The following is a 72,089-nucleotide window of genomic DNA, read 5'->3' on the forward strand; positions in this document are numbered from 1 at the left end:
AGAACTTTTGGAATTTATGAAGAACACTTAGAACTTGAAGATAGAACTTGAGAGAGATCAATTAGATGAAGAAAATTGAAGAATGAAAGTGTTTGTAGGTGTTTTTGGTCGTTGGTGTATGGATTAGATATAAAGGATATGTAATTTTGTTTTCATGTAAATAAGTCATGAATGATTACTCATATTTTTGTAATTTTATGAGATATTTCATGCTAGTTGCCAAATGATGGTTCCCACATGTGTTAGGTGACTCACATGGGCTGCTAAGAGCTGATCATTGGAGTGTATATACCAATAGTACATACATCTAAAAGCTGTGTATTGTACGAGTACGAATACGGGTGCATACGAGTAGAATTGTTGATGAAACTGAACGAGGATGTAATTGTAAGAATTTTTGTTAAGTAGAAGTATTTTGATAAGTGTATTGAAGTCTTTCAAAAGTGTATAAATACATATTAAAACACTACATGTATATACATTTTAACTGAGTCGTTAAGTCATCGTTAGTCGTTACATGTAAGTGTTGTTTTGAAACCTTTAGGTTAACGATCTTGTTAAATGTTGTTAACCCAATGTTTATAATATCAAATGAGATTTTAAATTATTATATTATCATGATATTATCATGTATGAATATCTCTTAATATGATATATATACATTAAATGTCTTTACAACGATAATCGTTACATATATGTCTCGTTTAAAAATCATTAAGTTAGTAGTCTTGTTTTTACATATGTAGTTCATTGTTAATATACTTTATGATATGTTTTCTTATCATAGTATCATGTTAACTATATATATATATCCATATATATGTCATCATATAGTTTTTACAAGTTTTAACGTTCGTGAATCACCGATCAACTTGGGTGGTCAATTGTCTATATGAAACATATTTCAATTAATCAAGTCTTAACAAGTTTGATTGCTTAACATGTTGGAAACATTTAATCATGTAAATATCAATCTCAATTAATATATATAAACATGGAAAAGTTCGGGTCACTACAGATGCTAGGTGCGGAAATTGATCCGGAAAAATCAAAGCGAGCACTTGCCTTCTTATTTCAAGCGATTTCTGAGGAAATGGTGTTGCAAATGGAGAGTTATACCGATCCAAAACTGTTACAACCCAAACCAACCCGCGAGCAAACCACGTGAAAAAAAAGAAAAAAAAAAAAAAAAATTGCTGCACAGTGAACTGGCGCGGCGCGCCAGGATGGCCGCGCGGCGCGCCATTCGGGTCTGTCCGGAAAGTCTCAAAATGCGAAAAAGATCGACTAGTTCCCGACATTTTTAGACGACACGCTTTTAACCACACATTCAAATATGTAAAACTAACACAATTCAAACGTAAAATAAATTTTACAAAGTGGGGCCCACTTCGGCCGTTTTACGAGTTTAATACAAAATATGAGTTTCGACCGCCAAAAAGTTTAAGTACCAAACTACACTACGAGCATAGCGTTTGGGATTAAACTACCCAAGTCTCGGTCAAACTCCAAGAACTAAACTTCCAAAAAGCGTCCCCTAATCAACAAAGCGGGAATCTCTATTCCATGATAATGCCCTTACCCTTGTCCACAACCGAACCTATAAAAATAGTAAACAACGAGAGGGTAAGCAAAGCTTAGTGAATGCAATAATTATACGAATACATATATAATTATACCTACTTGCATACACTTACACACCAAACCGCAAACACGCTAGCATACACATTTAGCTTATCGTCACAATAGCAAGCTATAAATCTCCAATACCACAAGCTAGCATAACAACCGCATATGAATATAACTCGAATAATATAATATGCTTACAACACAAATAACCATGGTTAACCAATAGTACAAGGGAACGGCGCTCGCGAAAACGCCATCGGTGTTCACAACATCCATTAGGGCACTTAACACCTCGCACCACTAACCCCTAGGGTGGCACCTTAACACCTCGGCACATCACCCAGAGTGGCATCTTAACACCTCGATGCATCACTCATTAATTTACGGAGTGGTATCTTAACACCTCGACACTACACTCCTAGGTGGCATCTTAACACCTCGATGCTACACCCGAGTGGCATCTTAACACCTCGATGCTACACTCTTCACTTGAAACATGGTGTCTTAGCAACTAGACACTACACATTTCACGCTACAACAAATAGATACATTATATACCTACACATATAATTATTCCACTCACCTCAAAGTCTTGTGAAAAGATACCCGAGCTTGCAAGACCTCAAAGTAACGTACCTATCATATTATACACCTCATTAAACGCAAACTCAAGTCGGTCAACCAAACCCTTTCACCATTCTAAGCCATTTTGACCCAAGGTGCAATTTCAACTCATTTGCACCCTTAACCCTAAATTGGGTCAACACACACCAAAACCCTAATCATTCGTCAAGATGGGTTTAAAACACATTTAGGTCACAAGGCTAACTCGTTTTCATACTTGCTAGGCCACTTAGGTCATTAAAGACTCATTTTACCAATTTCAAAGTCAACACACCTATTTGGGTCATCCATACCCAATAACACCCATTTACATATTATAAAAGTGTTCTAGCCACCAACTAACTAAATTTAAGACTCAAAAGTCCAATTAACACATTCAAACCCTAGGTTAGTCATCAATGAGTCTTCATAACCCATAATCACCCAAAATCCCCAAAATACTAACAAAATGGGTCTTTGGTTCATCACTAGCCCAAAACCTAACCCTTAAAGCAATTAAAGTAAGAAATTGGGTTTTATAACTTACCAACACAATCACCACGTAGCTATCGACTAGATGAACGACTTTAAAACTTGCACCAAGACCCGATTCAACCTCTTTCACCCTTAAATGGAGCTTTCTCTCTCAAGGATTGCACTCTCTCACTAAAATTCAATTGGAGGATATGAGGTTGTTGTGGGAGTAGTAAATGAGCTCCCCAAAACTGATCTAGGGTATTAAATTCGGGCTCCAATGTGAAATTACACAATTGCCCTCAAAATATCTATTTTAAAAAGAAGAAAGGAATCTGTTGCAGACAGATGGCGCGGCGCACCACCTAGCCGCGCGGCTCGCGACCTCCCAGTTCAGCATCTTTTCTCTTTTTAATTATGTGCAACCAAAACCCCAAAACTTGAGTAACTTATATACACACATGTACACTACAATTATTCGGGTCTTACAACTCTCCCCCACTTATTCGGATTGCGTCCTCGCAATCCAAGCCGCATGACACGAGGGAAGATAAACCAACACGAACTCTTCGGGCTCCTAAGTGAACTCGGAACCTTTACTTCGTCGCCATTGAACCTTGAAAGTTCTCACCTCTTTATTCCTCAACATTTTCACCTTCTCGTCAAGGATAGCAATCGGTTCCTCGACATACTCTAACTTGTTGTTTAGCTCGATTTCGTCTAATGGCATCCATGAAGAATCATCCGCAAGACACTTACGGAGGTGGGAAACATGATATGTATTATGGATCCCCGCAAGCTCTTCAGGTAATTCTAATCGATATGCAACTTCACCAACACGAGCTAAAACCTTGAACGGCCCAATAAACCGAGGAGCTAACTTTTCCCGTTTTCGAAATCGAATAATACCCTTCCATGACGAAACCTTAAGCATCACCATATCGCCTTCTTGGAACTCAATCAATCACCTACGTCTATCGGCATACGACTTTTGCCTATCTTGAGCCTTCTTCAAATGTTCCCGAATTAAATCGATCTTGCTATTGGTCTCTAAAACCAAATTGGTACTCCCGATCTCTCTTTGACCCACTTCTCCCCAACAAACGGGAGTTCGACACCTACGCCCATAAAGCATTTCGTAAGGTGGCATCCCGATACTAGTATGATAACTATTATTGTAAGAGAATTCTACCAAAGGCAAATGCTCATCCCAACTACCACCGAAGTCAATGATGCACGTCCGTAGCATATCTTCCAAAGTTTGATTCGTACGTTCGGTTTGACCGTCCGTTTGAGGATGATACGCCGTGCTCAACTTCAATTGCGTACCCATATCTTCATGAAACTTTTCCCAAAACCGAGATGTAAAACGGGTATCTCGATCCGAAATAATAGATATAGGAACTCCATGTCGCGAGACCACTTCCTTGATAAACAACTTAGCCAAGGCCTCCGACGATATCGCTTCTTTAATGGGAAGAAACAAAGCGCTTTTTGTCAATCGGTCAACTATAACCCAAATCGAATCGAATTGGGTTCTCGCCGTTTTAGGTAACTTTGTAATGAAATCCATGGTAATGAGCTCCCATTTCCATTTCGGAATTTCTAACGGTTGCAATTTACCATACGGTTTTTGGTGTTCGGCTTTTACTTGCAAACACGTGACGCATTGCTCAACATACTTCACAACGTCACGTTTCATGCCCGGCCACCAATAATCTTTCTTCAAGTCATGATACATTTTCGTCGCGCCCGGATGAATGGAATATTTTGACTTATGTGCTTCATGAAGTAGCACCCGTCGGTAATCACCCATCTTAGGCACCCACACCCTTCCTTGAAAAGACAACAAACCACGCGGGCCCATAGTAATGAACTCCGATTGGCCCATGATTCGTTCCACATGCTTATTGTGAACGTAAGCCTCTATTTGAATCTCGCCAAGCTTCTCAAGAAAATCGTTGGAAATAATCAAACGTAACGACCCCACTTTTATCGCCGAATGTTGACTCTTTCGACTCAACGCATCCGCGACAACATTCGCCTTACCCGGATGATAAAGTATCTCACAATCATAATCTTTCACCACATCCATCCACCTACGTTGGCGATAATTCAAATCTCGTTGATTAAAGAGATGTTTCAAACTCTTATGATCCGAATAAATCGTACACTTGACACCGTACAAGTAATGGCGCCAAATTTTCAACGTATGCACAACCGCCGCCAACTCAAGATCATGAGTCAGATATCTCGTTTCGTGTTCCTTTAATTGTCGAGAGGCATAAGCGATGAATTTACCTCTTTGCATCAGAACACACCCGAGCCCATTTAGCGAAGCATCACAATAAACCGTCATATCTTCCACACCTTCCGGTAATACTAACACCGGAGCTTGACACAACTTCTCTTTTAACAATTGAAAAGCAATTTCTTGCTCGTTCTCCCAATTAAACTTAGCATTCTTTCTCGTCAACTTCGTTAATGGAGAAGCAATCTTAGAAAAGTCTTGGATAAACCTACGATAATAATCGGCCAATCCGAGAAAACTTCGGATTTTCGTAGGCGTAGTCGGTCGTCCCCAACTCTTCACCGTATCTATCTTCCCCGGATCTACTTGAATACCGTCTTTGTCCACAATATGACCAAGAAATTGGACTTCCCTTAGCCAAAATTCACATTTGGAGAGCTTATCATACAACTTCTCCTTTCATAAAGTCTTCAATACTTCACGCAAATGATGTTCATGTTCTTCATACTTTTCGAGTAGACTACTATGTCGTCAATGAACACTATTACCGACTTGTCCAACATAGGTTGGCACACTCGGTTCATAAGATCCATGAATGCCGCCGGTGCATTCGTAAGGCCAAAAGGCATCACCACAAACTCAAAATGCCCATACCGTGTTCTAAAAGCCGTTTTCTCAATATCTTCCTCACGGACCCGCATTTGGTGATAGCCGGACCGTAGGTCGATCTTAGAGAAATACGTTGCACCTTGAAGTTGATCAAATAAATCGTCAATCCTAGGTAATGGATAACGATTCTTGATCGTCACTTTATTTAACTCACGGTAATCAATGCACATACGCATACTACCATCTTTCTTCTTCACAAATAACGCCGGAGCGCCCCATGGTGAAGCACTCGGTCGAATAAAACCCTTCTCGAGCAATTCTTGAATTTGATTTAACAACTCTTGCATCTCCGTTGGCGCTAAACGATAAGGAGTTTTAGCAATGGGGGTAGCCCCCAGAACCAACTCGATGCGAAATTCAACTTGTCTTTCCGCCGGAACACCCGGTAACTCATCCGGAAAAACATCTTCGAAATCACTAACCACCGGAATTTCACGAATAGGTGGTGGCTCATTACGAGTATCAACAACATGAGCAAGGAAAGCCATGCCACCGGTAACAACATGACGACGTGCCCGTGCAAAAGTGCATATCGGCACCGGTCTCCTTCGCTTATCACCATGAATAATTAACTCTCCCCCACTTGGGGTCTTCACACGTATAAACTTATCATGGCATGCAATATCGGCTCTATAACGATCGAGCCAATCCATACCAATGACAATATCAAAGTCGCCCAAGGTCATTGGAATAAGATCAATTTTAAAGGTTTCGGCACCAAAAACAACATCACAATTTTCACACACATTGACCACTAGCACCGTCTTGCCGTTCGCTATTTCGACTTCTACCAGACGACTTAACTTAGCTAACGGTCTATCAAGTTTAGGCACAAATCTAGGAGACACAAACGACAAATTTGCACCGCTATCAAAAAGAATCCTCGCCGGATTAGAATTAACCATGAAAGTACCTGAGACAACTTCGTTCGATTGTTTGGCTTCATCATTAGTCATCAAGTAGTTGCGACCCCTAGCCTTACCCGCCGCCTTCTCTAACCGCTTCACATTATCATTTCACAAATCGGGACACTCCGGCTTCTTATGCCCCTCTTTGCCGCAATTAAAACAAGTGACTTTGTTTCTGGAAGATGGTTTCAGACACTCACGAGCCATATGACCCGGTTGCCCACAATTGTAGCACGTATAAGAAAACCCGCCGGTAGTGCCCTTCTTTGCACTATTGACACTTTCGGCCCCCCTCTTGCTCTTGCTCTTCTTGCTTGAGGCGTTAGAGTAACTAAAACCTTCAAATTTTCTTTTGGAAAACATGAAATCACTCTTTCTTGGAACCTCCGGCTCAAAACCCCGAGCCAACTCGAACAATTCATCAAAAGACTTAGCCATACCCCGACTAATCTTCCCCTTGTACTCATCATTCAAAGTACGGTAGAAATCCTTCATGAGCTTATGATCATCACCCACATATTCCGGGCAAAAACGAGTCTTTGCCAAGAATGTAGACTTGAGTGTAACCAAGTCCATTGACCCTTGTTGCAAATGGTGCAACTCGTCCCGGATTCTATCGAGATCGGATGAAGTTCGGTACCCTCTGAAAAATTCTTTCTTGAACTCCTCCCATGTCAAGCCCATACATTGTTCTTCACCATACAAGTTGATTTTATCGTCCCACCACAACTTAGCTTCTTCGCGTAACATGCTAGAACCATAGCTCGTCTTCTTTTCGGGAGGACATTCCGCAGTACGGAAAGCTCCCTCAATATCGAAGATCCAACATGTACTTTTTAATGGATCCCGCACCCCATTAAACATCGGGGGTTGAGCATCCTTGAAGTTCTTGTAGTGGAAGTCCCGCCTTCCTTCACCTCCTTCACCGCGAGGATAGATATTCCTAGCGTCAAGGGCCTCTTCGATAGTGGCCTTCATTCGTTCATTAATTAGATCGGTTATTTGCTCATCAACCGAATCTTGAAAGACCTTTCGAACATCCGCAAGAAAATCCGCTTTTAACTTCTTAAAGACGGCCTCGACCTTGGTTGAGAACTCGGCGTCCCCGCTTGTACTTCCGTTATCATGTTCGGGGCCGTTTCTCGTCTTCATTCTATAAAACGAATTAGGTTAAACCACCAAACGGAAGGACAAATTATATATATATACATACACATACGCCACACTACTCCATCTCGCTCAACAATCGTCGTACATTACTTGTTTGACACGATTTGCGCCCGTAACAATGGTAGCTAATCATTGTTACGCGAGCACGTCGCATTAACTTGCTAGTACAACGTCCATCTCGCTCGATGCTCGCTGATGTTATGCGAGGTGTATATAAAATAGCTTTATATTTTACTAGGGAAAACTATTAAATACGATACAATTTTACACAAGATATTTATTTATTTATAGAATGGATATACTTAAACCTTGCTACAACACTTATAGGCAGTGTACCTAATCGTACAGTAGTGTAGTTTTTAGTAAGTCCGGTTCGTTCCACAGGGAAATCTTTAAACAAAGTTCAACGCTATATTAGTTTACTTTTATAAAAATACAAATATATATATAAGTAATATTATTATTATAAAGGGGGTTTTTACCGTTTAATGACCGGTTTGTCGATTTTAAGACTTTAGTCGCAGTTAAAACCTAATGTAAAATATAAAATAAATACAAGACTTAAATTAAAGCGTAAAGTAAATAACGATAATGAAATTGCGAATAATAAAAGTGCGATAAAATAAAATTGCGATAATTAAAAAGTACGATAATTAAAAGTGCGATTAAATAAAAGTAACAATAAAAAATGCGATAATTAGAAGTGCAATTAAATATAAAATAAAGGAAATTAAATATGAAATAAAAGAATTATGCTTATTTAAACTTCCGTAATCATGATGTTTGACGTGTTGATTTTAGTTTTATGCCCATGGATTAATTGTCCTTTGTCCTGGATTATTTAATATGTCCGTCTGGTTTTTGTCCATAACAGTCCATCAGTCATAAATATAAAGTGCGAGTGTCCTCATCAAATTATTCTTATACCCGAAGTTAAATATTCCAACTAATTGGGGATTCGAATTGTAACAAGGTTTTAATACTTTGTTTAATGAATACACCAGGTTATCGACTGCGTGTAAACCAAGGTTTTACTACTTTGTTAACAATTACACCAATTACCCTTGAATGTAATTTCACCCCTGTTTTAATTATTCTAGTGGCTATTAATCCATTCCCGTGTCCGGTTAAATGAACGATTATTCGTACATATAAATACCCCGCCCATCGTGTCCGATTGAGTGTATATGGTAATTTATAAGGACGCCCAATTGTAAATCTTTATATTAACATTAACAAATTTTCATTTAGTTAAACAAATATAAAGCCCATTAATAGCCCATAGTCTAATTTCCACAAGTGTCGTTCTTTTGTCCAAACCCCAATTATGGTACAAAGCCCAATTACCCAATTTTAGTAATTAGCCTAACATCATGATTACTTCGTTTTAAATAAGCATAATAATAACTTAGCTACGAGACATTAATGTAAAAAGGTTGAACATAACTTACAATGATTAAAAATAGCGTAGCGTTACACGGACAGAATTTCGACTTACACCCTTACAACATTCGCTAACATACCCTTATTATTAGAATTATAATTAAAATTAAAATTAAAATATAAATTATATATATATATTTTACGTATATATGAGAGAAGAGAGAAATAGAATATGAAAAATGATCAGAATTCGGTTTGCTTTATAGCCAGAGTCGATTTTTGGGGCTCCGCGACTCGCGGTAAAAACCTCTTCAAACTCCGCGAGTCGCGGAGAATGTATTTACAGCTCACACCCTTGGAGTCTTTCTCTGCCGACGGTTTTTATTATATATATAATATATATATAATTAATTATATATTATATTATATTTATATACATAGTTAACTTGTAATTTTTAGTCCGTTGCGTCGAGCGTTAAGAGTTGACTCTGGTCCCGGTTCCGGATTTTAGAACGTCCTTGCGTACAATTTTATATTTTGTACTTTGCGTTTTGAATCTTGTACTCTTGTAATTTCGAGACGTTTCTTATCAATAATTGGAACCTTTTTGATTGTCTTTTGTTCTTTTGAGCTTTTTGGTCGTTTGCGTCTTCAATTCGTCGAATCTGTCTTTTGTCTTCACCTTTTATTATACAAACGAATATCACTTGTAAATAGAACAATTGCAACTAAAAGCTTGTCTTTCTTGAGGAATAATGCTATGAAATATATATTCGTTTTTAGCATTATCAAATATTCCCACACTTGAGCGTTGCTTGTCCTCAAGCAATATTGTCTTGAAATACTAGAATCACTTCTTTATTCTTCACACTATGTACATCAGTGATTTCTATATGGCGGTATAAACAATGGTAGTAACGATATGATTTACAGTCCCACATGACTATAAAAAATTAGATCCATTAAGGAAATTGGATCTTTATGAAAACATTTGATCTTTTGAAAATTAAATCTAGTTTTTACCCTAGATAAGTTTTCCGGGATAACCCTTTACCGGTGTTTGCAAAATATTTTTGTGGGTTTGGTGGGTTTCAGATTTGAAAATTTTAGCTCAAAACTTATGGTTTTGTGTCACCCACTTGCTACCCTTGTATTTGGAAAGCAACACGTCCAGTTTACTTGTCCCGTATATTACCTTTCGATAAACTATCGTCCGGTTGTAAAGGAAAGCGTTGAACAAGCAACTGTTAAGGCAATGTCCCGTGACATGCTTTTAATTATGGTCTATAACGTGTCGGACGCAATTACTATCCTTGGTAGGAGCAATAGTAAGCTCACCCTTATAATTTTTCGGTCTGGCACAAGGTCCTGTCTTTGACCACTATGCAACCACCGTTCTTACGGTTGACACCTGATTTAGTTCAGGTGACCTAATGAATTCCAGGTGAATTCCTAGGATTTTACGTTCAATGGTAATGAACGCATTGAAAATAGGGTTTTCAGAAAACAAATCGGTTTATAATTTTGATCAAAATATTTTCTCGTTCAAGCTCGAGTTTAGATATCATCGAATTCCATGAGTTTGTAATTCTCAATCTTTAAGGTCAATCTCTAGGATTGAGTAATATCAGTCTTAAAAGCTGATTTTTAATCTTTAAGGAGATTATCCTTTCTGGGGATCTGATTCATTAGTCTTATCCAGCTAATTTGCATGGTGCCCCCCATTGTACGAGATAAATCCTTCTCATGGTTAGGATAAATCTGACCACTTGGCGACCCTGTTTAATGCTGAGGTCCGTGGATTTCCTGCTGATTTTAGTGATGACTTTTCTAGATTTTTCGTCAACCTACAGCTGGTCTGGACGACAACTTCATGACCTAAATCAAGAAGCGCGTGTCTTTTTCGGAAGACTTTACTTCCTTTTAGTGATGGAATTGATTCATCGTGTAGATCCATCTCTTCTTTTCTTTCATCGGGTAAAACAGTTTAGTTTAGTCCAAAGCAAAAGTATTTTCAGTTATTTGTTACAGATATATGTGACATATATTTAAAATAACTTGGTAAATTTTCCCACACTTGGCTTTTTATTTTTCTTTTTATCGTCCTCTATTCCATTTTAAATGAATTTTGACATTTTAGTTTGTTTCTTAATTTATGTCCTTTCCGAGGTAACAATAATTTCGGTGTTAAAACCTAGTTTTATCGTTCATAAATATGTATAAACATGATTTTGAATTCATTTAATTGAAAATTTTGAAAAATTTTACTAGAATTGGGTAGTCAGTATATAAGACTAGGGCTGTTCTTTTTTATCAGAGAGCACTAGATTCTAATACAACTACTGCTTTACTAGTATTTTTAATGGTAACCAAGTGTTTAAATCAAAAATTTTTTAAAATCCGAAAGAATTTAACCCCTTCCCACACTTAAGATCTTGCAATGCCCTCATTTACAAGAAATCAGTAACAATTTAAATTATTGAGGGTGATTAGTGTGAAAATGATTAAATTTTAACAAAGTTTCCAAATATATTGGCGTTTGTTTGCTGAATGATAAATGGTGCACATCATTTGTTCATTCCGTCTTGTTGTTATTTCGCATATATTTTGCATCTTGTCGTCAAAATTAGTTGCTTTTGCTGAACTTAATGCCAGTCTTTGAAAATGCGTTGTTTTACCCTGTTGTGTACATAAGATAAACTGCAAACATATATACATATTTTTGAAGTTTGGTATATTACCCCACATTCAAAAATTATTAAAATCTAAGAATAAAAGTTAGATAATTAATGATTACAATATTAACAAAAGTATTAAACGTATCAATAATTACAAATTACAAAATAATAAAAAATAATAAGTAAACTAAGGATGATATTGGTACCAATAGGGGTTCCAGGCATAACCATAAGTGCTATAGAATGCTTCGGCAGGGTCATACGTAGGATATGGTGGCTGCATCTCTATAGACCAAGGAGGGAAGATGGGTTTCGGTGTAGGAATATAGTTTCTACCTATATGTTGGCAATGCGCTATGATTTGGTTCTGATGAACTTGCCAATCTTCAAATGCTCTCTGTCTAGCATTTTCGTATTCCTGAGAAGCTATAAACCTATGCATTTCTTGCATCTCATTCCCCCTCCTACATTACCTTGCTGCTGGTTTCTCTCCACCTGTGGATGTCTACCATGGTATCGTACTGCGGCGTTATTTCGCCTCTTCAAAACTTTCGCACCATGGTATACATTTAAACCTATAGTATCGCGGGGTTCCGGCTCTTCTAGTAATAATCCCCCCCGACTTATATCCACACCGAGATATTCACCAATCAAAGTAATAAAAATACCACCTCCTATTATGCTATGTGGTCGCATCCCCCGAACCATAGCTGATAAATAATAACCCACACAATATGGTATACTTACAGAGCTTTGTGGGTCTCCAATACACATATGGTAAAACAAATCCTGTTCATTTACTTTTTCTTTGTTCTTACCCCTTTGTGTAATCGAATTAGCTAAAAACCTATGTATCACTCTTAATTCGGCTCTATCTATATCCAAATAAGAGTAATTTCCCCCTTTGAAACGGTGATGGCTTGTCATTTGACTCCACACACCGTGTGTATCAAAATTTTCATCTATCTTTCTACCGTTTAGTATCAATCCTCTACAATCGGCAGACGCTAACTCCTCAGGCGTATATATACGTAAAGCCTGAGCCATGTCCAGTAAAGACATGTGGCGCATCGAACCACCTAACAAAAATCTAATAAAAGAACGATCGGTTAAACTAGCTACCCGATCATTCAACTCTATACTACATAACAATTCTTCACACCATACTTTATATACAGGTCTACGTATGGTGAATAAACATACCCAGTCATTAAAAGAAGAATTACCATACCTCTGTACAAGTAATTCCCTAATTGGCCCGGCCAATTCTACAGCTTCTAAGGGTCCCCATTCTATGACCCTTGGTACCTCAACAACCTTAGAATGAAGAGTATGCAAACCCCTTTGATATTTTGGATAATCTATCCAAAGTCTGTCAAATCTCAGGTTCGGGTGCAACTCTTCCAAATGCATATCGGAAAAGGTCATGACTGGATGAGGTACATCCTGCTTGTAGTAGTTATCCACCTCCTGTTGTTCCAAATTCTCAGCAGGAGCATTGCGGGCTTGGGATGAAGATTCACCCCTTTCATTCGTTTTTCTTGAGTAATTCTTAGATAGCATCCTTCTCAACATGATTTTAGCAAAAAATTTGGTGATTAACGGTTAAAAATTGGGATTTTTGGGGTGTTTTTGGGTGGTTTTTCGTGGGTTTTTCGCAGCTATTTTTCTGTTTTGGGGTTGTGTGGTGCACTGATCGTTCAGCTCTTTTTATTTTTTTTTCTGATTTTCGGTCCCTCCGCGAGTCGCGGCAAAATACACTTCAAACTCCGCGACTCGCGGAGTTTTTTTTTTTTTTTTTTTTTTTTTTTTTTTATAATCATTAACTTTTGAAAACAATTAAGAAATTAATTTTAAAATTTTGTTTCCCTTGTTATTTAGGACGAGGTCGTTTCGGATCGATGTCCTAGTCCGTCCTTCGACAAAATTTTAAAATTTGTCTTTTTGTAGCGATTGTTTTAAAAGCTAAGATTTTTGGGTTTTTTCAATGTTTTTGGCATACTTTAATTCAATAAGATTAAAAATAATGATAATAAAAGTTCTCGTCCCTCCCTCGGGTAAAGCAATTTCGGTTCAAAGACCTAGTCTTCAACTTACGACGAATTTTAAAAATCATATTCTTAACTTAATGAGATAAAGTAAATTTTTGTTTTTAAATTCACACAACTTAAATATAAAATTCAAAATTATTATTAAAAATTCACACCAAACTTAAAATTTGAAATGCATAAAATTAAAAATTCATATTTTAAAAATTAAAAATTCACACCAAACTTAAAATTTGAAAATTCATATTATAAATTCATACCAAACTTATATTAATTTTTCAAATATTTACAATTTTAAATATATTGTTTTTACAAAGTTTACAATATTAATTTAAGATTTAAATATTAATTTTTAAAATATGGTATAAAAAAAATCTTTTTTTTTTTGTCTTTTTATCCCACTTTAATCAATCAAATATTATCAAAAATATGCGCCCCTCTTTTCGGTAAAGTAATTTCGGTTCCAAGACCTAATTTAACTCATGACGAATTTTTGAAATATTTTGGGTTGATTGATTAAAGATATTTATACCTTAAGAATAAACGTTAAATTTCGCAGTGATGTAATAAATTTTTGAATGATATCAATAATTTCGGTCGCCAAACCTAATTTTATTTAATACCAATTTAATACTTTTTAGCGAACAAATTAGCGTTTATTATCAAAAGGTTAAAAATAAAAATAAAAATAAAAACTGTACAGACATACCTGTGAAATAGATTTCTTAGTTATATGATCTATCCCATTCATAAGATAGTCGGTTTAATTGGTTTTCCATGGCTACATAGGCGTAACCTCGAGCATTCAGTGTCTTTTCTTCTAAACATATGAACGGTCCGTCTCTGCATAAAGTAACAAATTCGGTATTTGAATAGGTTTGATTATTTGAACATTTATCTCCATGTGACCATTTTCTGCATTTGTGACATCGTTCTAGGTGTCGTGCTCTTCTTTTCGCTGCGGATTTTGATTTTCCTTTACCAAATTGTAACTTATTATCTTCACATCTGGATTCTTTTCTAACTCCGTCCATTCTTTCTCTGATTACTGATACTATTTCACTCGGGAGTATGTCATTATTACGTTTAGTGATCAAAGCGTGCAGCATTAGACCATGGTTTAGTTCACAGGCAGTCTTCATTTCGTAAAAACCTAAAAAAATAAAAATTCAGAATGGGGGGAGAAGACTAGTTCTTTAGGGTCTGCTAGGGAAAGACCATTCGGGTTCCATTTTCGAGAACTACACGAAAACAGACAATCTAACTCTAACAGAAATACATATTATCCTTTAAAGACTTGATTCTCCCCACACTTAGTTAGCTGTGGTGTAGAAATTGTGATTAACTTCGTTGTCGACCTCCATTGGACCATGTATGTAATGTTTAACTCTGTGACCATTAACTTTAAATTCAATCCCATTTGAATTTATTAATTCTATCGTTCCGTATGGGAAAACTCTTTTGACTATGAATGGTCCAGACCATCTTGATTTCAATTTTCCAGGAAATAGCTTGAATCGTGAATTGAAAAGAAGAACTTTGTCTCCTTCTTTAAATTCTTTTGAACTTCTGATTCTTTTATCATGCCATTTCTTCGTTCTTTCTTTATAGATTAACGAATTTTCGTATGCTTCATGTCTTAATTCTTCTAATTCATTTAGTTGACTTAATCGTAGACGTCCGGCTTCATGTAAATCAAGATTACATGTCTTCAAAGCCCAAAATGCTTTGTGTTCAATTTCTACTGGAAGATGACATGCTTTTCCATAAACAAGTCTAAAAGGTGTGGTTCCAATTGGAGTTTTGTAGGCTGTTCTAAAAGCCCAGAGTGCATCCTCCAATTTAATGGACCATTCCTTCGGATTTGATCCTACGGTTTTCTCTAGAATACGTTTTAAAGCTCGGTTGGTATTTTCAACTTGTCCACTTGTTTGTGGATGATATGCGGTGGAGATTTTATGAGTTACTCCATATCTTTTAAGAATTTTCTCAAGTTGATTATTACAGAAATGAGTACCTCGATCACTTATTAAAGCTTTCGGTGTTCCAAACCTTGCAAAAAGACGTTTTAAAAAGTTGACTACAACTCGTGCATCGTTAGTTGGGAGAGCTTGTGCTTCCGCCCATTTAGATACATAATCAATGGCTACGAGTATATATAGATTATTATGTGATTTTGGAAATGGACCCATAAAGTCAATACCCCAAATGTCAAATACTTCACATACTTGGATGACATTTTGTGGCATTTCATCACGTTGACTTATTTTTCCGGCCCTTTGACATGCATCACAGGATTTGCAAAGAAGGTGTGCGTCTTTGTAAATTGTAGGCCAATAGAATCCAGCTTCATAAACTTTTCTTGCTGTTAGTTGAGGCCCATAATGCCCTCCTGTTGGTCCTGTGTGACATTGGTTTAAAATTTTACTAGCTTCATCTCCAAATATACATCGGCGTATTATTCCATCAGGACAACTTTTAAACAGATGTGGATCTTCCCAGAAATAGTGTTTTATATCACTGAAGAATTTCTTTCGTCTTTGGTACGATAATCCTTTTTCAAGGAATCCACAAACTAAGTAGTTTTCATAGTCTGCAAACCATGGGATTTCTTTATAATCTATCTTCAATAGATATTCATCAGGAAAGTTGTCTTGTATGGCCGATTCATTTAGAACTTCTAACTCAGGGTTTTCAATACGAGAAAGATGATCAGCGGCGAGATTTTCTGCTCCTATTTTATCTCGGATTTCAATATCAAACTCTTGTAAGAGTAAGATCCAACGGATTAATCTTGGTTTAGCATCTTGTTTTGAAAATAGGTATCTAAGAGCAGAATGGTCGGTATAGACCACCGTTTTTGCTAGAACGAGATATGATCGAAATTTGTCAAAAGCAAAGACAATAGCAAGGAGTTCTTTTTCAGTAGTTGTATAGTTCTTTTGTGCTCCTTGTAATGTCTTACTAGCATAATATATAGGTTGAAATCGTTTTTCAATCCTTTGTCCTAAAACGGCTCCCATTGCAAAATCACTTGCATCGCACATTAGTTCAAATGGTAGATTCCAATTTGGTGTTATCATGATCGGCGCATTAGTGAGTTTTTCTTTAAGAATATTAAAAGATTTGATACACTCATCTGAAAAGATGAATGGAGCATCCTTTTCTAGGAGTTTATTCATAGGAGTGGCAATTTTAGAAAAATCTTTTATGAAACGTCGGTAAAAACCGGCATGCCCTAGAAAACTCCTAACTCCTCTAACATTGGTGGGATGTGGAAGTTTAGCAATTACATCTACTTTAGCTCTATCCACTTCAATTCCTTCTTTTGAAATTTTATGTCCAAGAACGATGCCTTCTTTAACCATGAAATGGCATTTCTCCCAATTAAGTACTAGATTTGATTTTTCGCATCTAATTAGCATTCGTTCCAGATTAACTAGACATGATTTAAATGTATCACCGAAGACTGAAAAGTCATCCATGAATACTTCCATGCATTCTTCTATCATGTCGTGAAAAATCGCCATCATGCACCTTTGAAAGGTTGCAGGGGCGTTGCAAAGTCCAAATGGCATGCGTTTGTAAGCAAAAGTACCATAAGGGCACGTGAATGTGGTTTTCTCTTGGTCCTCGGGTGCTATTGGAATTTGAAAATATCCGGAAAATCCATCTAGAAAACAATAGTAACTATTTCCGGCTAATCTTTCCAACATTTGATCAATGAAAGGTAAGGGAAAGTGATCTTTTCTGGTGGCGTCATTTAATTTTCTATAATCAATACATACACGCCATCCTGTTACAGTCCTAGTAGGAATAAGCTCATTTTTCTCATTTGTAATGACAGTCATGCCACCCTTCTTAGGTACGCATTGAACTGGGCTTACCCATGGACTATCAGAAATTGGATAAATTAAACCTGCATCTAGTAGTTTAATAATCTCTTTCTTAACTACATCTTGCATATTAGGATTTAGTCTTCGTTGGCGTTGCACATACGTTTTATGACCTTCTTCCATAAGGATTTTATGTGTGCAATACGAAGGACTTATTCCTTTAATATCATGAATCTTCCATGCAATGGCTGGTTTATGAGCTTTCAACACAGAAATGAGTTGTGATTTCTCATTTTCAGTAAGAGAAGACGATATTATTACAGGTAATTCAGATTCACCATGTAAATAAGCGTATTCCAAATGGTTTGTAAGTGGCTTTAACTCTAATTTCGGAGGTTCTTCTATCGATGATTTATATCGATATCTGTCTTCTTCTTTTAGCATTTGAATTTCTTCTGTTGTTGGTTCATATCCATTAGCTATAAGTGTAGCTAACATTTCAGCTTCATCAATTGGTTCATTACCTTCTCCTAAAGAACATTCTCCTGTTCCTTGTAATTCTGGAAATTCTTCTAATAATTCTGCATGTGCATCTATAGTTTGAATATAATAACATGTATCATCTGCAGATTGTGGTTGTTGCATTGCTCTATCAACTGAAAAGGTAACACTCTCATCCTCTATACTTAGGGTCAGTTTCTTACCGAACACGTCTATCATTGCTTTAGCCGTGTTTAAGAATGGTCTTCCTAATATGAGAGGAACTTGAGAATCTTCTTCCATGTCCAGAACAACAAAATCTACTGGAAATACTAAAGTACCAACTTTAACTAGCATGTTCTCCATTATCCCTCTAGGATATTTTATTGATCTATCGGCTAGTTGTATGCTTATTCTGGTTGGTTTCAATTCTCCAAGGTCTAGTTTAGCGTATAGTGAATACGGCATTAAATTTATACTAGCACCTAAGTCTGCCAATGCTTCTATTGAACTAAGACTACCCAGAAAACATGGAATTGTGAAACTTCCTGGATCAGATAATTTTTCTGGTATCTTATTCAACAGCACTGCTGAACAATTAGCATTCATAGTAACAGCCGAGAGTTCTTCCATTTTCTTTCTATTTGAGATTAGATCTTTCAAGAATTTAGCATATCTTGGCATTCCTGAAATCACATCAATGAAAGGAAGATTTACATTTATCTGTTTAAACATATCCAAGAATTTGGATTGCTCGGCTTCAAGTTTCTCTTTCTTCATTTTACTCGGGTAAGGAAGTGGTGGTTGGTATGGTTTAACATAAGGTTTATCCTTAACTGTGTTATCTTCATTAACCTTTTCAACTACCGGTTCTTTTTCCTTATCTTGATCAGGTTGTGGTTCTTGTGGAGTAGGAATAGTTTCATCAGAAGTTACAGGTATTTCAGGTGGTTTAAGTGTTGTACCACTTCTTGTGGTAATAGCTTTAGCTGTTTCATTCCGGGGGTTAGCATTTGTATCGCTTGGTAGACTTCCCGGTTTTCTTTCATCTATTAACCTTGCTAGGTTACTTACTTCTTGTTCCAGATTTTGAATAGAAGCTTGTTGATTTCTAAATGCTTGAGCATTTTGTTCATTAGTTTGTTTTTGAGATGTGAAAAACTGCGTTTGAGTTTCAACTAGCTTCGTCATCATATCTTCTAAATTCGGCTTTTTATCATCGGTTTGTTGTGGTGGTTTGTTTTGAAAATTAGGTCTTTGCTGATTATAAGTATTATTGGATACTTGTTGATTGCTAGGACCTTGTTGGTTGTTGTATGGAATATTTCGGTTATAATTCTGGTTTTGATTGTAAATTGGTCTTGGCGGTTGATAATTATTCTGATAATTATTTCCAGGCCTTTGGTTTATGTATGAAATATTCTCTCTTTGTTCCATTGTTAATTCAATACTGAGACAATCTTTTGTCAAATGTGGTCCTCCACACTGCTCACAACTAATTCGTATTGAGTGAATATCTTTAGTCATCTTTTCCATTCGTCTCTCCACAGCATCTATCTTTGCGGAAATGGAATCTAAGTCATGACTAGAATCGGCTCTAGCTGCTTTAGATGATCTAATGATATCTTTTTCTTGGTGCCACTCATGTGAGTGGGAAGCAGTGTTATCAATAATTTTGTAAGCATCAGTTTCGGCTTTCTTCATAATAGACCACCAGCTGCTATATCTATGTCTTTCTTTGTAGTGATGTCGCATCCTTGGTAGAATATTTGTACTATTTGACAGGTGTCTAAACCATGTTGCGGACATCCTCTTAACAACTTTCCATATCTTGTCCACGCCTCATATAGAGTTTCATTTGGTTTCTGTGTGAACGTAACAATTTCTGCTTGAAGTCTTACGGCTTTAGATGCAGGAAAGAATTGTTTAAGAAATTTGTCAATTAAAACGTCCTATGTATCGATCGCCCCTTCAGGTAACGATTCCAACCAATCTTTGGCTTCTCCCTTTAAAGTCCAGGGAAATAACATGAGATATATCTGTTCATCCTCCACTTCTCGGATTTTAAATAGTGTGCAGATCCTATTAAAGGTACGTAGATGTTCATTTGGATCTTCCTTCGGCGCACCACTAAATTGGCATCGATTAGTCACCATGTGTAGAATTTGTCCTTTGATTTCATAATCTGGCGCATTAATGTCTGGATGAGTAATTGCGTGACCTTGGCCAGTGCGTTTAGCTCTCATTCGGTCTTCCATACTTAAAGGTTCCAGATTCTCCATAATTGAATTTGTTGAATCGGTATCACTAGATGATTCTGATTTAATGGTTCGTTCCTCAATAATACTTGTTTGATTGATTAGTGGTTCCGGAGGAAAGTTTAATGGTTCAGGATCTACGAACCGTTCCTGAATATTCTCCGGATTCTCAATTGTGAGGTCGGGTTCAAAAAATGGATTATCGGAAATTTGAACTGAAGTACTTGGTCGACTGGATGATGATTCTAAAGAAAAATCAACGGCGGTTATATTTGCTAAATGTCTTGATCTAGTTACAGGTGGTGAACGTACAAAAGGTGATGAACGTCTTGCTCGGTGCATTCACTGAATATCCTATTAGTTTTTAAAAAGGAAAGAAAAATTATAATAAGTTATCCAATTAATAGACTTTTCTGATTTTGCCCACGTTTCGAATAGCCAAAAGATGCAGCAGAGGGGCAGGATTCGTTTGGTCTCAATATAATTGAGGACTGTTTGGCTCCAATAACCCGGTCCACGTACAAATCCAACTATTACTACGAACCAGAAAATTTTGATGTCTATCAATTTAACCACTTAAAATAAATTTTCGTAATTTTAAGAAATTTAGATAAGAAGTAGAATAAAAATCTATGTCCTAAAACTAGAATAGCGAGAAATAAGAAAGAAAAAGAGTTCGTCGCAAAAGGTCGAAAAAGAAAAAATGGTTGAAAAATAAAAGGTGACGGAAAAATAAAAGAAACTTATAAAAACTTAAAAATACTTGACTAACCTAACCTTATTAGTACAACTAACTTAAAATTATAATCGCAAATTGAAATTACTAATTGGAATGATAATTGATACATAGTAAAAGGTCTAAAAATATTAAAGCTTACAGGAAAAACTAAATCCCAAATGGAAATAACTTAAAAAGAAACTAAAACTTAAAAATGCGTCGCAAAATTCTAAAGTACCTAAATCTTAGTCTAAAGAAAAAGCACTTAAGGAATTCTACGGCAAAGCCTAAAAATCTAGGAGTAAAAATAACTATAGCAAAAACTAAGTTTAAAATTAAATATGAGCTAAAAATACAAATATTACGCTACAATGATTAAAAAGGGACCAAATATAAAAATATATAAAAAGTTGTAAAAAGTACAATTTTTATAAAAATATTATTTTTATATTATTTTATTTAATAAAACTACTAATTTTACAATTTAATTAAAACTAATTAATACTAAATACATAAATTAAATAAAAAGTAAAAGTAAAAATAAAACTAATAATAATAATAATAATAATTAGGGTTAAATAATAATTATAATTAATTAAAACCCGTAATTAATGCTGAATTAGGGCTTCTGTCCGTGTGTCAGGTACCCTCCGCGAGTCGCGGTAATTAATGCAGAAAACCCCGCGAGTCGCGGGGTTCAGAAATTCAGTTGACAGATTTAAATCTTCGACGCGTTTTTTCTTTATTTATTTATTTTTATTTTCTGTTTTCTATTTTTAAATAAATAAAAGATATTAAAATAAAACTTATATTTTTATAAACTAAAATAAAAATAAAGAAACTTTTAAAACTTAAATATTTAACAAAATCTTAAAAAATACTTATATTTTTGTTTTTCTTTTTATATTTTCGAATTTTTAAAACGTATTTTTACAAAAACGAATTTTTAATAGAAGTAAGCTAAAAATCTTTCTTTTTTTTTTTTTTTATATTAGCGTTGCGCTTCCGGCTTTTAAGATAGTTCCCCGGCAGCGGCGCCAAAAATAACTTGATGTTATGCGAGGTGTATATAAAATAGCTTTATATTTTACTAGGAAAAACTATTAAATACGATACAATTTTACACAAGATATTTATTTATTTATAGAATGGATATACTTAAACCTTGCTACAACACTTATAGGCAGTGTACCTAATCGTACAGTAGTGTAGTTTTTAGTAAGTCCGGTTCGTTCCACAGGGAAATCTTTAAACAAAGCTCAACGCTATATTAGTTTACTTTTATAAAAATACAAATATATATATATAAGTAATATTATTATTATAAAGGGGGTTTTTACCGTTTAATGACCGGTTTGTCGATTTTAAGACTTTAGTCGCAGTTAAAACCTAATGTAAAATATAAAATAAATACAAGACTTAAATTAAAGCGTAAAGTAAATAACGATAATGAAATTGCGAATAATAAAAGTGCGATAAAATAAAATTGCGATAATTAAAAAGTACGATAATTAAAAGTGCGATTAAATAAAAGTAACAATAAAAAATGCGATAATTAGAAGTGCAATTAAATATAAAATAAAGGAAATTAAATATGAAATAAAAGAATTATGCTTATTTAAACTTCCGTAATCATGATGTTTGACGTGTTGATTTTAGTTTTATGCCCATGGGTTAATTGTCCTTTGTCCTGGATTATTTAATATGTCCGTCTGGTTTTTGTCCATAACAGTCCATCAGTCATAAATATAAAGTGCGAGTGTCCTCATCAAATTATTCTTATACCCGAAGTTAAATATTCCAACTAATTGGGGATTCGAATTGTAACAAGGTTTTAATACTTTGTTTAATGAATACACCAGGTTATCGACTGCGTGTAAACCAAGGTTTTACTACTTTGTTAACAATTACACCAATTACCCTTGAATGTAATTTCACCCCTGTTTTAATTATTCTAGTGGATATTAATCCATTCCCGTGTCCGGTTAAATGAACGATTATTCGTACATATAAATACCCCGCCCATCGTGTCCGATTGAGTGTATATGGTAATTTATAAGGACGCCCAATTGTAAATCTTTATATTAACATTAACAAATTTTCATTTAGTTAAACAAATATAAAGCCCATTAATAGCCCATAGTCTAATTTCCACAAGTGTCGTTCTTTTGTCCAAACCCCAATTATGGTACAAAGCCCAATTACCCAATTTTAGTAATTATCCTAACATCATGATTACTTCGTTTTAAATAAGCATAATAATAACTTAGCTACGAGACATTAATGTAAAAAGGTTGAACATAACTTACAATGATTAAAAATAGCGTAGCGTTACACGGACAGAATTTCAACTTACACCCTTACAACATTCGCTAACATACCCTTATTATTAGAATTATAATTAAAATTAAAATTAAAATATAAAATATATATATATATTTTACGTATATATGAGAGAAGAGAGAAATAGAATATGAAAATTGATCAGAATTCGGTTTGCTTTATAGCCAGAGTCGATTTTTGGGGCTCCGCGACTCGCGGTAAAAACCTCTTCAAACTCCGCGAGTGGCGGAGAATGTATTTACAGCTCACACCCTTGGAGTCTTTCTCTGCCGACGGTTTTTATTATATATATAATATATATATAATTAATATAATTAATTATATATTATATTATATTTATATACATAGTTAACTTGTAATTTTTAGTCCGTTGCGTCGAGCGTTAAGAGTTGACTCTGGTCCCAGTTCCGGATTTTCGAACGTCCTTGCGTACAATTTTATATTTTGTACTTTGCGTTTTGAATCTTGTACTCTTGTAATTTCGAGACGTTTCTTATCAATAATTGGAACCTTTTTGATTGTCTTTTGTTCTTTTGAGCTTTTTGGTCGTTTGCGTCTTCAATTCGTCGAATCTGTCTTTTGTCTTCACCTTTTATTATACAAACGAATATCACTTGTAAATAGAACAATTGCAACTAAAAGCTTGTCTTTCTTGAGGAATAATGCTATGAAATATATGTTCGTTTTTAGCATTATCACTCGCTAAACATACATAACGAATAGTGCATGATTAGTTTACATAAACCTATGCACAAACCAATCCCGATCCGACTCAAAGTCCTACAAGTCCCGCATAACGCACACACAAAAAGTCTAAGTCTAGGCGCCTATCTCAAGTCACCTAAATCCCTTAGACCATGCTCTGATACCACTTGTAACAACCCAAACCAACCCGCGAGCAAACCACGTGAAAAAAATACAAAATAAAAAAAAAATTGCTGCACAGTGAACTGCGCGGCGTGCCAGGATGGCCGCGCGGCGCGCCATTCGGGTCTGTCCGGAAAGTCTCAAAATGCGAAAAAGATCGACTAGTTCCCGACATTTTTAGACGACACGCTTTTAACCACACATTCAAATATGTAAAACTAACACAATTCAAACGTAAAATAAATTTTACAAAGCGGGGCCCACTTCGGCCGTTTTACGAGTTTAATACAAAATATGAGTTTCGATCGCCAAAAAGTTTAAGTACCAAACTACACTACGAGCATGGCGTTTGGAATTAAACTACCCAAGTCTCGGTCAAACTCCAAGAACTAAACTTCCAAAAAGCGTCCCCTAATCAACAAAGCGGGAATCTCTATTCCGTGATAATGCCCTTACCCTTGTCTACAACCGAACCTATAAAAATAGTAAACAACGAGAGGGTAAGCAAAGCTTAGTGAATGCAATAATTATACGAATACATATATAATTATACCTACTTGCATACACTTACACACCAAACCGCAAACACGTTAGCATACACATTTAGCTTATCGTCACAATAGCAAGCTATAAATCTCCAATACCACAAGCTAGCATAACAACCACATATGAATATAACTCGAATAATATAATATGCTTACAACACAAATAACCATGGTTAACCAATAGTACAAGGGAACGGCGCTCGCGAAAACACCATCGGTGTTCACAACATCCGTTAGGGCATTTAACACCTCGCACCACTAACCCCTAGGGTGGCACCTTAACACCTCGGCACATCACCCCGAGTGGCATCTTAACACCTCGATGCATCACTCATTAATTTACGGAGTGGTGTCTTAACACCTCGACACTACACTCCTAGGTGGCATCTTAACACCTCGATGCTACACCCGAGTGGCATCTTAACACCTCGATACTACACTCTTCACGTGAAACATGGTGTCTTAGCACCTCGACACTACACATTTCACGCTACAACAAATAGATACATTATATACCTACACATATAATTATTCCACTCACCTCAAAGTCTTGTGAAAAGATACCCGAGCTTGCAAGACCTCAAAGTAATGTACCTATCATATTATACACCTCATTAAAGGCAAACTCAAGTCGGTCAACCAAACCCTTTCACCATTCTAAGCCATTTTGACCCAAGGTGCAATTTCAACTCATTTGCACCCTTAACCCTAAATTGGGTCAACACACACCAAAACCCTAATCATTCGTCAAGATGGGTTTAAAACACATTTAGGTCACAAGGCTAACTCGTTTTCATACTTGCTAGGCCACTTAGGTCATTAAAGACTCATTTGACCCATTTCAAAGTCAACACACCCATTTAGGTCATCCATACCCAATAACACCCATTTACATATTATAAAAGTGTTCTAGCCACCAACTAACTAAATTTAAGACTCAAAAGTCCAATTAACACATTCAAACCCTAGGTTAGTCATCAATGAGTCTTCATAACCCATAATCACCCAAAATCCCCAAAATACTAACAAAATGGGTCTTTGGTTCATCACTAGCCCAAAACCTAATCCTTAAAGCAATTAAAGTAAGAAATTGGGTTTTATAACTTACCAACACAATCACCACGTAGCTATCGACTAGATGAACGACTTTAAAACTTGCACCAAGACCCGATTCAACCTCTTTCACCCTTAAATGGAGCTTTCTCTCTCAAGGATTGCACTCTCTCACTAAAATTCAATTGGAGGAGATGAGGTTGTTGTGGGAGTAGTAAATGAGCTCCCCAAAACTGATCTAGGGTATTAAATTCGGGCTCCAATGTGAAATTACACAATTGCCCTCAAAATATCTATTTTAAAAAGAAGAAAGGAATCTGTTGCAGAAAGATGGCGCGGCGCGCCACCTAGCCGCGCGGTGCGCGACCTCCCAGTTCAGCATCTTTTCTCTTTTTAATTATGTGCAACCAAAACCCTAAAACTTGAGTAACTTATATACACACATGTACACTACAATTATTCAGGTCTTACAAAAACAAGTATGGGACGGTCTAAAGACCCGTTACTTGGGGGTGGATCGAGTGAGATCAGCTCGACTTGCAACCTTGAAAAGGGAGCTTGAAGGTTTGAAGATGAAAGAAGGAGAATCGGTTGATGATTTTGCTACAAAATTAACCGGTTTGACTTCAAAAGCAAGGAGCCTGGGTTATGAGCTTGAAGAGGTAGACTTGGTGAAAAGGTTACTTGATTCTATGCCTATGTCATTTCTTCAAATTGTGGCTTCAATTGAGCAATGTTTCGTGTTGGATGAGATGTTATTTGATGAAGCGGTTGGAAGGTTGAAGGCGTATGAAGAACGAATCAAAGGAACCGATAGAATGGAGGGCATTCAAGGTGGTTTGTTGTTGGCTAGTCATGAGAAGATACACGGGTGTAATCATTGTAGCGGCGGGAGTTCTAACCGAGATGACTATGGACGTGACCGGAAAAAAGGTCGGGGGTCCGGGAAGAGTCGAGAAGGCGGTGAACGGATCCGGGATAAAAGCCGCGTGAAATGTTACGTGTGTGGAGAACTTGGTCACTATCGTCATGAATGTCCTAAACGTGAGAAGAAAGCTAATTTGGATGAGGAGGAACATGCATTACTATGATTAATCAATTAGGGTGGTGATTGTTGGAGTTAATTGATTAATTGGTCAAATTAGTATGATAATAACGTGCATGATCATGGTAGTTTTGGTGTAAATAATTTGGTCAGTAGGTAGTTTATGTTTTAATTAATATTTAGTGTTGGTACTAGATTTAATTATTTGTTTCTTAGCTAGTTGAATTAGTATTTCTCTTAGACGGAGTATCAAGGAGAGTGGGCATTGTGACTAGCCGATTTCTACTTGTTGAATTGGTGGTAGAGTGTAGCTACTTTTCAGCACATGTTGCATTATCTTTGGCTATTTATAGCTGCAACATAATATTAATAAAAGTGTGGTTCTTGGTTTATTTTCTCTGTCATTTTTATTTACATACAAATAACGTAATACACAACTTCCATTTCCTTCTGTTACTACTTCAATTTGGCAATAGTTCAATAAAAACTGAATGTAAACAAATACTGATATGCGTAGGAGTATATCGTGAACATCTAGGGTTCATCCGAAGATTCATTCAATAAATCAAAGTTTAGGGTTCAAAACCAAAATTGGACCGCAAAACATCTTCAAGATAATCAAGATCATCGATCGAATGCAGAATATTCACCATTTCTCGAAAAAGGGCGAATTTCAACTGAAAATATAAAGCAAGATTTATCTAGCGAGCGACGATGTAGTTCATTCAGGTAACAAACCTCAATGTTACAATTTTTTTTCAATTACTACTAGTATCGTTATCAAAACTAATGTGTTTTTTGAACATTTAGCAGCTATCATACAAAAATGGAGCTATTTATTCAGCATAGATCCCAATCAATTTCATTATCTTTACCATTGCTCTTATTAGTTCTTATACAATTAGGTTTTGTATATATTTTCGCTTGTTTTCATTCGCAATTACATTTATATTGATTTTGATGATGAACGGGAGTGTATCCTGAAAGTATTTCAGGTCAATGGGATCAAGCTGATTTCACCTCCAAATTCAGTTTCAGAAATAAAGAAACATAACTTGAGTTTAGAGTAAGTCATATTTGACATTTTTTTTCTTTTTTACATTGATGCACTCAAAGTGTTTGAAGAAATTCATAGGTGAATTTTGATTACTAAAACTAACCTTTTGTTTGCTTATTTTATATAAGTCATTGTTATCTGAACCTAACAAAACATATCATTATTTATGAAGCATGTTATGTATAACTTGAAAATTTGCTTAAAAGGTTAACGTTGCATATCATTGTTTATGCAATACATTGTGTTTTTCTTCTAAAATTTATTGTTGAATATGGTGTTTGATGGGGATGTTTAAATGTATTATGCACAAGTATTGCATGCAAAATTCTTAATATGTGATATTTAATGACTCGTTTTAACCCAAACCCATTTCGAAGCATTTATCAACCTGCTTGACCCACTCAATCTTGCTACCTCTATTGGGCGGAGATTTCTATATTACGTTACCTACACTTTACTTAATAAATCTTTTGATAATTACTTTTCATGTTTTGGTATACAATTTTCTTCTTAATTAGTGTTGCATTGAATCCAGGCAACAGAAATTCGTTTGCTTGATAAAATGTGTAATGTTATAAATGTAGTTATAGACTGAACAAGGTGCATCCAATCAACAGACACTTAGATTGTTTATGATTTTCTTCATTTAATTAAAAGCATCACCAGGTCCTTATGATGTTAATTTAATTAGGCTTCTGAAACGGATAGTGGTGGCATTGTTTCTGAACACATCCAACTTCTATCTGGTAACCTGAAGGATGACATCTACGCATTTGGAGTGCTGATCTTGGAACTGTTGACTGGAAAAAAGCCTTTTGACGGGTACAACACACGTCTTGATCTTTCGACATGTTTGATTAAGGTAGCAAGATGGGTAGTAGGGCGGGTTGGGTAACACTTTGAATGTGGGCAAGTACTAGTAGGTGTCCCAAAGGCTTCAGTGCACGTTGACCCACACACTTTCTTGTTTATTGTTAAAATCTTTTTATTAGTTGTCAGTTCTTTGTATCCTAGTTGCAGAAGCATGATTGTTGATACCATTAATAATCTGTAAATTCTCATAAAATATTTTATGATGTTGTATGCACCAGAATTAGGCTTTAGGTAATTTTCAAACGGTTTGACCCGTCTGATATGTTCAATTTTAGCTAATATTTGGTTTGTTCAGTTTAAAATAAAACTAAAACCAAAACTCATCAGAATTGTTACCTCTCCGCATTGTGAAATTATGTAATTATGTCGTGTCTGATAAATTCTTTTATCTGGTTTTCAATCTATTCGACAGAAATCAACTAAAAGAAAAGAACTCCCTGGTTCAGTGGCCTTCAACCCGGCTTCATGACAATGAGTCCTTGAATGAGATGGTTGAACCGGCCCTCCGAAAAACAATGCCCCCAAAGGTTCTCTCGCGATTTGTTGATATTGTCTCGCTTTGTACTCAGGTAACAGCATATGTTTTTTGTTGCAATAAGACTGGAAAACGTTATTCTTGTTACTAACATAAAGTATACAGGCGGAGAAAGGATTCAGCCCTTTTGTGTCGGAAATCCTGGAATCCTTGACGTATATGCAAGATGACTACCACAGAATGCAAACGGCAGCAGATACAGATCTTGATACATATGAGAGGTCTTTCCGATCAACACACTCGCGTTTCCTCGCACCACCAACAATGAGCTATGTGTCCATCTGATCTTGGTTGTCGAATTCCAACAATTTAGTCAAAATGAACTAGATTCTAGACTATCAACTAGTAGTAAAGCCTCTGCTTGAATTCAATGCCATGATGAATGGAATGGTTGTAATTTGTAATGACGACTGAAACATTATGGTGAGCATTCATGTAAAAACTTTATATTAGCTTCGCGAATCATGCCTCCATAATACGGAGTTTGTAAAGTAAACTCAAACAGATGTTGTATTTGCAATCAGTCTTGGTATTCGTTTTATAAATGAGGAACAATCTTTATTGTTGATTTGATTGTGTGCATATTCTTTTACAGCATGTTATCATACATCTGATGTGTGATAGCAGGTTATCATACATCCGGTGTATGATAGCAGGTTATCATACATCCGCAGGTTATCATACATCCGGTGTATGATAGTAGGTTATCATATATCCGCAGGTTATCATACATCCGATGTATGATAGCAGGTTATCATACATCCGATGTATGATAACCAAAATTAATGAAAAAATGACTAATGACTAATGAAAAACAATGTTTAGTGATTAGATGTATGTTATCGTTCGTCGAATGTATGTTATCATTTGACGTCGAATGTATGTTATCGTTCGTGGAATGTATGTTACCGTTCGTCGAATGTATGTTATCGTTCGTGGAATGTATGTTACCGTTCGTCGAATGTATGTTACTGTATGTTACCCTTCGTCGAATGTAGGTTAACATTCGTCGAATGTATGTTACCGTATAGATGCACAAAAACCGGATCCGGATTTAAAAAAACCGGACAAAAAAAAACCGGATTTTTTAGCATCCGGTTCCGGATCCGGTTCTCGGGGTCGGTTTTTTTCGGATTTTTTTTCGGAATCGGATTTTTTTCGGATCTCGACCGGATTTTTTCGGACTAAGATCTTTGTCGGATTTTGATTTTTACCGGTTAAATTTTTACCGGTTCGATTTTTATAACTTTTGAACAACAATAATATAATCAATATAAGCAAAATATATAACGCTTAAACAACTAACAACATTTTTATTCAAATGATTAACCACTATAGATAATATAATTAACAATAACAATACATTTATTTGAACGATACAAGTTACAACTATAAGTATACAAAAGTTAATACATTATTCGAGCTTCGGCATGACCATCACCCGATAATGTATTACGACCAAAGTATATCGAGCTTCGGCATTGCCATCACCCATTATACATTACTCGTCTTGCCTTCGTCGTTCGTAATATGCTTCACTTGCTTCAAATTCGGGGTCATCAACCGCAAATGTTCGTTGGTAATTTGCAATATATTCGTCCATGTTAATGGGATCATATTCACCTTTCTCAACTTCGGTCTCGGTATTTCCTTCGGTTGATGAAGGTGATAATCCCGCTTCTATTTCTTCCATCTCTATAAAATCTTCAACGTCATTATCTAACGGACATTCTAATGACGTTTGATCTTGTATCCTATCTACTCCGTCCAAATAATCCTTCAAACTTACGCATACTTTCACGGCTTGGAGGGTAAGTCTTGACCTTCTTTCCGAAATAATTCGACCGCTAAGAGAAAAAGCCGATTCGGAAGCTACGGTTGAAGCTTGAACGGCTAATATGTAGTGACCCGAACTTTTCCATGTTTATATATATTAATTGAGATTGATATTTACATGATTAAATGTTTCCAACATGTTAAGCAATCAAACTTGTTAAGACTTGATTAATTGAAATATGTTTCATATAGACAATTGACCACCCAAGTTGACCGGTGATTCACGAACGTTAAAACTTGTAAAAACTATATGATGACATATATATGGATATATATATAGTTAACATGATACTATGATAAGTAAACATATCATTAAGTATATTAACAATGAACTACATATGTAAAAACAAGACTACTAACTTAATGATTTTTAAACGAGACATATATGTAACGATTATCGTTGTAAAGACATTTAATGTATATATATCATATTAAGAGATATTCATACATGATAATATCATGATAATATAATAATTTAAAATCTCATTTGATATTATAAACATTGGGTTAACAACATTTAACAAGATCATTAACCTAAAGGTTTCAAAACAACACTTACATGTAACGACTAACGATGACTTAACGACTCAGTTAAAATGTATATACATGTAGTGTTTTAATATGTATTTATACACTTTTGAAAGACTTCAATACACTTATCAAAATACTTCTACTTAACAAAAATGCTTACAATTACATCCTCGTTCAGTTTCATCAACAATTCTACTCGTATGCACCCGTATTCGTACTCGTACAATACACAGCTTTTAGATGTATGTACTATTGGTATATACACTTCAATGATCAGCTCTTAGCAGCCCATGTGAGTCACCTAACACATGTGGGAACCATCATTTGGCAACTAGCATGAAATATCTCATAAAATTACAAAAATATGAGTAATCATTCATGACTTATTTACATGAAAACAAAATTACATATCCTTTATATCTAATCCATACACCAACGACCAAAAACACCTACAAACACTTTCATTCTTCAATTTTCTTCATCTAATTGATCTCTCTCAAGTTCTATCTTCAAGTTCTAAGTGTTCTTCATAAATTCCAAAAGTTCTAGTTTCATAAAATCAAGAATACTTTCAAGTTTGCTAGCTCACTTCCAATCTTGTAAGGTGATCATCCAACCTCAAGAAATCTTTGTTTCTTACAGTAGGTTATCATTCTAATACAAGGTAATAATCATATTCAAACTTTGGTTCAATTTCTATAACTATAACAATCTTATTTCAAGTGATGATCTTACTTGAACTTGTTTTCGTGTCATGATTCTGCTTCAAGAACTTCGAGCCATCCAAGGATCCATTGAAGCTAGATCCATTTTTCTCTTTTCCAGTAGGTTTATCCAAGGAACTTAAGGTAGTAATTATGTTCATAACATCATTCGATTCATACATATAAAGCTATCTTATTCGAAGGTTTAAACTTGTAATCACTAGAACATAGTTTAGTTAATTCTAAACTTGTTCGCAAACAAAAGTTAATCCTTCTAACTTGACTTTTAAAATCAACTAAACACATGTTCTATATCTATATGATATGCTAACTTAATGATTTAAAACCTGGAAACACGAAAAACACCGTAAAACCGGATTTACGCCGTCGTAGTAACACCGCGGGCTGTTTTGGGTTAGTTAATTAAAAACTATGATAAACTTTGATTTTAAAGTTGTTATTCTGAGAAAATGATTTTTATTATGAACATGAAACTATATCCAAAAATTATGATTAAACTCAAAGTGGAAGTATGTTTTCTAAAATGGTCATCTAGACGTCGTTCTTTCGACTGAAATGACTACCTTTACAAAAACGACTTGTAACTTATTTTTTCGACTATAAACCTATACTTTTCTGTTTAGATTCATAAAATAGAGTTCAATATGAAACCATAGCAATTTGATTCACTCAAAACGGATTTAAAATGAAGAAGTTATGGGTAAAACAAGATTGGATAATTTTTCTCATTTTAGCTACGTGAAAATTGGTAACAAATCTATTCCAACCATAACTTAATCAACTTGTATTGTATATTATGTAATCTTGAGATACCATAGACACGTATACAATGTTTCGACCTATCATGTCGACACATCTATATATATTTCGGAACAACCATAGACACTCTATATGTGAATGTTGGAGTTAGCTATACAGGGTTGAGGTTGATTCCAAAATATATATAGTTTGAGTTGTGATCAATACTGAGATACGTATACACTGGGTCGTGGATTGATTCAAGATAATATTTATCGATTTATTTCTGTACATCTAACTGTGGACAACTAGTTGTAGGTTACTAACGAGGACAGCTGACTTAATAAACTTAAAACATCAAAATATATTAAAAGTGTTGTAAATATATTTTGAACATACTTTGATATATATGTATATATTGTTATAGGTTCGTGAATCAACCAGTGGCCAAGTCTTACTTCCCGACAAAGTAAAAATCTGTGAAAGTGAGTTATAGTCCCACTTTTAAAATCTAATATTTTTGGGATGAGAATACATGCAGGTTTTATAAATGATTTACAAAATAGACACAAGTACGTGAAACTACATTCTATGGTTGAATTATCGAAATCGAATATGCCCCTTTTTATTAAGTCTGGTAATCTAAGAATTAGGGAACAGACACCCTAATTGACGCGAATCCTAAAGATAGATCTATTGGGCCTAACAAACCCCATCCAAAGTACCGGATGCTTTAGTACTTCGAAATTTATATCATATCCGAAGGGTGTCCCGGAATGATGGGGATATTCTTATATATGCATCTTGTTAATGTCGGTTACCAGGTGTTCACCATATGAATGATTTTTATCTCTATGTATGGGATGTGTATTGAAATATGAAATCTTGTGGTCTATTGTTACGATTTGATATATATAGGTTAAACCTATAACTCACCAACATTTTTGTTGACGTTTAAAGCATGTTTATTCTCAGGTGAATATTAAGAGCTTCCGCTGTTGCATACTAAAATAAGGACAAGATTTGGAGTCCATGTTTGTATGATATTGTGTAAAAACTGCATTCAAAAAACTGATTTCGATGTAACATATTTGTATTGTAAACCATTATGTAATGGTCGTGTGTAAACAGGATATTTTAGATTATCATTATTTGATAATCTACGTAAAGCTTTTTAAACCTTTATTTATGAAATAAAGGTTATGGTTTGTTTTAAAAATGAATGCAGTCTTTGAAAAACGTCTCATATAGAGGTCAAAACCTCGCAACGAAATCAATTAATATGGAACGTTTTTAATCAATAAGAACGGGACATTTCAGTTGGTATCCGAGCGTTGGTCTTAGAGAACCAGAATTTTGCATTAGTGTGTCTTATCGAGTTTGTTAGGATGCATTAGTGAGTCTGGACTTCGACCGTGTTTACTTGAAAAATGATTGCTTAACAAATTTTGTTGGAAACTATATATTTTTAACATGTGAATATTATGTGATATATTAATCTCTTAACGCGTTTGATATTATGTGATAGATGTCTACCTCTAGAACAAGTCCCATTGACTCACCTAATAATAATGAAGAGTCAAATGTAAATTGGAATTATTCGTGGACTGATTCACAAGTTCCCGAAGAGGAACCGGAAGAAGAGTCGGAACCGGAAGAAGAATCGGAACCGGATGAAGAAATAGAACCGGTGGGGGAAATAATAAAACGGTTAAGTAAAAGAAAATCCTCAACCAACCGACCAAGGTTAATTATGGTCAATGGTGTTTCCGCCAAGGAAGCAAAATATTGGGAGGATTACCAATTCTCCGATGAATCGGATTCCGACGAGAATTCCGATGATGTTATAGAAATTGCCCCAACTGAATTTAAAAAGGCAAAAGAAAATAATAAGGGAAAGGGCATAAAAATAGAGAAATCTAATTCCAACCCCGATGAACTTTATATGTATCGTCAACGCCCGAAGTCCTTAAGTTGTAACAATGACCCGGGAACCTCTAAACCACCAGGTTTTTCTAAACCAATGTGGACAACGACGGCTCGTATTAGGGGAACATCATATATCCCTAGAAACTTGGCAAAACGAACCAAAACCGAAGAAGAAGAAACGAGCGAGTCGGAATAAGATAGTTGTATTCGTGTAGTGTAATATATGTAATATAGTGTTCTTATGCTTTATGATATATGTAAAAATTGCTTGTATTAATAAGTATTTTTTTATGAATCTAACTCTTGTCTATTTTACAGTTTAAAAACACAAAATGGATAGACAACCCAATATTTTAAGAGACCTACCCGGAGACATGATTGATGAAATCTTGTCTAGAGTCGGCCAGAATTCCTCGGCACAACTATTTAAGGCGAGATCAGTTTGTAAGACATTCGAAGAACGTTCCAAGAATGTCTTGGTTTATAAGAGACTTTCGTTTGAAAGATGGGGGATATCACATTGGGAAACCCATAAGTTACGATGTGTTTACTTTGACGCATATATTGCGGGGAACCCAAATGCTATTTCACGCAACGGGTTAAGAAATTATTTTGACTCAATATATCCGAATATTGGACTTCGTGATTTAGAAAAAGCGGCTAACATGCAACATAAAGAAGCATGTTATGCTTACGGATTAGTAATGTTCGCTTCTCACCAAAGTGAGAACAAGAACATCGGGCTACAACTATTAAACAAAACGTTTCCACAAGTGACGGAGTCGGTAATTGGGGTAAGAAATGAGGTTTTTAGATTATTACGGGACTGTTGGACATTACGTAACCCTCGTCCCTTTGACGACGTTACAACACACTGTCTTATCAATGGCCATAACGGTTATGTTGCACAAGACCAAGGATGGGAAGTAGTCCTAGTAAAACCAGAATGCATGACTTGTTTCTGGACGTATGAATTACGTGTCTTTATTGCCTTTGCTGAACGACTTGTGTACTAGCTAGAATTATCTTCACAACTATCTTGTATCAAAGTTATTGTGTGCTATATTTCATGCTTTATGTAAAATAAGCGGTATTGTAAGTTTGTAAAATATTGTATAAAAGTTTGAACGCGAAATATTATTATAATCAGTTTTTCATATAGAATTGTAGTAGTTGAATTGTATATTAGCTACTAAGTATGAACTTAACGGGTAGGTACTACCCGAATTTAAACTTATAAAACGCTAATATGAAGAAAAAGCTTTTATAAATGAGTTCATATTATGCTACGAAATACTATTAACTACTCTTAATATTCTGTATGATTAACTTGTTCCATTTAACTATTTTGAAGGAAATGGCACCGACTACTCGACACACCGTGAATATGAATGAAGAGGAATTCCGTACTTTTCTAGCTTCAAACATAGCCGCAGTACAGGCTGCGCTACATACCAACAATAACCTTGGATCTAGCAGTACAGGAAATCGTGTAGGATGCACCTACAAAGAATTCACTGCCTGCAAACCTTTGGAATTTGATGGAACCGAAGGACCGATCGGATTGAAACGGTGGACCGAGAAGGTCGAATCGGTGTTTGCCATAAGTAAGTGTACTGAAGAGGACAAAGTAAAGTACGCTACGCATACCTTCACAGGTTCTGCGTTAACATGGTGGAATACCTATCTAGAGCAAGTGGGACAAGACGATGCGTACGCACTACCGTGGTCAGCATTCAAGCACTTGATGAACGAGAAGTACCGTCCCAGAACCAAGGTCAATAAGCTCAAGACAGAACTTAGAGGGTTACGAACCCAAGGATTTGATATTACCACGTACGAAAGACGATTCACAGAATTGTGCCTATTGTGTCCGGGAGCATTCGAAGATGAGGAAGAGAAGATCGACGCGTTTGTGAAAGGATTACCGAAAAGAATCCAAGAAGATATAAGTTCACACGAGCCCGCCTCCATACAACAGGCATGTAGAATGGCTCACAAACTCGTGAACCAAATTGAAGAAAGAATTAAAGAACAGACTGCTGAAGAGGCCAATGTGAAGCAAGTCAAAAGAAAGTGGGAGGAAAACGGTGATAAGAATCACCAATACAACAACAACAGCAATTACAACAATAATCGCAACAATTATCCCAACAATCGCAACATCAATCGCAACTACAACAAACGGCCCAACAACAACAACAACAACAATAGCAACTACAACAATCATCCCAACAACAATAATAACCGCAACAACAATAACAATCAGAAGCAGCTATGCCAAAGGTGTGAAAAGAATCACTCGGGGTTCTGCACCAAATTTTGCAACAAGTGTAAAAGAAATGGTCATAGCGCGGCGAAGTGTGAGGTCTACGGACCAGGGGTTAATAGAACGAAAGGAACAAATGGTGTCGGAACGAGTAATGGCGGAGCAAGTAGTGTCGGAGCAAGTTATGCCAATGTAGTTTGTTATAAATGTGGAAAACCGGGCCACATTATTAGAAATTGCCCGAACCAGGAGAACACGAATGGACAAGGCCGTGGAAGAGTTTTCAATATTAATGCGGCAGAGGCACAGGAAGACCCGGAGCTTGTTACGGGTACGTTTCTTATTGACAATAAATCTGCTTACGTTTTATTTGATTCGGGTGCCGATAGAAGCTATATGAGTAGAGATTTTTGTGCTAAATTAAGTTGTCCATTGACGCCTTCGGATAGTAAATTTTTACTCGAATTAGCAAATGGTAAATTAATTTCAGCAGATAATATATGTCGGAATCGAGAAATTAAACTGGTTAGCGAAACATTTAAGATTGATTTGATACCAGTAGAGTTAGGGAGTTTTGATGTGATAATCGGTATGGACTGGTTGAAAGAAGTGAAAGCGGAGATCGTTTGTTACAAAAATGCAATTCGCATTATACGAGAAAAAGTAAAACCCTTAATGGTGTACGGAGAAAAGGGCAACACGAAGCTACATCTTATTAGTAATTTGAAGGCACAAAAACTAATAAGAAAAGGTTGCTATGCTGTTCTAGCACACGTCGAGAAAGTACAAACTGAAGAAAAGAGCATCAATGATGTTCCCATCGCAAAAGAATTTCCTGATGTATTTCCGAAAGAATTACCGGGATTACCCCCACATCGATCCGTTGAATTTCAAATAGATCTTGTACCAGGAGCTGCACCAATAGCTCGTGCTCCTTACAGACTCGCACCCAGCGAGATGAAAGAACTACAAAGCCAATTACAAGAACTTTTAGAGCGTGGTTTCATTCGACCAAGCACATCACCGTGGGGAGCTCCTGTTTTGTTTGTCAAGAAGAAAGATGGTACATTCAGGTTGTGTATCGACTACCGAGAGTTGAACAAACTTACCATCAAGAACCGCTACCCACTACCGAGAATCGATGACTTATTTGATCAACTACAAGGCTCGTCTGTTTATTCAAAGATTGACTTACGTTCCGGGTATCATCAAATGCGGGTGAAAGAAGATGATATTCCAAAGACTGCTTTCAGAACACGTTATGGTCATTACGAGTTTATGGTCATGCCGTTTGGTTTAACTAATGCACCAGCTGTGTTCATGGACCTTATGAACCGAGTGTGTGGACCATACCTTGACAAGTTTGTCATTGTTTTCATTGATGACATACTTATTTACTCAAAGAATGACCAAGAACACGGTGAACATTTGAGAAAGGTGTTAGAAGTATTGAGGAAGGAAGAATTGTACGCTAAGTTTTCAAAGTGTGCATTTTGGTTGGAAGAAGTTCAATTCCTCGGTCACATAGTGAACAAAGAAGGTATTAAGGTGGATCCGGCAAAGATAGAAACTGTTGAAAAGTGGGAAACCCCGAAAACTCCGAAACACATACGCCAGTTTTTAGGACTAGCTGGTTACTACAGAAGGTTCATCCAAGACTTTTCCAGAATAGCAAAACCCTTGACTGCATTAACGCATAAAGGGAAGAAATTTGAATGGAATGATGAACAAGAGAAAGCGTTTCAGTTATTGAAGAAAAAGCTAACTACGACACCTATATTGTCATTGCCTGAAGGGAATGATGATTTTGTGATTTATTGTGATGCATCAAAGCAAGGTCTCGGTTGTGTATTAATGCAACGAACGAAGGTGATTGCTTATGCGTCTAGACAATTGAAGATTCACGAACAAAATTATACGACGCATGATTTGGAATTAGGCGCGGTTGTTTTTGCATTAAAGACTTGGAGGCACTACTTATATGGGGTCAAAAGTATTATATATACCGACCACAAAAGTCTTCAACACATATTTAATCAGAAACAACTGAATATGAGGCAGCGTAGGTGGATTGAATTATTGAATGATTACGACTTTGAGATTCGTTACCACCCGGGGAAGGCAAATGTGGTAGCCGATGCCTTGAGCAGGAAGGACAGAGAACCCATTCGAGTAAAATCTATGAATATAATGATTCATAATAACATTACTACTCAAATAAAGGAGGCGCAATAAGGAGTTTTAAAAGAGGGAAATTTAAAGGATGAAATACCCAAAGGATCGGAGAAGCATCTTAATATTCGGGAAGACGGAACCCGGTATAGGGCTGAAAGGATTTGGGTACCAAAATTTGGAGATATGAGAGAAATGGTACTTAGAGAAGCTCATAAAACCAGATACTCAATACATCCTGGAACGGGGAAGATGTACAAGGATCTCAAGAAACATTTTTGGTGGCCGGGTATGAAAGCCGATGTTGCTAAATACGTAGGAGAATGTTTGACGTGTTCTAAGGTCAAAGCTGAGCATCAGAAACCATCAGGTCTACTTCAACAACCCGAAATCCCAGAATGGAAATGGGAAAACATTACCATGGATTTCATCACTAAATTGCCAAGGACTGCAAGTGGTTTTGATACTATTTGGGTAATAGTTGACCGTCTTACCAAATCAGCACACTTCTTGCCAATAAGAGAAGATGACAAGATGGAGAAGTTAGCACGACTGTATTTGAAGGAAGTCATCTCCAGACATGGAATACCAATCTCTATTATCTCTGATAGGGATGGCAGATTTATTTCAAGATTCTGGCAGACATTACAGCAAGCATTAGGAACTCGTCTAGACATGAGTACTGCCTATCATCCACAAACTGATGGGCAGAGCGAAAGGACGATACAAACGCTTGAAGATATGCTACGAGCATGTGTTATTGATTTCGGAAACAGTTGGGATCGACATCTACCGTTAGCAGAATTTTTCTACAACAACAGCTACCATTCAAGCATTGAGATGGCGCCGTTTGAAGCACTTTATGGTAGAAAGTGCAGGTCTCCGATTTGTTGGAGTGAAGTGGGGGATAGACAGATTACGGGTCCGGAGATTATACAAGAAACTACAGAGAAGATCATCCAAATTCAACAACGGTTGAAAACCGCCCAAAGTCGACAAAAGAGCTACGCTGACATTAAAAGAAAAGATATAGAATTTGAAATTGGAGAGATGGTCATGCTTAAAGTTGCACCTTGGAAAGGCGTTGTTCGATTTGGTAAACGAGGGAAATTAAATCCAAGGTATATTGGACCATTCAAGATTATTGATCGTGTCGGACCAGTAGCTTACCGACTAGAGTTACCTCAACAACTCGCGGCTGTACATAACACTTTCCACGTCTCGAATTTAAAGAAATGTTTTGCTAAAGAAGATCTCACTATTCCATTAGATGAAATCCAAATCAACGAAAAACTTCAATTCATCGAAGAACCCGTCGAAATAATGGATAGTGAGGTTAAAAGACTTAAGCAAAACAAGATACCAATTGTTAAGGTTCGATGGAATGCTCGTAGAGGACCCGAGTTCACCTGGGAGCGTGAAGATCAGATGAAGAAGAAATACCCGCATCTATTTCCAGAAGATTCGTCAACACCTTCAACAGCTTAAAATTTCGGGACAAAATTTATTTAACGGGTAGGTACTGTAGTGACCCGAACTTTTCCATGTTTATATATATTAATTGAGATTGATATTTACATGATTAAATGTTTCCAACATGTTAAGCAATCAAACTTGTTAAGACTTGATTAATTGAAATATGTTTCATATAGACAATTGACCACCCAAGTTGACCGGTGATTCACGAACGTTAAAACTTGTAAAAACTATATGATGACATATATATGGATATATATATATATATAGTTAACATGATACTATGATAAGTAAACATATCATTAAGTATATTAACAATGAACTACATATGTAAAAACAAGACTACTAACTTAATGATTTTTAAACGAGACATATATGTAACGATTATCGTTGTAAAGACATTTAATGTATATATATCATATTAAGAGATATTCATACATGATAATATCATGATAATATAATAATTTAAAATCTCATTTGATATTATAAACATTGGGTTAACAACATTTAACAAGATCATTAACCTAAAGGTTTCAAAACAACACTTACATGTAACGACTAACGATGACTTAACGACTCAGTTAAAATGTATATACATGTAGTGTTTTAATATGTATTTATACACTTTTGAAAGACTTCAATACACTTATCAAAATACTTCTACTTAACAAAAATGCTTACAATTACATCCTCGTTCAGTTTCATCAACAATTCTACTCGTATGCACCCGTATTCGTACTCGTACAATACACAGCTTTTAGATGTATGTACTATTGGTATATACACTTCAATGATCAGCTCTTAGCAGCCCATGTGAGTCACCTAACACATGTGAGAACCATCATTTGGCAACTAGCATGAAATATCTCATAAAATTACAAAAATATGAGTAATCATTCATGACTTATTTACATGAAAACAAAATTACATATCCTTTATATCTAATCCATACACCAACGACCAAAAACACCTACAAACACTTTCATTCTTCAATTTTCTTCATCTAATTGATCTCTCTCAAGTTCTATCTTCAAGTTCTAAGTGTTCTTCATAAATTCCAAAAGTTCTAGTTTCATAAAATCAAGAATACTTTCAAGTTTGCTAGCTCACTTCCAATCTTGTAAGGTGATCATCCAACCTCAAGAAATCTTTGTTTCTTACAGTAGGTTATCATTCTAATACAAGGTAATAATCATATTCAAACTTTGGTTCAATTTCTATAACTATAACAATCTTATTTCAAGTGATGATCTTACTTGAACTTGTTTTCGTGTCATGATTCTGCTTCAAGAACTTCGAGCCATCCAAGGATCCATTGAAGCTAGATCCATTTTTCTCTTTTCCAGTAGGTTTATCCAAGGAACTTAAGGTAGTAATGATGTTCATAACATCATTCGATTCATACATATAAAGCTATCTTATTCGAAGGTTTAAACTTGTAATCACTAGAACATAGTTTAGTTAATTCTAAACTTGTTCGCAAACAAAAGTTAATCCTTCTAACTTGACTTTTAAAATCAACTAAACACATATTCTATATCTATATGATATGCTAACTTAATGATTTAAAACCTGGAAACACGAAAAACACCGTAAAACCGGATTTACGCCGTCGTAGTAACACCGCGGGCTGTTTTGGGTTAGTTAATTAAAAACTATGATAAACTTTGATTTTAAAGTTGTTATTCTGAGAAAATGATTTTTATTATGAACATGAAACTATATCCAAAAATTATGATTAAACTCAAAGTGGAAGTATGTTTTCTAAAATGGTCATCTAGACGTCGTTCTTTCGACTGAAATGACTACCTTTACAAAAACGACTTGTAACTTATTTTTCCGACTATAAACCTATACTTTTCTGTTTAGATTCATAAAATAGAGTTCAATATGAAACCATAGCAATTTGATTTACTCAAAACGGATTTAAAATGAAGAAGTTATGGGTAAAACAAGATTGGATAATTTTTCTCATTTTAGCTACGTGAAAATTGGTAACAAATCTATTCCAACCATAACTTAATCAACTTGTATTGTATATTATGTAATCTTGAGATACCATAGACACGTATACAATGTTTTGACCTATCATGTCGACACATCTATATATATTTCGGAACAACCATAGACACTCTATATGTGAATGTTGGAGTTAGCTATACAGGGTTGAGGTTGATTCCAAAATATATATAGTTTGAGTTGTGATCAATACTGAGATACGTATACACTGGGTCGTGGATTGATTCAAGATAATATTTATCGATTTATTTCTGTACATCTAACTGTGGACAACTAGTTGTAGGTTACTAACGAGGACAGCTGACTTAATAAACTTAAAACATCAAAATATATTAAAAGTGTTGTAAATATATTTTGAACATACTTTGATATATATGTATATATTGTTATAGGTTCGTGAATCAACCAGTGGCCAAGTCTTACTTCCCGACGAAGTAAAAATCTGTGAAAGTGAGTTATAGTCCCACTTTTAAAATCTAATATTTTTGGGATGAGAATACATGCAGGTTTTATAAATGATTTACAAAATAGACACAAGTACGTGAAACTACATTCTATGGTTGAATTATCGAAATCGAATATGCCCCTTTTTATTAAGTCTGGTAATCTAAGAATTAGGGAACAGACACCCTAATTGACGCGAATCCTAAAGATAGATCTATTGGGCCTAACAAACCCCATCCAAAGTACCGGATGCTTTAGTACTTCGAAATTTATATCATATCCGAAGGGTGTCCCGGAATGATGGGGATATTCTTATATATGCATCTTGTTAATGTCGGTTACCAGGTGTTCACCATATGAATGATTTTTATCTCTATGTATGGGATGTGTATTGAAATATGAAATCTTGTGGTCTATTGTTACGATTTGATATATATAGGTTAAACCTATAACTCACCAACATTTTTGTTGACGTTTAAAGCATGTTTATTCTCAGGTGAATATTAAGAGCTTCCGCTGTTGCATACTAAAATAAGGACAAGATTTGGAGTCCATGTTTGTATGATATTGTGTAAAAACTGCATTCAAGAAATTGATTTCGATGTAACATATTTGTATTGTAAACCATTATGTAATGGTCGTGTGTAAACAGGATATTTTAGATTATCATTATTTGATAATCTACGTAAAGCTTTTTAAACCTTTATTTATGAAATAAAGGTTATGGTTTGTTTTAAAAATGAATGCAGTCTTTGAAAAACGTCTCATATAGAGGTCAAAACCTCGCAACGAAATCAATTAATATGGAACGTTTCTAATCAATAAGAACGGGACATTTCATAATAAGTCACGAACCATAGCGGATATTATTGGATAGGTGTATTCTTTTGTTTTCCACCAAGCCAAAACATCAAAGTTGTGAAATTGTTCGGGATTCATGTTTAGTGCAAAGTTTCCAATCTTGTAATTTCCCAACTCGCTTGTGGGTGCCGATGTTCGGGCACGTTTTGAAGCGTCTTCACGTAATTGGTTAAAAAGACTAATATTAAGGTATCGGGCCCTTCGAGAAGATGATCCGCTCTCAAATTGGTCAACAATTGGGTTTGATTGTCGACCATAAGTTGTTGCATAAATTGAAAATAATTGCTCAAAAGTGTTATTAAATTCGAATATTTGGTTGTTTATATAGTTGGGTTCGGCGTCTTCGGGACCATGAATACAATCCAAATTTTGATATATTGTTGTCATCAACAGTTCCACCCCATTAAAATTGATTTTCGGGTCAAGTGCGGCCGCAAATAAAAAAACTTTAGGTATTGTTCCAAAATATTTTTTTAGTTTTTTTCTTATGTGAAAAACGGTTTGTCTAAAAATACGATTATTTGAGTTCGCAAATTCGTTAATTTTTTCCGTCATTATATAAAGTTGTTGTAAAACTAGTGAGCTAGTTGGGTAATAAACACCCGAAACTTTTGTCGTTGCCTCTTTAAAAACTTGTAAAAAATTTGTTAATGCTTCCAAGTCATCCCATTCGTCGTTATCAATCGGTTCGGAATATCCCTTTCTAATTAGTCTATTATTAAAACCGATTAAAGTTTCTTTTTGTCGTAATATATTTTCAAACATAAGACAAGTAGAATTCCACATAGTATTATTATCAAAATAAGGACCTAACCAAGTGCCATTACAAGTTTTAACAAAATTTTTATAGTTTTTATGTCGTTCGTTGCTCGTATGATATATCGTTACTAATAATTTTCTAAATTTATCTTTTAACGAACTACAATAAGTTAAACAATCTTGAACGGCCAAGTTTATAATATGAGCAACACAGCGTGTATGTATAAACGCACCATTTAAAACCGGTTGCATTCGTATTTTTAACATATCCATGGCACTAGTATTATTAGAAGCATTATCTAGCGAAATAGTAAAAACTTTATCGATTAAATTATATTCAATCAAAGTGTCTTGTATAATTTTTCTTAAATTATTACCATTATGAGGATAAGCAAATAATTTAAAAGCGATAGTCCGTTTCATTAATAACCACGAATCGGGATGAAACCAATGAGCGGTAACGGCTAAATAAGAATTTGCCGTTCCGTGTGGTGCGGTCCAAACATCGCAAGTTATAGAAACTTTATGTTTATATGTTCGAAAACCTTCAATTATATCATTTTTAGCTTTTTTCCATAATTTAAAAGCGTCACGTCTTAGAGTAGTACGACTTACATTGTCATATCGCGGTTGTAGTCGGTTCCGAATTAGCTCCGTAAGCTTTGGATTGTCGAAGTGGTTGAAAGGAAGCCCTTGTTGAATGACAAACCTTGCCAAATCTTGACGAAGAGCTTCTTGATCGTATAAAAAAATCGAACCATCCCGACCAAGTGTAGGTTGTGTCGGGTCTTGAGCGGCTCCCGGACAACTTTTTCCAAGATGCTTTCTTAAAGTAGAGTTACCCGCAACACCTAGGAACTTACCACATCTCTTGCAACGAGCTCTTTCTTGATTATCGGTCATCACGCACAAGTCGAAATTAGACCAAACGTCGCCTTTACGACTCGTATTTTTGATCATACGAACATCGTTGTTGGTATAACGTTGTGAAGATTGGGCAACGGAAGCGGAATCGGAAGCGGATGCTTGTGAATTATCCATTATAGGATTAGTAATAGTAAGTACTAAGTAGAGTTTAGTGAGTAATTATAGTGTAATTATAGAGTTTTTTGAGATTTAGAGAGAATAGAGAGAATTAGATTGTGTGTTTTCAACCAAAACCCAATACCATCTATTTATACTACACTTGAAGGGGTAAAATGGTCCCAAAAAAATAAAAAAACTGCAAAAAAAAGGCTAAAAACGGCTCTTTTTTTTGAAAATTCGAACAGCAAAAAAAAAACCGGATTTTATCCGGTTCCAAAAAATCCGGATTTTATCCGGTTTTTATCCGGAAAAAATCCGGTCCCCAGCCAACGGGTAGATCCGGTCGGATCCGGATCGGATCCAGGAACCGGATCCGGTTCTGCCAATATCCGGATCCGGTCGGATCCGGTTTCGGATTTTTTTCGGTTTTTTTTGGGATCCGGTTTTTTTGTGCACCTATATGTTACCGTTCGAAATGAAATGTATGTTATCGTTTTTCGTCAAATGTATGTTATCGTTCGTCGAATGTATGTTATCAGTCGTCGAATGTATGTTATCATTTGACGTCAAATGTATGTTATCATTCATCGACTATATGTTATTATTCGTGGAATGTATTTTATCGTTTGTGGAATGTATGTTACCGTTCGTCGAATGTATGTTATTGTTCGTCGAATGCATGTTATCGTTCGTGGAATGTATGTTACCGTTTGTAGAATGTACGAAAAAATAATGTATTGTAAATATTAACACTGACACATTAAAAAACTAACAAATAAATATAAACTTATCACTCATATAATAATATTGGCCGAGAGGGTAGTTTCAGAAGGTTAACATTCATCACATGCATAATAATTTCTCAGCACGTTAACATTCATCACATGTATAATAACATATAGAGTGATAAATATAAAAAATTATCAAAAATTTAACTTTTATCATTGTTAATATCAGCTGACGTGTTAAGAACTAAAAAGTACTCCCTATTAAATTAGTATAATTCATGCATATAGGCTAAAGATGGTCACACAACGGTCCAAAATTAACAACCTTCATCCTACATTCTGACGAAGGCTTAGTAATACCACTACTCCGACAAACTGCCGAAGGCCCGGAATCAGTAACATTGAGAGGCAGCAACACCATCACCTGTAAATTTAAAACCGGCCATCCCATTCAATGCGACAAAAAGGGATTCGAATTGAGTGGCATAAGCTCCCTCACCTAAAAGATTTTCACTCCAAGGATAATCTGATCAGCAACATCATTTGCAACATAATCACTACCCATCAAAACAGCCTGATTCGCTGCAGACTTTTGAATGACTGAAAGTAAAAAACAATAACCACGGACGATTACCTGTAGCATCACCATCATTTCCTTTTACTGCAAGAGTCTCGCCAATAGCAAGAACATTGTTTTTCGATATTTGAGATTGAATTCACTGGTCATCGACATTCTGCGAATATATAAAAAAAAATTAAAAAGCTTTACAACAAATACATTCAATTCGTAAGTAAACGCGTAATCTGGAAAGAAAAAAAAACTCGAGTTTGGATCCTAGAACAACAATAAAAATCTGATAATTGAATATAATCAAGAAAATGCTTTAAAACATGTAACAACGTTAGTTTATCTAGAATAATAAACATGTAATTTTTGTGGGTTTGTTTAAAACATCTAAAAGTTCTTCTTTTGAATAACAATTTTCCCTAATCATTGAGGTACATTATTAAACTAATTAGCTAAATATAACACAGATTGCTTACATGCTATCGCGTCAAATTGGCCAAACATGTCAAAAGCCATTGAAAATATACTTTTAATGCATAGAAACCTCCTAAATAGTATATTATACAAAGTAGAGTAATAATATACTAATATAAATGTTGGGATTATACTCAAAATTTATTAACTATTGTCAAAAGAATTAGCTAAATAAAAAGAGGCATAAAGTGTTCGGATCAACGTCACTTATTCCAAACTATACCCAAAACTACTAGTACCAAACATCCAAATTACTAATACTTGTACTAATAAGAGTTTATTGGTTCCGTTATAAGTCACATTATTAGCAGCAACAGTTATTACAACTGCTTTTGATTCATCTCCTCCCTCCAACACATTATCCGTTGAACTTCTGCAGGTAGTAGGCTACATGTGTTTCGTGTCTAAAGCAGAAAAGTGTGAACCAGTTTGTGCCTGCCTCTTCACCCTAGGGTTTATGCTTACGTTAATCTTACTAGATGGTTGTTCATACTAGGCAATTCTGTTCGATCGGTGTTAGTTAAACTATTATTAGATTCAGGGTTCGCATTATTATCAGCTACTTTAACATTCGCATCATTACCAACTGAATTCAAAAATTGTATTAACAAATATAAGCCACCCCGATTAATATAATTATGACTATAAAGACAACAAAATAAAGAAGTGACACTAATGCATTTACCAACAATATTGATTATTCCATACCAACAACAAAATTGGCTAACAAAAATGAATGTAGCTGATATTCATTAACCTGAAAACTACATTCAGTATTAAACAGATATATCACTTATGTATGAATCCAATAAGTTGTAAAAGAAAATATAATAGTACTTACGTAAAACATCTCGATGACATGAACTTGATTGTAACTGTGCACCAGAAGTAAGTATCTGAAAATACTGAATCATAAAAAAACCCTCAAAATCATTATTATTGAACCATATTCTGTAGAAATGTATGTACAATTAACAACATATGAGTAATCCGAATTACAAATGCTAATATAGTTGATGCAATAAGAACAAATACAACGGATGTAGCAGCGGGAGTGCTCATGACGACGGCAGAGCTTTTCTACTACGAACACTTCGACTGTCATTTGCGTGTTTCATAATGTAACTGATGTCCTAGTTCTATTGGAAGAGTGTATTAGGGTTACGGTGGTTGATTTGTGAAGGTGAATAAAGAGTTTCAAGGTGTGAATTGCATTGAATATGAAGTAGCGTAATGAATAGTTTCAACGATTGATTCAATTGAAGATGAAGATAAGGTAATTGATTATTTAAGATCGAAAGGATTTGTAGCCGTAAGAACTGAGTAGAAATTCGATATTTGATGTGAATTGGGGAAAAACATTAGTGAAACACAATGACTGAAATACCCTTCTTCCCTGCAAATTGTATGTATCACGGAGCACGGGTAGAAGGTGGATTGGAGGTTTCAGATCAAAGGTACGTTGTAGATGAAGCGTCGGATGAATACTTATCCTCTTATCCTAGAATTCTAGCTTAGCGCTTGATCTTCACCCTATATATATATATATATATATATATATATATATATATATATATATATATATATATATATATATATATATATATATATATATATGGGCACGATCCGTGGCTAAGCTTAAAATGAGTACAAACCGGATAAGCAAATATGGACCACAAAATATCATAAAACTTCAATTTAGCTTAAAATGCATAGAAGGGTAAAAAAGTCATTTTAGTAATTATAATTAATAAAAATTAATTTATATAAAAGTTAACATATTATTAACCACCTTCATTACCACCACCCAACACCACCATCCACCACCACCACCACCAACCACCACCACCCAACACCACAAACCACCACCACACACCACAAACCACCACCCATCACCCATCACCAACAACCACCATCAACCACCACCCACCACCACCAACCACCACAACCAACCACCACCACCCACCACCACAACCAACAACAACCACAACCAACAACAACCACCACCACCACACACCACAACCACCACCACCACCACCACACACCACAACCACCACCCACCACCCACCCACCCACCACCACCAACCCCCACCACCCACCACCACCCCCCACCACCACCCACCTACCAACCACCTACCAACCGCCACCATCAACCACCTTCGCCAACCACCAACCACCCACCATCAACCACCACCCACCACCACCAACCACCCACCACCAACCACCCACCACCACCCACCCACCACCACCACCAACCACCAACCACCATCACCCACCATCACCCACCACCACTACCAACCACCACCCACCACCACCACCCACCAACCTCCACTTACCACCACCACCGCCACCCACCACCACCACCACCACCGCCACCAACCACCCACCACCATCAACCGCCACCCACCACCAGCCACCATCAACCGCCACCCACCACCACCAACAACCGCCAGCCACCACCACCACCCACCAACCACCAACCACCCACCAACCACCCACCACCAACCACCACCACCAACAACCACCAGCACCACCCACCACCACCACCCACCACCCACCTCCAACCACCACCAACCACCGCCACCCACCTCCAACCACCACCAACCACCGCCACCCACCACTACCAACCACCACCCCCACCACCACCACCAAGCACCCACCAACCACCACCACCACCCACCACCAACCACCCACCACCACCACCACCAACCACCACCCACCTCCACCAACCACCACCACCACCCACCAACCTCCACCCACCACCACCCACCACCACCAACCACCACCACCAACCACCACCTACTACCCACCACCACCACCCGCCAGCACCACCCGCCACCAACAACCAACACCCACCAGCACCACCACCCACCATCAACCACCACCCCCACCAACCACCATCACGCACCACCACCAACCACCCACCACCACCAGCACCTACCCACCACCAACCACCACCACCACCCACCACCACCACCCACCACCACCACCCACCACCACCCACCACCACCACCACCCACCACCACCACCAACCGCGACCATCACCACCACCAACCACCACCACCACCAACCACCACCTACGACCACCAACCGCCACCATCAACCACCAACCGCCACCACCAACCACCAACTACCATCGCCAACCACCAACCACCAACCACCACCAACAACCACCACCCACCACTACCAACGACCACCACCACCCACCACTACCAACCACCACCACTACCACTAACCACCACCACCAATAACCACGACCACCAACCACCACCAACCATTACCAACCACCACCACCAACCACCAACACCCAACCACCACCACTACCAACCAACCACTACCCCCCACCACCACCACCACCAACCACTACCACCAAGCACCACCAACCAACAAAACTAACCACTACAACTAACCACCACCACCCAAAATGATTATCATCCATCACAAAATGATTATCATTCATTAAAACATTTATCATTCATCGAAAAACAATTGTCATTCATTAAACATTTATGATTATAAAAGCAACAATTATCATTCATCAAAAAAAAACTAGCATTCATCTGAGTTATCTTTCATCCAATAGTTATCATTTTTTTAAAAACAATTATTATTCATAAGAAAACAACAACCATTCATCACAAAATGATTATCATTCATTAAAACAAATATCATTCATCAAACAGTATGATTCATAAAAGCAACAATAATTATCATTCATCAGGAAAAAATTATCATTCATCTGAAAAAAGTTATCATTCATCTAAGTTATCATTATAAAAATATGATGAATGATTAAAAAACTGATGAATGATTTAAAAATAAGATGAATGAGAAAAAAATATGATGTATGATAAAAGTATTAGTAACAATCACATGTTAATTAGAAGTCAAAAATGTTATCAATCAAAAGGAAACAATTATCATTCATCACAAAACAATTATCGTGCATCAAAATGTTATCATTCATCAATCTATTATCATTCATCAAACCGTTATCATGATTACTTTTATAAAAAAAACGGGGCATTCCGAGAATCGAACTCGGGACCTCCCGCACCGAAAGCAAGAATCATACCACTAGACCAAATGCCCAATTATCAAACAATTATCATTCATCTAATTGTTTTCATTCATATAAAAAACACTTATCTTTTATCAAAAAACGATTATCATTCATCATAATGCTATCATTCATCAAACACTTCTCATTTATCAGAAACTAGTATCATTCATCAAGCATTTATCATTCATCAAAATACTAGTACTAGATAATTGATAAAAATATCAAATGAATGATAAAAGTAGCTGATGAATGATAAACGATGAATGATAAAAGAACGTGATGAATGATAAAAAAATACCCAATGAATGATAAATATACCAAATGAATGATAAAAGTAGTTGATGAATGAATGATAAAAGTAGCCGATGAATGATAAAAATACCTGATGTTTTAACGATTTTGTTATTTTTTTTAATTATTGTGTTTTCTTCTATTTGCATAAGGGACCCCAAAAAAATTAATTTTTTCAAAAAGAAAAAAATTGAAATTTTGTTTATCCCGATTGTACCCTTTTAAGCTTATCCATGGATATCGCCTGTCGCATTAATAAGCCCCCTTCAATATTAGACATACCGTGCTTGACGACTTTTTCTAGTGGACCAGTCAAATCTTGTCATCGGATCATGTCAACATACTTGACCGCATCACATAAAAAGTAATCAAATTTATACCACTATTAAATATGAGACGCGAACAACTCTGATATTTAAGTTAACACAATGTAGCAGTTGCTAACACTTTCTACATAAATTTATGATGACTGAAGTAAGTTATTACTTAATTCATCTTGACAACAAAAATGAAAACTTGTGAAACAATTAGTAAACTAAGTAATATTATAAAGGCATGCTATCATGAGTTCATGTGTACCTGAAGATCAACAGAACAACATGTTTTTGAAGTACATCCAAGGCTCTTTTTGCTTCTCCTAACTACACAAATAAACCAAAAAATATCATGTATCCATGTTTATATTCCATATGTTACATCTGGTTATTTACAAACTCCAAGGGAATATTATTACTATTATTTTGACTTTATGCACAAAAACATATGAAGTGCTCCTAATTTGGTTAGATATTCCTTGACCAAAAAGTTCAAATTGAAACTGAAGTAAAAATGTAGCCATTTCACTAATAGATTTAAACATTTTGATGAAAAGTGTACTCAATATGTCAAAGCATTTCATATATATCCACCATTAAACATGGAGTCACACTGCTTTCACCAAAGGCTTTTTATCATAGAATTCATTTCAGTAAAGCCTAAACATTCATTACTATGAGCACCTAATAATCTAGATTACTTTTTCATCGCCTAACATCCTATACCTTGTATATTTAGTCCTAATAGCCACACATTGATTATTAACCCTATACTTTATTCACTGAACAAACTGTAAGAAGCATCACTTTTAGCTATAACCTCTACTTTAAGCCACCGTCACTCACATTCTGAATCACTAATTCCTCATTTTTCGACAACAAAATTTAAGATACTGAGTATTTAAATCCGGTTAGTGCACATTAGTAAGTATATAGAACACCTGGAAACATTATCTTTTCATCAGAAAAAAAGTAAATTACATTAACCTATCACAACAGCCTACATGCACTGTCATTTCTAGTATAGATTTAGGGTTTTTTTCTTTTAATAAAAAAAAGACAGGTTGAGGTGGAAATATGTAGAGAGTAATTACAAAGAGGATGATGCCATTGAGGTTTTTTTCTATTACACTTAATAATGTTTGACAGTATACCCTCCTTTAAAACATTCAACTTCAGTGCAATAGAAGCAAAACAACGGATTTATCTACTGCAGGTAGATTCATCAGCTAAAGCATTTTAACTAGCATTGTAGCAATTTCCCTCAAGATATTAAAAACTACAACTCTGTAATTAGTAAGCTCAAATAATAGTCACACATAAATGATTAATCTCATGGCTTTCTGCATAGCAGTAACAACAACATTTAGGCGCAAAATTAATACGGAGTAGATGCAAAACTTTACATATTTAAAGCCTGTGAAAACCATAAAATACTCCATCTAATATATTGCTTACAGTTTTGTAATCACATATATATCGCAGAACCTAAAATTGATACACATTGTATTTATATTGTACCAAACATAAGTTATTAGCTTAACCTGATAGCTACAATCACACAAAAACTAAAAGATATTAGGTAAAAAAAAAAATTAGCTCCATTCAAACTACATGGATGCAATCTGCAGAAACATATGAACCCTAACTTATAACATCATATTCAATATTTAATTCAATATATATAACTTACTGCTGAGGTTGAATAAACGAAGAAGACGATTGCTGACGTCATCAGATATTTTGAGATGTTTGTTAGGTTCGATTAAAAGCCAGTTGTGGTCCATGCCTTGGCTCATTATGCTTGACTAAGAACTGAACGATCATCGAGTGCAACTCGAATCCTTCAATTGTGTCTTCATTTTGTTACACCGTCATAACCATACGTTTTAGGGTTTCAATTTCTTGGATAACGATACGGTCCTCTTCGGATTTGGATCGAGCTTCACCAATTGATTTGACGTGATAGTGAAATTCATTACCTTGATCAACTGTTTTTAATTGCTCCAGATTTGCAAACAATTATGTGAATTGTGTCAATTAGGCAACTGAGAATTTTAGTGAAGAAGGTAGATATGGAATTGTGAGTGAAAGTGAAATTTGGGGCCCTGGGGAAGGTTTTGCAGGAAAGACAGGAACACGTTAACTGGTGAGGAATTGTAAAATGACCATATTACCCCTCTGCGTTTTTCAATCTAAAATTGGATTTTTTATTAAAAATATGAAATGTGAGGCCCATATTCATTTATCCAGTTTGTACCTCAATTACTGCTTATCCCTCGATTGATCCACTATATATATATATATATATATATATATATATATATATATATATATTATATGCGTCAACCCAAAACCCCGAGGTTAACCCCTTAACTGTAGCGACCCGACCAAATCGTCATTGGCGGCGCCGTTAACTTAGGTCCCGTTGCGTGGTCGTAGTCCCTATATGAGACTCGTTTGACCAAAATTATGTCGCATTCATTTGAAAGGTACAAGACTTGCAAGTTTAGTTTACAAAACCGTTCGACAACAAGTCTAAGTTTACAAAAGTCATAAAGTATAAATGAAATAACTTGCGACATAATATAAGTTGAAAAACACAGTTGCTATAAATAGCGTAAGTATGTAAACAATACGTTTGAATCCAAAGGTGCTATCACTAGCGTATGCATGTATGTATGCTTGACTCCAAGCATGAAATCGGAGTGTATGCATGTATGCTTGACCCCAAGCAAGAATGAATGTACGCGGAAGCATGTATCAAATAGCCATGTATGAACCTGAGAAACATATAGAAAACTGTCAACGAAAAACGTTGGTGAAATCATAGGTGTATTAATAAAAGTTATATTTTGAACCACAAGATTTAGTATTTCCATAAATTGATCATCCAAAAGTTGCATTCCAAAAGTTGGTTCGCGAGCACCCAATTATCAAGACTTAACGTTTCCTTCCATAGAACCCCATCACAATAGTGTTAGAACATACACTGTTTCCCGAAAATATATTTCATCCGTAGACGGTAGCGAACCGTCCGTAATGAGGGTTTGTCAAACCCGTATGGCCACACAATATAAGTTCTCGCTTACACCCTGCAAGTGTAACTAATGATAATCGAATTGAGGATTTTTGTTCTAACTCGCTGTGGAATGTTTGTTTTCCTTGTACTTGTGTTCAAAGTATAAAAGTAAGTAGTACAAAATGTAACAAAGTATATGTTTCTCAGCCCACAATTTAAAAGTATAAAAAGTTGTTGAAAAGGTGGGACTATGATCTCACCTCGAGTGCACGAGTATAAAAGTACTTCACAAAGTAACGTATGCATGAAAGTTGCTTAGCCTTGACCTAAACAAGTAAGTTATATCAATTAACCGGTTACGACACAAGGTCGGGTGAAATGTGTTCAATTAGTCCTATGGCTCGTTACGACTCGATTAAGTATAGCATGTGAATCACGTTGTCAAGTTTCATACAAGAAACAAGTATAAAAGCATGTTAGAATGATTGTATAAAAGTTTGGTTAAGTTTGACTAAAAGTCAAACTTGGTCAAAGTCAACGAAAAAGTCAACGCGTTCGGGTCGGGTCCCGAACTATTTTTCTATGCTAAATATTCATATACAAGTATATTAAAACAAGTTTCATGTGAATCGGAGGTCGGTAGCTAGTCAAACATTTCGCGTGAAATGGGACAAAGTGGGCAGAATCTGGCCAGGCCAGATTGCGCGCCGCGCGGGGAAGGGGCGCGCCGCGCCACCCTCTGTGCAGGCATTTTTCTGTTTTTCAAAGTATGCACGAGCTAAAACCAAATAACCACATCTTATGATCCGCAAACAATTAGAACATGTATCTTATATCATCGGAAAGGTAATTTGACGAGGAAAACACCTAGACACATTCCATCAAGAAATTCAACACTTACAACAACCCAAAACCGCATTAAACGTTCATAATCAAAGTTTCAAGTTCGTAAAACGTATTTTATGATTCGGGAATCCAATTTATACATACGATATGCCGTTTTGAAGGTAATGAAACATACATTACAACTAAACACTAACAATTAACATTCCATGGCATTTAAGCATCCAAAAGTTCATGTCAAGAACTATCAAACCCTAGTCAAACATCACAAAATCATTAATCGGGTTTTTGAAGTTTTCTTAATCAACCTACACATCCAAATGTGGCTAATGATACTAGTAACACAATTAAAACATGCACTTTAACAATCTAACAACATTAACTCATCCAAAATCAAGGATTAAGCAAACCCATTTCAAAAACTCAAACTAGTTACTCCAAACCACAAATCGAGCAAACAAAACATATATTCATGTTACACACGAGCCATAGACACTAACTAACACAATTTCAAGTATATAAAACGAATTTAGAGAAATTTAGTGTTTTAGAAATGTTACCCAAAATGGATGAAATTGGTACCAAATCGAAGAGGATGATGAGAGGATCACGAATATGTAATTTGTTTTGAAGTTTGCTTCCCGATCCGAATTTAGATGATGAATGATTGAATTTGGTGTTTGTGTGTGTGTTCTTGTTAGAGAGAAAGAGAGAGAGATGGAGGTGATTGAATGGTGGTGAAATGGGTTGACTAGTTGACCTAGTCAACTAGTTTGCCCATTTGGCAACTCCGGTCCCTCGAGTTTCAAAGCGGGTGCGGGATTTAACCGATCGAATATTTTTAAACGCTCGAGTAAACGGGTGATGTCAAAATTAAATAGCGGGAATATAATGAACGTTACTCACGGAAACTATTAATTTAAATACGAAAGATTATGTTTAAAAAAAAAAAGACGGTGTTAAAATTAAATTTAACGGAAAAACGCGGGATGTTACATTATCCACACCTCAAAAGAAATTTCGTCCCGAAATTTAGTTGGAAGTAGTAGTTGTTGAATCTTACTCGAGATCTTGCGTTGTAAATTCTACGAATAAGTGAAGGTACGTCCTTGAGTATTTCCACGAATTTTGACGGTCGGGATCATATGTTGTTTTAAGGTTTGGCTTCCATGATTCATGGTTTCAACCGGTCCTCCTAGGAAGTGAGGGTTATCGTCGATAGTGAGTTCATCAAGGGAGATAACAAGTTCTCGTTTCGCAAAACACGTCTTTGAGTTGATACATCGAATGTAGGATAAACGGAGACTCAAAATGAGTCGGAAAATCTAAACGGCTAGCAACGGGTCCAAAACGCCCCAAGATTTCAAAAAGGATCGAAATATAGCGGATTTAGCTTCCTACGTTTCCCGAAACGGATTGCACCTTCCAAGGTGCGACTCTTAACGTGACGCGTTTTCCCACGTGGAATTTGAAATGTTTACGTCTAACATCGGCGTAGCTCTTGGTGATTACGAGTCGCGTAGGGTTTTACCTGAATATGAATAAATCTTCTCGGTTGCTCCTGAATAACCTCGGCCCCGGTGAATTGATCATCGTTTACTTGGTTCGACAAAGGAGAATGACGTTTCCGGTCACATGTGGTTTCAAAAGGAGTGACGTTAAAACTCGAATGAAAATCATTGTAGTACGAGGATTCGGTTAAAGGAAAATACTTTTCTCAAGTAAATTTGAAGTTGGTAATACAAACTTGTATTATGGTTTCCAAGGTTTAAATCGCATGTTTGTTCGGTCCGTCGGGTTGTGGATGGTACGCGGTACTCATGTCTAAACGCGGTCCCGAGGCTTTTTGTAAGGTACTCCAAAATCTAGAAGTGAAACGAGGATCTCGATCTGAAACGGGGTACATTTCCCTAAGGCATAGTGAACAAGTTTGCTAGGAATTGAAAACGTTAGCTAGGACAAGTTTCTCAAGAAAATTCGCGTCGCGGAAGATTTATCGGTTTCCAAAAACGTTCGTTAGGACTATTCACCCTCGAGGCGAATACTAGTATAATGTGAGGAGTCTCTCCCTCCATTGAGAATTTAGAATAAAGATTTCCTTATACGAAAGTGCGAGTGTAAGGCGAGAGATGTTTCCGCCTCGATGCGAGCATAACGAGTAAATTGTAGTTAGTCAATAAGACTGTGCGAGGACGAGATAGTATACCCGTGTGACATACGGTTGAAGTCGAATGGAATCGGTAATTCATTCGGAAGCATAAATATAATTTGACAATAATTGAAGGTGTGTCCCCGGTATGGTTGTTATAAATATTCTCGGAGTTTTCGGATGTCCAATCCTGAAAAGATGAAGTCATGTACATGGCACATGGTGGTGTTTAGGTTGATCGAGTCTAACCACCATCGCGCGTCACTAGAACTTTGGTATGTCTTACCGTAATATAACCACGTTGATCGAGTGTCGTTATATTACGCTAACTCATACCTCCATTCCCACATCACTCTATAGATTCAAGTTCGTGTCATCGCGAAAATCTAAAATGAACAAAATGTAACGACGTCTCAAACGTGACTCGTATTAAATCGAAATAGTTTCTACAACTCTAAAGAAGCGTTTCCCCGTGGGAAGTGTATAAATGATTGTTCACGTCAAATCGGTTCGATTCAAACAATAATGTATTTAGGTACGAAAAGAGTAACGAGTCATGATAACGAGTAGTACGCAACTGTAGCGATAAACAGTGATGACGATACTCATCTAGAGTAGTGACGGTGACTTTACAATACTCATGAATAGTAAGATGAGACGGGGTGAATAACAACCATGGAGTCAGAGTTCCCGAACCAAGGTGGCAGAATACGAGATCGTATGATGAAGGTTGGGTACCATTAAAAAAGTTTGCCTAAGAATGATTCAAGTATAATGCACAAGTAGTCAAGTAAGTGCTATCTATAGCAAATGTATGTCAGAATGCAAATGCTAACTATCCGGTTGTAGTCTAGACTCACTAATGCGTCCTAACGACTCTGTCAGACACACTAATGCACGTCCTAGTTCCCTACAACCAACGCTCTGATACCATCTGTAGCGACCCGACCAAATCGTCATTGGCGGCGCCGTTAACTTAGGTCCCGTTGCGTGGTCGTAGTCCCTATATGAGACTCGTTTGACCAAAATTATGTCGCATTCATTTGAAAGGTACAAGACTTGCAAGTTTAGTTTACAAAACCGTTCGACAACAAGTCTAAGTTTACAAAAGTCATAAAGTATAAATGAAATAACTTGCGACATAATATAAGTTGAAAAACACAGTTGCTATAAATAGCGTAAGTATGTAAACAATACGTTTGAATCCAAAGGTGCTATCACTAGCGTATGCATGTATGTATGCTTGACTCCAAGCATGAAATCAGAGTGTATGCATGTATGCTTGACCCCAAGCAAGTATGAATGTACGCGGAAGCATGTATCAAATAGCCATGTATGAACCTGAGAAACATATAGAAAACTGTCAACGAAAAACGTTGGTGAAATCATAGGTGTATTAATAAAAGTTATATTTTGAACCACAAGATTTAGTATTTCCATAAATTGATCATCCAAAAGTTGCATTCCAAAAGTTGGTTCGCGAGCACCCAATTATCAAGACTTAACGTTTCCTTCCATAGAACCCCATCACAATAGTGTTAGAACATACACTGTTTCCCGAAAATATATTTCATCCGTAGACGGTAGCGAACCGTCCGTAATGAGGGTTTTTCAAACCCGTATGGCCACACAATATAAGTTCTCGCTTACACCCTGCAAGTGTAACTAATGATAATCGAATTGAGGATTTTTGTTCTAACTCGCTGTGGAATGTTTGTTTTCCTTGTACTTGTGTTCAAAGTATAAAAGTAAGTAGTACAAAATGTAACAAAGTATATGTTTCTCAGCCCACAATTTAAAAGTATAAAAAGTTGTTGAAAAGGTGGGACTATGATCTCACCTCGAGTGCACGAGTATAAAAGTACTTCACAAAGTAACGTATGCATGAAAGTTGCTTAGCCTTGACCTAAACAAGTAAGTTATATCAATTAACCGGTTACGACACAAGGTCGGGTGAAATGTGTTCAATTAGTCCTATGGCTCGTTACGACTCGATTAAGTATAGCATGTGAATCACGTTGTCAAGTTTCATACAAGAAACAAGTATAAAAGCATGTTAGAATGATTGTATAAAAGTTTGGTTAAGTTTGACTAAAAGTCAAACTTGGTCAAAGTCAACGAAAAAGTCAACGCGTTCGGGTCAGGTCCCGAACTATTTTTCTATGCTAAATATTCATATACAAGTATATTAAAACAAGTTTCATGTGAATCGGAGGTTGGTAGCTAGTCAAACATTTCGCGTGAAATGGGACAAAGTGGGCAGAATCTAGCCAGGCCAGATTGCGCGCCGCGCGGGGAAGGGGCGCGCCGCGCCACCCTCTGTGCAGGCATTTTTCTGTTTTTCAAAGTATGCACGAGCTAAAACCAAATAACCACATCTTATGATCCGCAAACAATTAGAACATGTATCTTATATCATCGGAAAGGTAATTTGACGAGGAAAACACCTAGACACATTCCATCAAGAAATTCAACACTTACAACAACCCAAAACCGCATTAAACGTTCATAATCAAAGTTTCAAGTTTGTAAAACGTATTTTATGATTCGGGAATCCAATTTACACATACGATATGCCGTTTTGAAGGTAATGAAACATACATTACAACTAAACACTAACAATTAACATTCCATGGCATTTAAGCATCCAAAAGTTCATGTCAAGAACTATCAAACCCTAGTCAAACATCACAAAATCATTAATCGGGTTTTTGAAGTTTTCTTAATCAACCTACACATCCAAATGTGGCTAATGATACTAGTAACACAATTAAAACATGCACTTTAACAATCTAACAACATTAACTCATCCAAAATCAAGGATTAAGCAAACCCATTTCAAAAACTCAAACTAGTTACTCCAAACCACAAATCGAGCAAACAAAACATATATTCATGTTACACACGAGCCATAGACACTAACTAACACAATTTCAAGTATATAAAACGAATTTAGAGAAATTTAGTGTTTTAGAAATGTTACCCAAAATGGATGAAATTGGTACCAAATCGAAGAGGATGATGAGAGGATCACGAATATGTAATTTGTTTTGAAGTTTGCTTCCCGATCCGAATTTAGATGATGAATGATTGAATTTGGTGTTTGTGTGTGTGTTCTTGTTAGAGAGAAAGAGAGAGAGATGGAGGTGATTGAATGGTGGTGAAATGGGTTGACTAGTTGACCTAGTCAACTAGTTTGCCCATTTGGCAACTCCGGTCCCTCGAGTTTCAAAGCGGGTGCGGGATTTAACCGATCGAATATTTTTAAACGCTCGAGTAAACGGGTGATGTCAAAATTAAATAGCGGGAATATAATGAACGTTACTCACGGAAACTATTAATTTAAATACGAAAGATTATGTTTAAAAAAAAAAGACGGTGTTAAAATTAAATTTAACGGAAAAACGCGGGATGTTACATTAACCTCAAACTCATGAAGGTTGGCCGAAAACTCACACGCCCTAGTGAATCCGAAAACTCACGCGATTCACTACCTTCACCACAACGACAATCGAGGTTGGCCGAAAACTCACGCGCCCCGGTGTATCCGAAAACTCACGCGATACACCACCCCAATCCACACGACAATAAGGTTGGCCGAAAACTCACGCGCTCTGGTGAATCCAAAAACTCACGCGATTCACTACCTTGGGTCATAACTACAACAACAACAACGGGGTTGACCTACTTGTCAATGTGAATCCGTATAGCCCGAGATTCACTACCCCAAGGGTGGTAACCCAAAACGTACAAACGCGCCACATGAACTCAAAACTCAGAGAGTCCATCATCTCATACACATGTAAAGTGAACCCGACCTCCCAAGGTTCACCTTACCCCACCCGCACCCATCCTAAGCATACATACGCATATAATACAATTACACTCACCTTGTCACCTTGATGAATGCAAATCAAATCCGCAACCCGTCAATGGAAAGTACCTATTCCATTTATCACATAACAACCAACACAATTAGGGTGGATTACAAACCAACCCAAATTGACACTTAGCGCAAATTTGAACCAATTGCACTTCCAAGCACAACCAAAGTCCAAACTAACCAATAATCACTTAACACAAGTGAAAATGGTCCTATAACGCCAATTTAACAAAAACACAAGTATTAATACTTATCTTCCCTAATTTGACTCATAAACCCTTATTTTGACCCGTTTCAAAATTAGTCTTCCAAACAAATGGGTTTTAACACTTCCAAAATCACTAAACCTAGTGATTAAACCCAATTACAAGTCTTAAATATGGTTAAATCATCAACCAACCCATGATCCACCAATAAGGGTCAACAATACCAATTACTAGCTTCAAACTTCCATTAAAGAGCTAAATGGGTTTTCTCAAGAACATGCAAGTTAAAAACCCTAAATTGAACAACAATCATAAACAATGAAATTCGGAGTTAGAACTTACCAACACTACCACAACGTTGCCGTGAACGAGGAGAACAACTTTAACTCTTGCACTCTTGACCGAATCACTCTTCTTTTTCCTCAAAACCCACAATCTCTCTCTAAAACCTTTTGTTTCTCACTCTAGGGTTTCATGTTTTTGGATGAGAAGAAAATGGAAGAAATGAAGTTTGGATAAGGTTGGGATCAGTTTTGGTGGCCAAAAATCCGTCCGCATGTGAAAAGATGAAACTACCCCTCATTAAACCCCTTTAAAAATATAGAAAAGAATGCTGATGCAGGTCTTGGCACGGAGTGCCACCTAACTGGCACAGTGTGACACTTAGGTTCTGAATTTGCTGATGTTTACCTTGGCACGGCGTGCCACTCTGAAACTGAATGTGGTGTATAAAATTAAATATTCATATGCCACAAACGATACACTCAATCATAATTGAGGTAAACCAACCATAATACATTGTTAGAAATGTCGTACGAAGTATGTTTTTACATTAAACATGTTTTATGACTCCGACCTCTTGTTTAAATGCTTGCACATGTACGTTTGAGATCAGGGTGTTACATTATCTAAATTTGGATTAACGTACAGATCATCTCCATCTTCATCAGTAGAATCCATCTCGTCATCACTTTCGGTTACTGGATCAGGATTCCCTTCATAAATAATTTCCACATCCTTAGGAATAGTAGATACCAAAGATAATTTACTTAGTACGACAAACCCATCATCATCTGTTTCTTCAAGATAGAAGTCACTTAAGTTCAAATCCTCGTCTACCAGTCTACTCTCAACCTCAGAATGTATAATTGGAATGATAACTTGCTCAGGTTCCATATTTTCAATATCAGCATTATGAGCAGAAACCATTTCTGATTCAGTATGAAATTGTTGAGCTTGTGAAGTTGAAGCATGAAATGTCCCGTTCTTATTGATTAAAAACGTTCCATATTAATTGATTTCGTTGCGAGGTTTTGACCTCTATATGAGACGTTTTTCAAAGACTGCATTCATTTTAAAACAAACCATAACCTTTATTTCATCAATAAAGGTTTAAAAAGCTTTACGTAGATTATCAAATAATGATAATCTAAAATATCCTGTTTACACACGACCATTACATAATGGTTTACAATATAAATATGTTACAACAAAATAAGTTTCTTGAATGCAGTTTTTACACAATATCATACAAGCATGGACTCCAAATCTCGTCCTTATTTAAGTATGCGACAGCGGAAGCTCTTAATAATCACCTGAGAATAAACATGCTTAAAACGTCAACAAAAATGTTGGTGAGTTATAGGTTTAACCTATATATATCAAATCATAATAATAGACCACAAGATTTCATATTTCAATACACATCCCATACATAGAGATAAAAATCATTCATATGGTGAACACCTGGTAACCGACATTAACAAGATGCATATATAAGAATATCCCCATCATTCCGGGACACCCTTCGGATATGATATAAATTTCGAAGTACTAAAGCATCCAGTACTTTGGATGGGGTTTGTTAGGCCCAATAGATCTATCTTTAGGATTCGCGTCAATTAGGGTGTCTGTTCCCTAATTCTTAGATTACCAGACTTAATAAAAAGGGGCATATTCGATTTCAATAATTCAACCATAGAATGTAGTTTTACGTACTTGTGTCTATTTTGTAAATCATTTATAAAACCTGCATGTATTCTCATCCCAAAAATATTAGATTTTAAAAGTGGGACTATAACTCACTTTCACAGATTTTTACTTCATCGGGAAGTAAGACTTGGCCACTGGTTGATTCACGAACCTATAACAATATATACATATATATCAAAGTATGTTCAAAATATATTTACAACACTTTTAATATATTTTGATGTTTTAAGTTTATTAAGTCAGCTGTCCTCGTTAGTAACCTACAACTAGTTGTCCACAGTTAGATGTACATAAATAAATCGATAAATATTATCTTGAATCAATCCACGACCCAGTGTATACGTATCTCAGTATTGATCACAACTCAAACTATATATATTTTGGAATCAACCTCAACCCTGTATAGCTAACTCCAACATTCACATATAGAGTGTCTATGGTTGTTCCGAAATATATATAGATGTGTCGACATGATAGGTCGAAACATTGTATACGTGTCTATGGTATCTCAAGATTACATAATATACAATACAAGTTGATTAAGTTATGGTTGGAATAGATTTGTTACCAATTTTCACGTAGCTAAAATGAGAAAAATTATCCAATCTTGTTTTACCCATAACTTCTTCATTTTAAATCCGTTTTGAGTGAATCAAATTGCTATGATTTCATATTGAACTCTATTTTATGAATCTAAACAGAAAAAGTATAGGTTTATAGTCGGAAAAATAAGTTACAAGTCGTTTTTGTAAAGGTAGTCATTTCAGTCGAAAGAACGACGTCTAGATGACCATTTTAGAAAACATACTTCCACTTTGAGTTTAACCATAATTTTTGGATATAGTTTCATGTTCATAATAAAAATCATTTTCTCAGAATAACAACTTTTAAATCAAAGTTTATCATAGTTTTTAATTAACTAACCCAAAACAGCCCGCGGTGTTACTACGACGGCGTAAATCCGGTTTTATGGTGTTTTTCGTGTTTTCAGATTTTAAATCATTAAGTTAGCATATAATATAGATATAGAACATGTGTTTAGTTGATTTTAAAAGTCAAGTTAGAAGGATTAACTTTTGTTTGCGAACAAGTTTAGAATTAACTAAACTATGTTCTAGTGATTACAAGTTTAAACCTTCGAATAAGATACCTTTATATGTATGAATCGAATGATGTTATGAACATCATTACTACCTTAAGTTCCTTGGATAAACCTACTGGAAAAGAGAAAAATGGATCTAGCTTCAATGGATCCTTGGATGGCTCGAAGTTCTTGAAGCAGAATCATGACACGAAAACAAGTTCAAGTAAGATCATCACTTGAAATAAGATTGTTATAGTTATAGAAATTGAACCAAAGTTTGAATATGATTTTTACCTTGTATTAGAATGATAACCTACTGTAAGAAACAAAAATTTCTTGAGGTTGGATGATCACCTTACAAGATTGGAAGTGAGCTAGCAAACTTGAAAGTATTCTTGATTTTTATGTAACTAGAACTTGTAGAATATATGAAGAACACTTAGAACTTGAAGATAGAACTTGAGAGAGATCAATTAGATGAATAAAATTGAATAATGAAAGTGTTTGTAGGTATTTTTGGTCGTTGGTGTATGGATTAGATATAAAGATATGTAATTTTGTTTTCATGTAAATAAGTCATGAATGATTACTCATATTTTTGTAATTTTATGAGATATTTCATGCTAGTTGCCAAATAATGGTTCCCACATGTGTTAGGTGACTCACATGGGATGCTAAGAGCTGATCATTGGAGTGTATATACCAATAGTACATACATCTAAAAGCTGTGTATTGTACGAGTACGAATACGGTGCATACGAGTAGAATTGTTGATGAAACTGAACGAGGATGTAATTGTAAGCATTTTTGTTAAGTAGAAGTATTTTGATAAGTGTATTGAAGTCTTTCAAAAGTGTATAAATACATATTAAAACACTACATGTATATACATTTTAACTGAGTCGTTAAGTCATCGTTAGTCGTTACATGTAAGTGTTGTTTTGAAACCTTTAGGTTAACGATCTTGTTAAATGTTGTTAACCCAATGTTTATAATATCAAATGAGATTTTAAATTATTATATTATCATGATATTATCATGTATGAATATCTCTTAATATGATATATATACATTAAATGTCTTTACAACGATAATCGTTACATATATGTCTCGTTTAAAAATCATTAAGTTAGTAGTCTTGTTTTTACATATGTAGTTCATTGTTAATATACTTAATGATATGTTTACTTATCATAGTATCATGTTAACTATATATATATATATCCATATATATGTCATCATATAGTTTTTACAAGTTTTAACGTTCGTGAATCACCGGTCAACTTGGGTGGTCAATTGTCTATATGAAACATATTTCAATTAATCAAGTCTTAACAAGTTTGATTGCTTAACATGTTGGAAACATTTAATCATTTAAATATCAATCTCAATTAATATATATAAACATGGAAAAGTTCGGGTCACTACAGTACCTACCCGTTAAATAAATTTCGTCCCGAAATTTTAAGCTGTTGAAGGTGTTGACGAATCTTTTGGAAATAGATGCGGGTATTTCTTCTTCATCTGATCTTCACGCTCCCAGGTGAACTCGGGTCCTCTGCGAGCATTCCATCAAACCTTAACAATTGGTATCTTGTTTTGCTTAAGTCTTTTAACCTCACGATCCATTATTTCGACGGGTTCTTCGATGAATTGAAGTTTTTCGTTGATTTGGATTTCATCTAACGGAATAGTGAGATCTTCTTTAGCAAAACATTTCTTCAAATTCGAGACGTGGAAAGTGTTATGTACAGTCGCGAGTTGTTGAGGTAACTCAAGTCGATAAGCTACTGGTCCGACACGATCAATAATCTTGAATGGTCCAATATACCATGGATTTAATTTCCCTCGTTTACCAAATCGAACAACGCCTTTCCAAGGTGCAACTTTAAGCATGACCATCTCTCCAATTTCAAATTCTATATCTTTTCTTTTAATGTCAGCGTAGCTCTTTTGTCGACTTTGGGCGGTTTTCAACCGTTGTTGAATTTGGATGATCTTCTCTGTAGTTTCTTGTATAATCTCCGGACCCGTAATCTGTCTATCCCCCACTTCACTCCAACAAATCGGAGACCTGCACTTTCTACCATAAAGTGCTTCAAACGGCGCCATCTCAATACTTGAATGGTAGCTGTTGTTGTAGGAAAATTCTGCTAACGGTAGATGTCGATCCCAACTGTTTCCGAAATCAATAACACATGATCGTAGCATGTCTTCAAGCATTTGTATCGTCCTTTCGCTCTGCCCATCAGTTTGTGGATGATAGGCAGTACTCATGTCTAGACGAGTTCCTAATGCTTGCTGTAATGTCTGCCAGAATCTTGAAATAAATCTGCCATCCCTATCAGAGATAATAGAGATTGGTATTCCATGTCTGGAGACGACTTCTTTCAAATACAGTCGTGCTAACTTCTCCATCTTGTCATCTTCTCTTATTGGCAGGAAGTGTGCTGATTTGGTGAGACGATCAACTATTACCCAAATAGTATCAAAACCACTTGCAGTCCTTGGAAATTTAGTGATGAAATCCATGGTAATGTTTTCCCATTTCCATTCCGGGATTTCGGGTTGTTGAAGTAGACCTGATGGTTTCTGATGCTCAGCTTTGACCTTAGAACACGTCAAACATTCTCCTATGTATTTAGCAACATCGGCTTTCATACCCGGCCACCAAAAATATTTCTTGAGATCCTTGTACATCTTTCCCGTTCCAGGATGTATTGAGTATCTGGTTTTATGAGCTTCTCTAAGTACCATTTCTCTCATATCTCCAAATTTTGGTACCCAAATCCTTTCAGCCCTATACCGGGTTCCGTCTTCCCGAATATTAAGATGCTTCTCCGATCCTTTGGGTATTTCATCCTTTAAATTTCCCTCTTTTAAAACTCCTTGTTGCGCCTCCTTTATTTGAGTAGTAAGGTTATTATGAATCATTATATTCATAGATTTTACTCGAATGGGTTCTCTGTCCTTCCTGCTCAAGGCATCGGCTACCATATTTGCCTTTCCCGGGTGGTAACGAATCTCAAATTCGTAATCATTCAATAATTCAATCCACCTACGCTGCCTCATATTCAGTTGTTTCTGATTAAATATGTGTTGAAGACTTTTGTGGTCGGTATATATAATACTTTTGACCCCATATAAGTAGTGCCTCCAAGTCTTTAATGTAAAAATAACCGCGCCTAATTCCAAATCATGCGTCGTATAATTTTGTTCGCGAATCTTCAATTATCTAGACGCATAAGCAATCACCTTCGTTCGTTGCATTAATACACAACCAAGACCTTGCTTTGATGCGTCACAATAAATCACAAAATCATCATTCCGTTCAGGCAATGACAATATAGGTGCCGTAGTTAGCTTTTTCTTCAATAACTGAAACGCTTTCTCTTGTTCATCATTCCATTCAAATTTCTTCCCTTTATGCGTTAATGCAGTCAAGGGTTTTGCTATTCTGGAAAAGTCTTGGATGAACCTTCTGTAGTAACCAGCTAGTCCTAAAAACTGGCGTATGTGTTTCGGAGTTTTTGGGGTTTCCCACTTTTCAACAGTTTCTATCTTTGCCGGATCCACCTTAATACCTTCTTTGTTCACTATGTGACCGAGGAATTGAACTTCTTCCAACCAAAATGCACACTTTGAAAACTTAGCGTACAATTCTTCCTTCCTCAATACTTCTAACACCTTTCTCAAATGTTCACCGTGTTCTTGGTCATTCTTTGAGTAAATAAGTATGTCATCAATGAAAACAATGACAAACTTGTCAAGGTATGGTCCACACACTCGGTTCATAAGGTCCATGAACACAGCTGGTGCATTAGTTAAACCAAACGGCATGACCATAAACTCGTAATGACCGTAACGTGTTCTGAAAGCAGTCTTTGGAATATCATCTTCTTTCACCCGCATTTGATGATACCCGGAACGTAAGTCAATCTTTGAATAAACAGACGAGCCTTGTAGTTGATCAAATAAGTCGTCGATTCTTGGTAGTGGGTAGCGGTTCTTGATGGTAAGTTTGTTCAACTCTCGGTAGTCGATACACAACCTGAATGTACCATCTTTCTTCTTGACAAACAAAACAGGAGCTCCCCACGGTGATGTGCTTGGTCGAATGAAACCACGCTCTAAAAGTTCTTGTAATTGGCTTTGCAGTTCTTTCATCTCGCTGGGTGCGAGTCTGTAAGGAGCACGAGCTATTGGTGCAGCTCCTGGTACAAGATCTATTTGAAATTCAACGGATCGATGTGGGGGTAATCCCGGTAATTCTTTCAGAAATACATCGGGAAATTCTTTTGCAATGGGAACATCATTGATGCTCTTTTCTCCAGTTTGTACTTTCTCGACGTGTGCTAGAACAGCATAGCAACCTTTTCTTATTAGTTTTTGTGCCTTCAAATTACTAATAAGATGTAGCTTCGTGTTGCCCATTTCTCCGTACACCATTAAGGGTTTTCCTTTTTCTCGTATAATGCGAATTGCATTTTTGTAACAAACGATCTCTGCTTTCACTTCTTTCAACCAGTCCATACCGATTATCACATCAAAACTCCCTAACTCTACTGGTATCAAATCAATCTTAAATGTTTCGTTAACCAGTTTAATTTCTCGATTCCGACATATATTATCTGCTGAAATTAATTTACCATTTGCTAATTCGAGTAAAAATTTACTATCCAAAGGTGTCAATGGACAACTTAATTTAGCACAAAAATCTCTACTCATATAGCTTCTATCCGCACCCGAATCAAATAAAATGTAAGCAGATTTATTGTCAATAAGAAACGTACCCGTAACAAGCTCCGGGTCTTCCTGTGCCTCTGCCGCATTAATATTGAAAAATCTTCCGCAGCCTTGTCCATTCGTGTTCTCCTGGTTCGGGCAATTTCTAATAATGTGGCCCGGTTTTCCACATTTATAACAAACTACATTGGCATAACTTGCTCCGACACTACTTGCTCCACCATTACTCGTTCCGACACCATTTGTTCCTTTCGTTCTATTAACCCCTGGTCCGTAGACCTCACACTTCGCCGCGCTATGACTATTTCTTTTACACTTGTTGCAAAATTTGGTGCAGAACCCCGAGTGATACTTTTCACACCTTTGGCATAGCTGCTTCTGATTGTTGTTGTTGTTGTTACGGTTATTATTGTTGTTGGGATGATTGTTGTAGTTGCTGTTGTTGTTGTTGTTGTTGTTGGGCCGTTTGTTGTAGTTGCGATTGATGTTGCGATTATTGGGATAATTGTTGCGATTATTGTTGTAATTGCTGTTGTTGTTGTATTGGTGATTCTTATCACCATTTTCCTCCCACTTTCTTTTGACTTGCTTCACATTGGCCTCTTCAGCAGTCTGTTCTTTAATTCTTTCTTCAATCTGGTTCACTAGTTTGTGAGCCATTCTACATGCCTGTTGTATGGAGGCGGGCTCGTGTGAACTTATATCTTCTTGGATTCTTTCCGGTAATCCTTTCACAAACGCGTCGACCTTCTCTTCCTCATCTTTGAATGCTCCCGGACACAATAGGCACAATTCTGTGAATCGTCTTTCGTACGTGGTAATATCAAATCCTTGGGTTCGTAACCCTCTAAGTTCTGTCTTGAGCTTATTGACCTCGGTTCTGGGACGGTACTTCTCGTTCATCAAGTGCTTGAATGCTGACCACTGTAGTGCGTACGCATCGTCTTGTCCCACTTGCTCTAGATAGGTATTCCACCATGTTAACGCAGAACCTGTGAAGGTATGCGTAGCGTACTTCACTTTGTCCTCTTCAGTACACTTACTTATGGCAAACACCGATTCGACCTTCTCGGTCCACCGTTTCAATCCGATCGGTCCTTCGGTTCCATCAAATTCCAAAGGTTTACAGGCAGTGAATTCTTTGTAGGTGCATCCCACACGATTTCCTGTACTGCTAGATCCAAGGTTATTGTTGGTATGTAGCGCAGCCTGTACTGCGGCTATGTTTGAAGCTAGAAAAGTACGGAATTCCTCTTCATTCATATTCACGGTGTGTCGAGTAGTCGGTGCCATTTCCTTCAAAATAATCAAATGGAACAAGTTAATCATACAGAATATTAAGAGTAGTTAATAGTATTTCGTAGCATAATATGAACTCATTTATAAAAGCTTTTTCTTCATATTAGCGTTTTATAAGTTTAAATTCGGGTAGTACCTACCCGTTAAGTTCATACTTAGTAGCTAATATACAATTCAACTACTACAATTCTATATGAAAAACTGATTATAATAATATTT

General features: G+C 36.1%; 1 protein-coding gene and 1 long non-coding RNA gene across 2 annotated transcripts; both read left to right on the top strand.

Annotated features, from left to right (window-relative positions):
- The first annotated feature begins 26,356 nt into the window (after positions 1-26,356).
- On the top strand, positions 26,357-27,004 carry LOC139854511 (uncharacterized). The gene has a single exon (XM_071843811.1). The coding sequence runs from the start codon at positions 26,357-26,359 to the stop codon at positions 27,002-27,004; it is 648 nt and encodes a 215-aa protein (XP_071699912.1).
- A 483-nt stretch (positions 27,005-27,487) lies between these two features.
- Positions 27,488-29,991, top strand: LOC139855628 (uncharacterized). The gene is made up of 4 exons (XR_011761499.1): positions 27,488-28,024; positions 28,707-28,837; positions 29,301-29,457; positions 29,529-29,991. It is a non-coding gene; the product is annotated as an uncharacterized lncRNA (long non-coding RNA).
- Positions 29,992-72,089: the final 42,098 nt, after the last annotated feature.

Source organism: Rutidosis leptorrhynchoides, chromosome 6 (assembly GCF_046630445.1).
Source record: "Rutidosis leptorrhynchoides isolate AG116_Rl617_1_P2 chromosome 6, CSIRO_AGI_Rlap_v1, whole genome shotgun sequence".
NCBI classification, from domain to species: Eukaryota; Viridiplantae; Streptophyta; class Magnoliopsida; order Asterales; family Asteraceae; genus Rutidosis; species Rutidosis leptorrhynchoides.

Excerpts from the sequence above, each read along its gene's own strand:
- LOC139854511 (XM_071843811.1), top strand. The coding sequence starts at position 26,357 with ATGTACACTACAATTATTCAGGTCTTACAAAAACAAGTATGGGACGGT.